Source organism: Ylistrum balloti, unplaced genomic scaffold (assembly GCF_031769215.1).
Source record: "Ylistrum balloti isolate Yb309-2 unplaced genomic scaffold, AGI_CSIRO_Ybal_v1 Utg369808, whole genome shotgun sequence".
In the NCBI taxonomy this organism is placed as follows: Eukaryota; Metazoa; Mollusca; class Bivalvia; order Pectinida; family Pectinidae; genus Ylistrum; species Ylistrum balloti.
The window spans coordinates 311,993-384,081 of record NW_026781982.1 but is presented as its reverse complement, the minus strand read 5'-3'; the positions used below and the strand labels follow the sequence as shown (position 1 = coordinate 384,081).

Below are 72,089 nucleotides of genomic sequence, written 5' to 3'. Positions count from 1 at the left end.
CACAACAACAGTGATAAACTGGTACAGATTGCAAATTTTTGAAAATTTTCCCACAAAATTAAAAAGCTTTTAAATATATGGTTAAGTGTAGATCGGGCGATAGAGTACTTAGTGAGGGAGAAAGTTGGTTTCTATTGTAAAAAGTAAAACTCCTCATATTTCATTATCACACTGAATTACAGGTAGTTAAACACACGAGCAATTCTAGTTAGATTATACATACCCTGATTTGCTTTATGATTCATATGTTGAAATGTCTAAACAGATATGCTTGTTTTGTTTTCTTCAATAAAATAACTTTTTAAGAAAAGTGTTAAATCCTAGTTAGTTTATAAATGTGTTCATTACACCTTGGATAAACTTTAAACAGCAACAAATTACAGAACGTAGATTATTTTATCGAACAGTAATACGCATATAAAAAGTTATACCTATCTCAAAAACGTAATCTGGTAACAAGGTAATTAAACAGGTTTCATCTCTGTTCTTTATCTGGTTGATTATACGTAACATGTTGCTGTCGTTCACAGGACGTTTCTCAACCAGCAAGGATGTCAGGCCGAATGCTTCTTTACAAACTCATGAAGCGGGTTCCGTTTGAGAATATGCTATCTTGATAGATGAAAGGTTTTCCTAACAAAACAAGTCTCATTATATCTTTAGGTGAAGATACTAAATTCTGATCAGGTGGATTGTACAAAGAGAACGCTATGATATTTAATATTTCTGTTTTTCATATCGCTCTGTGTATGTAGACCTATGCTGTTCCTGTTTTACAGTGTCGAAGTCTGTGTGTACTTGTCTATCCTTCTTCGGTCAATTAAACCTTTTGTCTTTCTGACTTTGCGTTCCTCTGCATAATTGTTTTTCTGTTTGTGTGTCTTCCTGTTTGCGTGTCATCTTGTTTGTGTGTCTTCTTGTTTGTGTGTCTAACTGTCTGTCTGTGTTCCTGTTTGTGTGTCTTCCTGTTTGTAAGTCTTCTTGTCTGTATGTCTTCTTGTCTGTATGTCTTCCTGTGTGTGCGTCTTCCGTTTGTGTATTATCTGGATTGCGTATCTCTCAGTTTACCAAGTTCAATTTCTGTTTCTTCCTGTTGAGGTGTATATGATGCTCTGTTTGTGTGTATTCCTGTTTGTGTGTGTTCCTGTTTGTGTGTCTTCCTGTCTGTATGACTTACTGTTTGTTTGTTCCTGTTTCTGTTTAATCCGTTTGTGTGTGTTGCTGTTTCTGTATAATCCGTTTGTGTGTGTTCCTGTTTCTGTATAATCCGTTTGTGTGTGTTTCTGTTTCTGTTTAATTAGTTTGTGTGTGTTCCTGTTTCTGTATAATCAGTTTTTGTGAGTTCCTGTTTCTGTATAATCCGTTCGTGTGCCTTCCTGTTTCTGTATAATCCGTTTGTGTGTGTTGCTGTTTCTGTATAATCCGTTTGTGTGTGTTGCTGTTTCTGTATAATCCGTTTGTGTGTGTTCCTGTTTCTGTATAATCCGTTTGTGTGTGTTTCTGTTTCTGTTTAATCAGTTTGTGTGTGTTCCTGTTTCTGTATAATCAGTTTTTGTGTGTTCCTGTTTCTGTATAATCCGTTTGTGTGAGTTCCTGTTTCTGTATAATCCGTTTGTGTGTGTTCCTGTTTCTGTATAATCCGTTTGTGTGTGTTCCTGTTTCTGTATAATCCGTTTGTGTGTGTTCCTGTTTCTGTATAATCCGTTTGTGTGAGTTCCTGTTTCTGTATAATCCGTTTGTGTGAGTTCCTGTTTCTGTATAATCCGTTTGTATGTGTTCCTGTTTCTGTATAATCCGTTTTTGAGTGTTCCTGTTTCTGTATAATCAGTTTTTGTGTGTTCCTGTTTCTGTATAATCCGTTTGTGTGAGTTCCTGTTTCTGTTTAATCCGTTTGTGTGTGTTCCTGTTTCTGTATAATCCGTTTGTGTTTGTCCTGTTTCTGTATTTTCAGTTTGTGTGTGTTCCTGTTTCTGTATAATCAGTTTTTGTGTGTTCCTGTTTATGTATAATCCGTTTGTGTGTGTTCCTGTTTCTGTATAATCCGTTTGTGTGAGTTCCTGTTTCTGTATAATCCGTTTGTGTTTGTTCCTGTTTCTGTATAATCCGTTTGTGTGTGTTCCTGTTTCTGTATTTTCAGTTTGTGTGTGTTCCTGTTTCTGTATAATCCGTTTGTGTGTGTTGCTGTTTCTGTATAATCCGTTTGTGTGTGTTCCTGTTTCTGTATAATCCGTTTGTGTGTGTTCCTGTTTCTGTATAATCCGTTTTTGAGTGTTCCTGTTTCTGTATAATCCGTTTTTGAGTGTTCCTGTTTCTGTATAATTCGTTTGAGTGTGTTCCTGTTTCTGTATAATCCGTTTTTGAGTGTTCCTGTTTCTGTATAATCCGTTTGTGTGTGTTCCTGTTTCTGTATAATCCGTTTGTGTGTGTTCCTGTTTCTATATAATCCGTTTGTGTGTGTTCCTGTTTCTGTATAATCCGTTTTTGAGTGTTCCTGTTTCTGTATAATCCGTTTGTGTGTGTTCCTGTTTCTGTATAATCCGTTTGTGTGTGTTCCTGTTTCTATATAATCCGTTTGTGTGTGTTCCTGTTTCTGTATAATCCGTTTGTGTGTGTTGCTGTTTCTGTATAATCCGTTTGTGTGTGTTCCTGTTTCTGTATAATCCGTTTGTGTGTGTTCCTGTTTCTGTATAATCCGTTTGTGTGTGTTCCTGTTTCTATATAATCCGTTTGTGTGTGTTCCTGTTTCTGTATAATCCGTTTGTGTGTGTTTCTGTTTCTGTATAATCCGTTTGTGTGTGTTCCTGTTTCTGTATAATCCGTTTGTGTGTGTTCCTGTTTCTGTATAATCCGTTTGTGTGTGTTCCTGTTTCTATATAATCCGTTTGTGTGTGTTCCTGTTTCTGTATAATCCGTTTGTGTGTGTTGCTGTTTCTGTATAATCCGTTTGTGTGTGTTCCTGTTTCTGTATAATCCGTTTGTGTGTGTTCCTGTTTCTATATAATCCGTTTGTGTGTGTTCCTGTTTCTGTATAATCCGTTTTTGAGTGTTCCTGTTTCTGTATAATCCGTTTGTGTGAGTTCCTGTTTCTGTATAATCCGTTTGTGTGAGTTCCTGTTTCTGTATAATCCGTTTGTGTGAGTTCCTGTTTCTGTATAATCCGTTTGTGTGTGTTCCTGTTTCTGTATAGTCCGTTTTTGAGTGTTCCTGTTTCTGTATAATCCGTTTGTGTGAGTTCCTGTTTCTGTATAATCCGTTTGTGTGTGTTCCTGTTTCTGTATAATCCGTTTGTGTGTGTTCCTGTTTCTGTGTTTTCCGTTCGTTTGTGTTCCTGTTTGTATGTCTTTCTGTTTGTACGTCTTTCTCTTTGAATATTGTTTACAAAACACAAACATGTCTGATATGTAGAAAAATATGATTCGCTATTATTTCATATATATATTGTAAAGGAACTTGATGTATGTGTGCTTGTCGTGTCTCTGGTGTGCCTATTTCGTTCGAACTGCACGTGGATACATTAACCTATATGTAAACGGACTGATGTACTTTTGAAGTCAACAAATCAATTCTGAAATTATTTGATCGATGAATTCGCTAAATAAAGCAATTCAGAGCTTTATTTTAAGTTTACATTTTTGATAGATTAAAAGCAACGTGAGTTGTTATACTTCAGGACTCTCCAAGTCTACAGTACAAGTGGCTCGATGTTGTTGCACTAAATAATGATACTTTTTGTCGCGATATCTACACTCATTTAATCATCTGTCGGTCAGTAATTATTTCTGTCACAGTGATGTCTGTCTGTCCGTCCGTTTGTCTGTCTATCTGTCATATGTGTAGGATGTATACCACGAGCACAAGGACTTCTTCAAGCCAGTGTTACGCCTCAATACGGAAACCGTCTGCAGTTACCTCGGGACACACCTCCATACGGAAACCATCTGCAGTTACCTCGGGATACACCTCCATAAAGAAACCATCTGCAGTTACCTCGGGATACACCGCCATACGGAAACCGTCTGCAGTTACCTCGGGATACACCTCCATATCGAAACCATCTGCAATTACCTCGTGATACACCTCCATACGGAAACCGTCTGCAGTTACCTCGGGATACACCTCCATACGGAAACCATCTGCAGTTACCTCGGGATACACCTCCATACGGAAACCGTCTTCAGTTACCTCGGGATACATCGCCATACGGAAACCATCTGCAGTTACCTCGGGACACACTTCCATACGAAAACCATCTGCAGCTACCTCGGGATACACCGCCATACGGAAACCGTCTGTTGTTACCTCGGGATACACCTCCATACGGAAACCATCTGCAGTTACCTCGGGATGCACCGGCATACGGAAACCGTCTGTTGTTACCTGGGGATACACCTCCATACGGAAACCATCTGCAGTTACCTCGGAATAAACCTCCGTACGGTAACCGTCTGTTGTTACCTCGGGTAACCCTCCATACGGAAACTATCTGCAGTTACCTAAAGATACTCCTCAATACGGAAACCATCTGCAATTACCTCGGGATACATCGCCATACGGAAACCATCTGCAGTTACCTTAAGATACTCCTTCATACGGAAACCATCTGCAGTTACCTCGGGATACACTCAAATCTTCCCTTTAATTTCCCTTAAAGTCACAATGTCTAAAAACGGTGTAAAGGAGCAAACAAGAAAAATTGGTATAAACAATAGATAAATAGCCACAAGATCTGAATAATACAAAACTGATTATATAGTCTACTGCTGTATGTCAGTATTTAATTCATTTGAACAGTGGCATAGTTAAAGATATAATGTACACATTATGAAGTAACCACTCCAACCCCCATCTTTGTTCGATTCATGCATTCTAAATTTGTATTGAAATGCACTATTTGAATTGCATATCTTTTGTACAATTTTAGTGATTTAGTAAAGCTTTGTCATTCGAAATCAGGCCTTCATCATCTTCTGGTGTAAAAATTACATATTTTCATGGGACTAAAAACTCGTGTTATTTTTTAAATGCACGTTATATTTTGCGGGTGTTTGAAAACATTGTTACTGGGAATCACGAAATCATCTTACCAACTTTTCCAATGAAATATTTAGTAGTGTATGAATTCGCTGAAATATGAATTTAATTGAAAGTGGTAACAACGAAATCATCGAGAATATATCCCCCTCGAAAATGATTGATATGACAGTACTCCCTCAAAGGCAGCCTTGTGGATGATACTATTGTTTTTACCTCCATTGATTTTGTGTTTAAGTTACGCTTGGATTAATCAAACACCCATGTTGTATGAATAAAATGATTACACTCACTTTAAAAGCATTACAAAATTATTTTGATTTGAATTGGTTTGGAAAAAAATTAATTTTAAAAAAGAGACGTATTTTGATTCATACCAAGAAATAGGTTCGATGAACCAAAGTTGAGATGCACTCTAAGAAATTAATTTCTCTTGTAAAGTAATTAATGTTATTTTAGATAAGAAAAAAGGAATGTGAAGCAGATCAACGAGTAACAATGTCTTATTTTCAAAATGTCAAAAGTGTGATCAACCTTATCTCCTGTATGATATCATTGATGTTTATTCCTCAGCGGCGTCATTAAACAGAAAAAAATTAGGCTAAATCAGACAGTACATGGCTTAGAAAATTACACTTTAGCAACAGTTCTAGATATGCAAGATGTCTTGTGACATTCTAATCCCATCAGGTTTATAATACATTCTCACTACAAGCCCAGGAGATCAGGACTCACTCGGTTCAAATTCTTAAATTCGTAATGTCATGACAAGTCTGTGATTTTGCCCCACTGCTTTTCATCATCATTATGTGTTTAAACTACTTTGAACTCATTACCACCTATTTCTTGTTGTTACCTATACGAGATGCTCATAGACATAAGCAACTGAAAGTGATTACTTCATAATGGTAACGCTGTGCTAATCAACTTATCTCCGATTTTTACAGTCTTTGTTACCATCACATGCACTAAATGTATGTTTGTATGAGACAAGTCGCTCGAGCTCTACAGAGCGCGTGAAGGTGATGGTTAGAACTACACTATCGGACTTGTCTTTCTCCCTGTAGGTTTCCTTTCATCCAAGACAAGGACAATGCTATCCTTATGTGTGTAATTCCTCTTTTTGACCGGAACAGAAGTGTCCCGTAAAATGACAAAATGGCTTCCCCCCAGTACGTCAACCGCCAGTTCCGTGCAACCGTAATCACTTGTCGAAATGTCGATGTGCATTCTTTCTCTCCTTACTTTGCTGCCATTAATCAGTCGGGGCCCCCAAAGGACTACCTCTTGACTTCTAGTAACCACCGCCAGCCCTGTGCCACACTAGCGGCAGGTGGAACCGTTCCGACATATTGGCCGGCTATCCGAGTTTAATCATTTCACTGAACACGTAATCAAATTAACATTGATCAGTGCGGGCTCGTAACGACGAAGATGATTTCCCTAGCGAATTGATAAACAACACTCTACAATCCGTTATCAGAACGATGTGCGCTCCCCACCATTTTAATTATCAATATTTTCTTGAATGAGCGTTCATCGGAAGCTAAAGGAAATATGATAAAGTTCTTCTATTGTAAGGTCGCTGCATTTGTGGCGGTATGATACATAGGCCAATGCCTACATTATCAAATTGACAATATATCTTCCTTGGGACAAAGAAAAAACATTTCATGGATTTTTGAATCGCTCGTAAAGGGACTATGCAATTTATTTATTACAAAATGTGTTATTTTGTTTATTGTTTCCCGTTAGAATATGCTATCATCGTGATCAGTAATTACAGTAAACACCATAAATGCACGTGCAAATTTTAGAACTCTTCTTAGGCAGATATAATGCAAACATAATTAAATTTTCACAGGATATAAGAATTCGTCTAATGAAAATAAAATCTCCAGAGTGAAACACGCAAATTTACAATGAATTTCTTTCTCGTCTGTATATTGGTAGACTTGTGACTGCCATAACACACTGAAAGGGACGGAACTAAACACGATTTAGTGATACGTGAAGTTATCTGCGACCGGCTGGCATACGAGAGGCGACAGTTGAAGATGCAGGTACAGCGTTATAGTCATTGTGATACCACGGATCTGCTGGTGTATATGTATTATAATGACACCACAAGCGATGCTAAGGACCACTCGTCAAGTGTCTACTGATGCACGTGGTTTTCAGGGAAAGCATATGAATAGGAAAGAGCAATATAAACTGAATTAAATGATTGAAACATATTTCTTTATATTAATAGAAAATGCGGCTACATTATTTAAACCAATAAAATAGTCCCCCTATGTATGAAGGGTCAAAGGTCACGGTGCTGCGGGTTGGTAGGACTCGTGATATTACATATCCACAGTAAGACCTAATTATCTAAACGGTAAATAGCAAATCATATGATTAAAATCAAGAAGTTTAATGGGGAATGCTTGCATTGTATGAATGAAAATTCATTTTGAATATCAACATTTACAACATCAACATATATTAGCAATTCGTATCAGAAAATCTACGGTATTCAGGATTTTTTGCCTTCTGTGTCGAATACATGTTTAGATTTAGAAATTGTATAGTTTAACAAATGAGGTAAATATCATTTGAGCATGATTACCATCACATCAATTACATGTATATATTATGTAAATACTATCAGTAATGATAATGGAATATGCAAATGGTAGATATAAACACGAAAATGAAAGACTACAAATACAAATAAACGGATAAATAAACAAAATAATATGCATTTGATGGTTATCATCTATGTAAAATTTCACGTCAGTAACTAACACATGTAGTTGACATTTATCTACAATTTTTAAGGTATATGAAAATTACTAAATTTAATGAATTGTGGAGCTTGTTTGCATTTATATATCTGTTACCATCGCTGACGCGTTTAGAAGAACGAAACAGCTTAATGGTGCTGTTTAATTCATGTTTTTTTAGCTCAACTGTATTACTTTTTAAATTGGTGTTAAATATTGTTATTCGTTTGCGTAAATTGTGTGCAATCTTAGAACCATCTCAAGAAATTAATCAAACAATTTAAACGTGTTTTATTCTAAACACACATTATATAGTATGATAAAATTATTATGTTGAATTTTGACGAATGCAATGTGATGTCATGGACACTGTTTGAGTGTTATTGTAACCGACAACAGATATTCTCACGTCCATTCTTTAACCTATTTTATATAAAAATGATCTTACTATGACAGTAATTTATTTCCTAATTCACAGACATCTATGATCAAAATGAAAAAATAAAATCTATCTATTAGAGTTTGTTGGAGAATGAGACCAAAAGAAAAAGCATTGAGAAATACATGTAAACTGTTCTGCTATTAAGAACGAGACTGTGATATACAACTGCCCCATTAGATAGAGCGAGCGATCCCGGACTATTGTTTTACGGTTTTACAAGAGCTACTTCCCTTGGACTATTGTTCCGGCGGAACAGAACGCGCCGTTATCTGATCTGATACGTATTGTAGCATACAGCGTATACTATTTTGTGGTTCTTACATTTTATAGTTTTATTTTGTAAAGCAAGTTCAATATTCACAATGAATAGCTACAACATTTCTATATAGAATACCAGCTTTATTCAATGCTATAGGGGAAAAGCTGACTTTTTTTTCAATAATTTTAGAGTGCTATTAATACCCGTGCCCTATATAAAATAAGATAGATACTTTATAACTTTCTCTGATTTTGGAATGTAAGATTGAATTGTTGTTAAACTACATTTACTAGCTAATGGGTCTCAGTGTTTAGACGATCTGATTGAACCGATAGCCCACTAAACGTCTGGTTCCACTTTATACATATCTACATATACGAATGAAATATCGAACAATGAAAAAATCCATTGTCTTTTTTAATATCAAGAAAGTGCAATAGGTAGATTAGAAAGTAAAAAAGCAACAGAATTAACAATATATCTTGTTTTTTCAGTCTTGTGTTTTATGTAAAACGGTAAAAAAATAGACATATTTTAGATGGAGAAGTATTTCCGACATTTGGTAATCATGATCTGGTTCAGTCCGTATCTGTTCCTGAACTGAAGCATTTTAACCCTAATTGAATTTGAAACATTACATTAAATGGGTTGTATCTCAGCTGTGCATTTTAAAACGCACATTGCCTTCCGTATCAGTTATCACAACGAGAGGAAATAGAAATTGTAATGGATTGACGATCATGTCGCCAGCTTCTCGATAAATTATAGCAAGGAATAACGAACCATTAAAAGTATGATGTAGAAATAAATGTCAATATTATATAAGTTCTAGTAGACATCATAAATCATTGTATGCCGAGTATTCTATATAACAATAAGTAAAAACCCGATATTTCCGAGTGGATATTTACAACATTTTTATAGTAAATTAGACCTTGAGATATCTAAATGTTGTGATATGTATCTTTATGCACAGAAACACCTAAACTATAGTTAATGTATGATTGATGGGAATAGAGACATTATTTTTGAAACGGGACGGATATGCTTAGTGTGATACAGAAAATTCTTATCACTGGTAAAAGTACAAAGATATCGTTTCAAGATAAAAGAAAAATTAAAACAGTTTTTCGCAAAACAAAAATGTAAATTGAGTACAATAAATTATATATCACACTTCCCGTCAAATCTAGAGATTGTCCATTTAACCCTGCATGGACATGAGAAAGTAATGTGTCTTATGCTAAACTACAAGGATGATTGAAGGAGATACACACTGAGATACCGATTTTCCACATTCTTCTTGTTTATTGTAATTCACTTTCGTATTTTCATATCTGTAAAATATGTGTTGATATGAGAGATGGTTTGTTTGTGTGTAGGTGGAAAGACGGTATTGTGTGATGATATGTGTGTCGGCGTATGTGTAGGTGTGTATGTAGCGAAAATCGGGGCGTGGTTACTTTATGTCACGTAAATCATCCCCATGAATTATGTAACTGTATTTATAATAACGAAGACACGCAAAACTTTCACTTGGCACTGTTTGACATGGGATCCTTTTAGCTCTAACGCTTTTTTAAGACTTAAAGAAATATTGAAGTGTTTTGACTCTTGATTTTTTTAAAGAAAAACTCTGAGTTCACTGTAATTACGTGTTATTTCAATTGTTTTACATTTATTTACTTTGCTTTTATACAACTTTAAATATGTCTGCTACTCAATGGTGTTATATATATATCACTTTCTCATTTCTTATCTGGAAGTGAAAATAGATTGATAAAGAAGACAAGAATTGCAATATAATTAACACTGCAATTTATTTCAATTAAACAGTCAGCATGTAACAATTTTTAGTTCATAAACATCGGCAAGACATAAAATATCATAAAAATATAGTGTTTACTGATCAGTTTCTTAAATGACCATGTTATGTACAGCACTTCATGATAGATAATATATATGTTGCTTTATTTTTTGAATATAAGTATATATATATATATATAAATATATGTGTATATGTAATGTTATGATAATTATAATTTGAAAAAATATATATACTATATTATCTATTTGATAAAGCTGTAGCACTTTGAAAAAAGTATATACATGTGTAACAAAGGACCGTTTCGGAATCAGTTTGAACTTAGAGTGAACGGTACTTGTCTACCCCTTTGGCACAGGTGAATGGGTTCATTTACTTTCCTCACAGGTGTTCTCATATTAAACTTATTCCTAGATAAAAAAAAATAACTATAAAACGCTAATAGTATTCTTATCATGCCAAATATGGGTTTGCTGTTTAGAATAATTATGATCACTTACACATAACGTAAGCCATCTCCTACATATGAATGCTACTGATCTTTAGTCAGATTTGATATGAATTTATATAAGATAATGCTTTATACACATGACACAGCATTATTCGATCCTACAGATACACAACCATAAAATTTTGGCATATTCAATTGACAGAATTCTATCTTGATAAAATATATTGTATTTCTTCATCTTAACGTAATCATTTCCTTCCGAGATCCATATCATCGTTAAGGGGAGAGGCAACTAGTACACAAAATATGACATCATTTGTATTCAAAACAAATAAAATGAAATGTGGCAGATCGTACCTTGCACCGAAAACACTACATGATAAAATTATTATCAAGTACTAATTATATCTAGGCATATGAGGCTTCTACGTAAACCCTCAAACTATTGCTATAAAAGACATTTCTGTCATGATAATCCAATGCAAAGTGACTGGGTATAAAAACATGTTTAGAATTTATTCAAATTTTCTAAAAAATCATTTTGTTAAAATACATAATAATATTTATAATAACGTATTCCGGATTATGTCTAAAAGAACTTTAGAAAAAGAAACAGTTATTCCTAAAAGTTGTCAATATTTATAATATCGCTGAGATGATTTGAATACTCGTATCTCCCTTAATCTAAATAGTTAGCACCAATATATGTTTTTACATATCAGAGTTAAATTACGTAGCAACTGGGTTAAATGGCAAAAGATATACATACGGATTTAAAAGGAATGATCGATTTAAGTTTGAAGAAGAAATTGACAATGTTTACAGGATAAATGTATTGCATTATATGTCCCTTGCCTTGCCGCGCACAATCCAAAGATTTGTGCAATCAACGCTGCAAGATGATTGTGGTGAACGTGACATGTTTGAAGCAGATCAGTTAAGCATGCCACAGAAATGATTTTTAAAAAAAAATATAAACATACAGTTTATGACATTTATTACTTACAGCTAGCTCTTTCTTCTGTAATTCTATCATTTGGTAGGTGTGATCATGACTCACAATCTATGGTTTTGCCACAACAATCGTTGTTGCTTTAAACATTGGCGGTGTCATAAAAAATTCTCAATATTGCACATTGGTATTACACACATATTGACGGCAAGGTTACTTCACCCAAATTGAACAGGATATAAAAATCTGTTATCAAACAACAAATGTATTATTCATAAAACGTTATGTTCGAATTACATAAGGAGAAAATATAAATTTGTTTTAGATAGGATTACTCTATTGCGTTTGTAACTTAAGAAGTGATATTTGATTTTATGTAAACTGACAAAACGAGATATAGGAAATAATTTGTACGAGAGTAGTCATTTCATGGACATTTACATAAGATATTTTTAAAAATGAACAGTCTAATTATATATACATCGTGAAATCTTTGGTAGGGCAGTATGTACTGAGTCATTTACATGGAAATATTAGATTTTGTAATAATAGCAAGCGTAGCGATATATGCTAATACATAATGTTATACATACAGGATTTAAAGCAATCAAGAAACTATTGAGATCAAAAACATTCAGTTAAATAAAAAAAAGTATTATTTGAACACAACATAATGTTTATTGCAAGTATTTGTAAAAACGAGTCATCATTCTGAAACTAGTGTTAAAGGAATTAATCACCAACATACTGAAATGTCTATTTCTACAAGATGTTGATGTCCACTGTCGTTACATTTAACATTGGTTGCTAATGAGACCAGATTTAACGTTTGTATATGATGGTATTTCTTAACAGGACTTTGTAAATAGAGTTTTATATTCTAAAAAAAATCCTTCAATCAATACTGTATTGCGCAATTGCTCAAAGAATTCTCCTCGGCGAATTTAAATTGTCGTTTATCATAAAACTTCATCAGTACTGGACTTTGTGGGTGGAAATTTTTTAAGTGTACATAATGGACGCCTGGATCACTGGTCGTATGTCCACAATCCTCACAAACATACAGCTTCCTCCGACGTTCCTTATAAGCAAAAGCAAATTTAGAATTGTGGACTTTCCTGCAGTGAGATTCCAGAGAACATCGCTGAGTGAAAGCCTTCCCACATTGGTCACATTTGTACGGGCGGACACCTGGAATAAATGACGTCATAACTATATTACGTCATAACTAATTTCATGCTATATAGCTTCAAAACGAAGTTGGATACTTTAACATTAAATAATGATTTGGTATGATCAATCTAGATAAGAAATATACGATAATTGTGTAATTGATGTGGTTGTGATGGAAAGTAATATACAATTGCAGGCCTGTTCCTCGTGATAAGATCTATCCACTGTGATAGTGGGCCCATTTATAAATACGATGGTCATTGTATTAAAAAACGTAGTTGTGAAAGTGGTGCATCGATTTTGACGAGATTATAACTAAGGATATGTTAATATCAAAAGAACTTAAAATCACATAATATCTCAGATCAATTGCAAAGAATATACCTATGTTTGACATATTACATTGTATATAAAAATAATGTATAAAATATAGGCATAAGATACGAAATTAAACTAACCTGTATGCGTTCTCGTGTGTCGCTTGAGGTCGAAAGTGTCGTTGAAACCCTTGCCACAGAAGGTACACAGGTAGCGTTTTATCTCGCTGTGACATTTTAGATGTCTGTTTAGCAGTCTCTGAAGCTGGAAGGACTTGTTGCAGACTTTACAGACATATTTATTATCATTAGTCTGTTCTGCTGTAAACAAAATGGAAATTAAAACTTTATTCATCTATAAATTGTTTCCATATCCAAACTCATGCGATTAAAATATTTTGCCAAGAACCTTTTTAATCGTTGAAACGCAAGACAGAATTTCAAAATTATGTAAATGTGTTTACTTTCGATTTGTTTATAAATCATCAGAGATTTTATTTTGTAGTTGCGTGCTTTATATATTTCTAAGACTACAATAGTTGTATGTTGATGTGGTGCTTGAAGAAGACCATAATTACCTAATTCCTCCGCCACACCGTCGTCCATGCGTATATGTGCTAGTAAGGGATTCTTAATGCCATATCCGCCGTTGACAAGCTCGACTCCTTGTAATAGAGAACGCTGAAAATAGATAATACTACGGTAAAGTTTGTATAATGATTTCAAATGTCTGGCTGAAAGTGCAATCGAGGAATACTAAAAATATCAGAACTTTTGTTAAGTACCCCCTTTGATGCACAAATTATTCCCAGAATGGAGACTGATTATGTAATATATTCTAAAATCTATTCCAGAGAAACTTACCCTCATGAGAATGGAGACTCATTATATAATATATTCTAAAATCTATTCCAGAGAAACTTACCCTCATGAGAATGGAGACTCATTATGTAATATATTCTAAAATCTATTCCACAGAAACTTACCCTCATGAGAATGGAGACTCATTATGTAATATATTCTAAAATCTATTCCAGAGAAACTTACCCTCATGAGAATGGAGACTCATTATGTAATATATTCTAAAATCTATTCCAGAGAAACTTACCCTCATGAGAATGGAGACTCATTATGTAATATATTCTAAAATCTATTCCACAGAAACTTACCCTCATGAGAATGGAGACTCATTATGTAATATATTCTAAAATCTATTCCAGAGAAACTTACCCTCATGAGAATGGAGACTCATTATATAATATATTCTAAAATCTATTCCAGAGAAACTTACCCTCATGAGAATGGAGACTCATTATATAATATATTCTAAAATCTATTCCACAGAAACTTACCCTCATGAGAATGGAGACTCATTATATAATATATTCTAAAATCTATTCCACAGAAACTTACCCTCATCAATGATGTAGGCGGGTATTGTTCGTGGTTAACGTTGGATTTTGATTCCACTTTCATTTTTGCCTGATAGTTGTCTGTATTGTTGGAGAAAACTGCAGTTTTGAGACGCTCTTTGTCCATTAACTCTTGCTGTTGTCGTCTAACCTCCTTCATTGGTAGATCAAGTTCCCGCTCACGTGCAGGACTAATGACTGGTGTTACTGGAGATCCGGGAGATGCTAGCTCGTGCTGCCGGAAGGAGTAGCCCGGAAGTGGAGAAAGAGCGTCGGTCATTCCCATACCACAATGTAAAGAACTCGGAGATTGAAGCATGTAGTTATATACCTTCTGTTCATGACACATGGGAGAAAATGGGTAGGTCATTCTGGGATCTATTCGCTCTTTATGCATATACCCATGACTAAACGGCTGCAATTTTAATGTCTTAGGTTTGCGAACTACATGTGAACTTCTGGGCATTTCTTGTCGACTCTCCAAATCTGTTTAGAAATAAAACAAATGTCAAATTCAAAATTGTTTCCAATAACGTTTCAAAAAATCAAAAAGTAAATAAAAAAAGATGTTTCGAAGCTGATTCACTTTTTTCTATTTGTGCTGACGAAAAACATAGACTTGTTGTAGAGAAAGAGAGTCAGTCATTTCCAGCAACAGTGTTGTGATCTCGTACACAAGGACAGAAAAGTATTCGTACATGGGTATTGATAGAATGGCATGCTTCATTTTTTATACATCCGCTTTTTAATATATACTTAGATTAGTCACAGGAGAATCATTCATTTAAGATTAATGATTCTTGTAAGGTATCATACAGGTGTGTGACTGATAATATTTATAAGTACCTCTAACATACCAGAAAAAAATAGCATTTGAAATTCATTTAAGTGTATGAATGATGCCTCACATTACTTATAATACAGTAGCACACAGTAATGTACACCCTGTGGTTTTTACCTCAAGACTTATAAACCTAGATGTCGCATCATTAAAGAAGTTGTAAAACGATTAAAAAGATGGCTAGTGATATCCCGGGATTTCTGGTAATAACAATGCATAAATTATGAGAGAGTATTAAAGCTATCACAGCGGTCCGTTATATTGATATGAGGCGGGGATTCTCATCGCTTCATTCAGTAGTTGACACGGAACGCGGAATATCTTCCGCAATGATATATGACAAAAACATTTATTAGTTTATCTCAATATGATAAGATTCGATTAAATTGATCATATCACTTCTCAATTCAGAGTATTCTCAACAGATGATAAGTATCTGAAAAGGATGCTTGGTTTCTATAAAGCTCACAACGGGAATCAAGTAAGAAGGGCATTGAAGCAACTGTTTGGCATAAGGCTTCTAATAATTTATAGACTGGTTATCAATTAACCCGTTTAACAATAACATACAACGATAGGTAATGGTGCATTATACAAAGGGCACCCTCTGCAGATACCTTACTGGCCACAGAATTTGTCTAAAAAAGTCAAATAACTAGTGTACAAGTCTGTGGCTATACTATGCTTACTTAACCCATTCTTAAACACCAGTCATCAACTGTCATATAATACGTCGAAATGTATAAATAAAATAACGAATGTAGCCCTGGGGCATCATTCTATTGCAGTTTTAGGCTAAATCTTTAACATACAAATTACGAATACACTTTGCTGATGTCGATTTTCGCTGATATATCGAATGCTAATCCATTTCGAAATCCACCCTTTGTTTAACTGTATGAGGTCAATGGAATGAAGGTGACCGAGAAAAAATCCCTATACAGCAATATTTATATTAAACATTATATTGAAATATTATTGTCATAAAGTTAATTGATCACGCGCATTTTTATATCTATTGTAAAAGCTATCGCTTAGCTATATTGATATACAAAACCAGCATACAGGCGCTTTTCGTGGGTTTATATCCAAAGTTATCTGACTAATGAACACACTACTAAAAACAGGTTCTACTGAGCCCCACACCCGAACGATACCATCACCATAAATATCAAACATACAAGATATTATCACAAGATTTTATTATGTATACTGACACCCGTAATGTACAATGCTAACTGTTGTCAATCGGTTGAAAGAAGCTAAGGGTTCAAAATTGTCTAAAATATCGATAGCATTGAAGTCGTTTTTAAGTTGATTTATAAAAAAAAAATTCAATTAAAAAAAAATCAACACAACTAAACGATACGTTCGCGATGAAAAATAAAACAATTTGGTAAAGCTACATCTCCATGATTCCCCATCATGTCCGCACCATATACTAATGTATTCCATATCATTATAATGCTTTTAGGCTATCTTAATTGCCTTGTTGAGTGCAACTACGTCAAAGACAGTGATCTCGTTTTAATCACTCAACAAGCAAGAATAACGTTTAAAAGAAAATTAAACTTCCAACTAGTTTTACGCATGATTAGAATTGAACTTTGAGAAAAAATAATCCAATCCTGTGTTCCGGGTGGATGAGGGTTTGACCAACATTCAATTGACGAGATTGTGATATTGTAAAGGTCAATACGCTAATTTACACGTGTTAATCTGAAGTTTTTGTCACCCACAGAATAACGTATTGACAACAGGGGAGCTTGAAATTGCTTACATGAACAAGTTTATCAATTGGTCAACATGTGGAAAAATACCATCAATATTCATGAAACTGTTACTTATTAAACAGTGCGACGCAATGAACATTCTTTACTCTTGTCTATTCATGGTACACTGCTACTAAAATGGGTTTCGTCGTGTCCTGCCCTCTCCTCTTTGTTACGTACGACAGAGATTAGACAGGGTTCCGTGATTCTCCACGTGTTATTGCGATCAATCCCTGCCCTCAACACGACCATCCAATTATCTTTACAGTAAAATCGGAAACGGATTGTTGGGCAGTGAAGACGATGTTTTGAAAAGCACGCAAATGTAATTATTTCCAATAGAGACATCTTAAACCACACTCACAGGTGTATCAAAATTTAATCCGCGTTAAAATCTCTTATTTTTCTCGTGAACGTTTAGAATAAAGGTTAAAGTTCAACGATTTAAACAAAACAACACATAGGATTTTTTTTAAGAGTACGCGAATCTGAATGATATATAGTATAGATGTAGAAATTGATGTGATAATTATACAAACAGTTGTCTTTCATTCATTTACTAATGTTTACATTTTTGATGTTTGTTGATTCTGCTGTTGTTGTTGCTGTTGTTGTTGTTGTTGTTGTTGTTGCTGTTGTTGATGTTGTTGCTGTTGTTGTTGCTGCTGCTGTTGTTGTTGTTGCTGCTGCTGTTGTTTATGTTGTTGTTGTGGTTGTTGTTTTTGCTGTTGTTGTTGCATTTGTTGTTGTTGTTGTTGTTGTTGTTGTTGTTGTTGTTGTTGTTGTTGTTGTTGTTTCACGGTAAATATGATTTCCTTCCAAATACCTGAACAATACTGGAAGCTGTTGTACAGGTACAGATCTACATTTACTATGAAAAAGTTATCATTTGATATTTTATATGTGTATATTGGCATATGATTTTAGGAAAATGATATTGTGAACTTCAATCTTGTTTAATTTGTTAACGGAAATGATCCCAACAATGTATCTATATACACCTGGTACCTTCATTTTCTCACGACAATCGCGTTCTGTATGCGACAGTTACCCATTGTAGTTTCCCTTAACCCTACCGCATTCCTGTGGTCAAGTTCACATCACATGCATTGAAACACGCCGTTAGCATGGGAACCGGTTATCGCTGGCAGAGTGCCCGCTTAGATAATTCAAACGAAATTAAAAGTAGTGTCTATTATCAACCATTTATGTCCATATAGACTACCTACACTTCAGGTTACCTAATTTAGTTCAAAAGTTTGACACTAGAAACTCCCTATAACACTAAAGCATTCACATCGCATACAAATCATATATCACTTTGTAACGTGCATGCTAGGTAACTTTCATATCATATATAGAAAAAGACCACAGAAAACATTGAAAAATTCGTTCATACATTCTGCGGTTTATCAACTTTGATTTTTAGTCCAGACTGTTGTCATATCGATATTTCCTTTCGTCCCCTTTTCATTCTTTGCACTATCTTAAATCTAATTCTTGTATAAATTTGTATTAAATGGTGTTATTCGCTTGTGTATCTTTTGTACAATCTTAAAGGGCCCAGAAAACCATTTCATTCACAATAATTAGTACTGTAAGCACCGCAGCATACTACAATATAGAATGGATACCAGCGGATGTAGCTTAACTTTTATTTGTTTAAATAAAACATTCTACCAGCTTATTTTTCCTTAATTTGAAACCTAAGATCCAACGTACTCAAGACATTAAATTTCAAGTAAGATTTTTCAATGAATTCAAGATTCCAGAAACCGGGACTTTTCTGCCCAAATGCAGTTGACTTTAAAATGCTAATCGTTCGCTATCACTATAATTATACTGAGGAATAAACCGATATAATCCCCAAAAGGACATTTGTATGAATGGCATCACCCCCTCTGTCTTACGATAGGAACGTGCTTCGCTTCAGTAGCTCATGAAGTTGCTTTCTTTTTCAGAAAGATAGGTATTCATTAAGGACTGCAGGTGTGTCTCTAATGCTTTATTCCGTAAGAGTACACTCAAAATTACAGGCTTCTATTGCAGAGTTAGATGTACCGTAAAAAGACAGAGGTGATTTTGTGGGTCACCGCGCGATGACCCCAGAAATACGCAACCGATTACTCTGTTTGCCGACGAGACAGCCCTACATATATTTCATCTTCATTTTCATAAAGAAGAAAAAAACGAAAACTTTGTTTCCAGTTGCTATGTAAGTCGCCTTTTGTGTACTCTTACATTTTTTGTGAGAAGAGCATGTCTTAGACACTATTTAAAGTATAATATTCTACTCACAAAGACAAAAATGCTGGTATTAGCATAAAACACACACAAGATGTATATAATTTAAACAAAAGTTCTTTTTTTATATTGTTGAACCTTTTATTCGAACCGCGTAATTTATCACTTCCTTTGCTTTTGTTGTACCCGAGCATCGCGAACAAACAGATCCATGCCGGTTGTTATCTTTCGTCCTGTCGAATATTTCCTTACATGGATGTCCTGTTTATTTTCCCCTATGGTATTGTTACTGTTACACATGACGAGTTATATATCAATAACACTGAACTTTGAAATAACGGAAACGTTGAAATTCTTTACCAGACGCTATTCACTACAAAACAGCCTAGAGCCGAGAAAGATTTGTGTACGATACTATTGAAAACACTTTATCGTATTTACCGCAACCAGTTTCAATCATTGCTGTTTTTCGCCTTGTGGCTAGTTATTATAAGGTCGAGCCGGTAGGTTGACGACCAATCGCCGATGTCCCCATACTAATCACCATTTGGAAGATTGTTGATATTTATTGAAACTTTCTTTTCATATTTTGACCTCATTAGATACGTAAAGACCGGACAGTAACTTAAAGGATATACACACCATTTGATACCGCTAACAGGTTTTTACCTTATTAGGAACTCTCTGTTAAAGCAGAAAAGTAATTGCCTGAAGAACGTTAGATACACATACCGTTAAGGCTGTTATTTTTGAGAGGGTACTTATTTTGCTATTTTCGAGGAATTAAATAAAAACATATACAATGGAAACCTAGAAAACAAGACCTATAAAGAAAACGATAGCTCAGTTGATGCCATTCCTCACAAGAACGACCATCTTTAATTGAAGCTTTTGGTTTAAGCGCGAATATTTGAAGCAGCAAAGACTAATTTAAACGGTGAAATCATTATGAAATATTGATACCTTACAGGAACGCGTTAAAAAAATTAATGTCACTAAAATACGACATGAATTCGTTATCATTATTACTAGTGTTGATGTAGTGGTCAGTACTTGTTGGCTAAACTTTGATCCGTGAAAACGGATATCATTAACATATCTTCAAATCCATGTACTTTACTGAACTGTCTAAATAAAAAGGGTGTTTTCACAGGTTCGGATACATGGTACACCGTGACGTAGGAGATACATGGTATACCGTGACGTAGGAGATACATGGTATACCGTGACGTAGGAGATACATGGTACACCGTGACGTAGGAGATACATGGTACACCGTGACGTAGGAGATACATGGTATACCGTGACGTAGGAGATACATGGTACACCGTGACGTAGGAGATACATGGTATACCGTGACGTAGGAGATACATGGTACACCGTGACGTAGGAGATACATGGTACACCGTGACGTAGGAGATACATGGTATACCGTGACGTAGGAGATACATGGTATACCGTGACGTAGGAGATACATGGTACACCGTGACGTAGGAGATACATGGTATACCGTGACGTAGGAGATACATGGTATACCGTGACGTAGGAGATACATGGTACACCGTGACGTAGGAGATACATGGTATACCGTGACGTAGGAGATACATGGTATACTGTGACGTAGGAGATACATGATACACCGTGACGTAGGAGATACATGGTACGCCGTGACGTAGGGGTATACGGTATACCGTGACGTAGAATATTCATGGTACACCCTGACGTAGAGGGTACATGGTATACCGTGACGAAGGAGATACATGGTACACCGTGACGTAGGAGATGCATGGTATACCGTGACGTAGGAGATGCATGGTACACCGTGACGTAGGAGATACATGGTACACCGTGACGTAGGCGATACATGGTATACCGTGACGTAGGAGATACATGGTACACCGTGACGTAGGAGATACACGGTATACCGTGACGTAGGAGATACACGGTATACTGTTACGTAGGGGGTACATGGTATACCGTGACGTAGGAGATACACGGTATACCGTGACGTAGGGGGTACATGGTATACCGTGACGTAGGGGGTACATGGTACACCGTGACGTAGGGATACAATTATCAACTTTCAAATCAAAATATCAGGTGAATGAGGATATCAATTAAAAGTTACTGCCAGAAGAAAATTGCAACATATGCAAAATTTACATATATCCAGATAGTGACTCTAGGTTTTAAAAATAGATATGATAACGATGACGTGTTTTATATGGTAATAGACTACTTTAAACGACCGTGAGTGAAAAGAAATATGACCAAGTTCAAGGTAAGATCAACTGAAATTAAGAACAAAGCTATTTCCCCGTAAAAGCGTTAAAACGTTTTGAGCCACATTCAAAACAATAGGATGGAAAACCGGATATAGTTTTCAATAATAATGAAGATCCGTTTACAATACGTCAACAGCGTATTATGATCTTTATCTCATTTTATGACGATTTATGAACTTCTTTATTTCTATAAGTATCATCATGAACTATTCTCACGATATAAAAACCACAATTCATGGCGCTATAATTTCCACAGGTATACAGGTGTAACGGATCTTGTCTGTAAAACTAGACATATTCTGGAGCATGCTCTCGCGATTGTTCAGTTGAGCTACACAGCTGGACAATATTTCTTTACTCTAGAACAGTATTGATACCCTGTTGGACAGTATTGTTCCCTGTCTTAAAACTCCGGAAGGAGATGTCTATTACACTTCAATCACACGGTCCGTTGAACACATATTCATAAGCTTGAAAAAAACCCATTTGTTTTACGGACTCAAATACTTCCCTGCCAATTATTTACATACACGGTAATCAATTTGTATTCAGATTCCTTTTGCATAATATTTTCTTAAATGTGAAATGAAGTATTTAAAATATATTTACATATTCTTCAAGTTATTTTCGGTTGACAATGCTCCACGGAGCGTTTATATATACCTAATGTCTAGTATCAAATTAGCACTTTCTTAAGGCGGTGGTAGAGCTATTGTCCATGTGGTCAATTAGGAGATCTCTCATATGGGACCCAAGAGGAGTGACAACGCGCTTTTTTCCTCACTCTCAACGTCACACTACCTTTCTCGAATTCCATTCTGTATCGTTACAAATTGTTGTTTTTTTGTCCCTAACTGATCAGGTGTAACTATGGTCAAGTGTTAAAAAAGACATTAGATATATTCTGTTGTTGTCATCTGGTATCACTTAACCCTAAAACATATTGTTAAATTTAAAGGTCTTTGTAACTAATGTAAAATCAGTATACCCTGTTTATAACTAGTTTCTTTCCTTTGAAACCGTTTTTTCACAATTCATAAAAACGAAACAAAACCAGGGAAGGGCGGGTGTGATTATCATCAGCTGTTCTCTCATCGCATTCTTCCGCCTGCCCCACTACCATACTTTTACACAATCGAAAATACATTATCTGATTGTTGACTTATAGCACCAATAAAATAAACAAAACAATGTCAACAATCATCTGTGCAGATAGAAACCATGTTATGGAATGATTTCTTGATTAAGTGATAACGAAAAATGTTTCAAGGTAATGACCCATGGCGGCGTGATCATTGTTTTTAAGTTGGATGTATTTTATGATAAAACATAACGAGATAGAAATCTACACTGTTTGGAAAAAATGTACTCTTTTACGTGAGATATTTTGAGTTAACCTTCAGCCTCAAGATATTTGAAGTTGTCGTTTTGAAAAAAAAAATAAATGGCTAAGAATATTGTATAAGTGTTAATATATATAATCAGAGAAGTACCAGGTTGTTCACGTATGTCTGTATTCTCTATACGATAGAATATTAAAATCAATTACTCATTTCGGATATTATTTTTTACTGCTACACAATGCTCTGTTTTGGCATATTGACAAAAATGATTATTTTTCATGTTCGATTAAAATCCTAAAATGTTATTTTATTTAAAGCAAAGCCTAGTTCTATGTTACTCGTTAATTATATGATGATTTATCCAGTGATATAAATAGCACCAAGTAATACTATAACGTCCTGAAACAGTATGCATCAATCTATATGTAATTTATCTACTAATTACTAAATACTACACTAACAAAAAATAGATTAGATAATAATATAATTTTTATTTTGTTTGTTAGTTTGTTTTTATTCTAATGATTTAGATAAAGTTCTATGAAAGTTGAAATAATTAAGAGCATTACTTACTCTGTATTGGTTCTCGTTTAAGTTCCGCCCCCTCGACGACTGGAGGCGTGGATGCGATGAAGTCCATCTCATCGTGTCTAGTTTCAGCTGCAGCGGCTGCAGGTTCACCGATATCACACAACTGGTGTTCTTCCTCATTGACTTTCAGACCTAAATTCTCTACATGTTCCTCCTGTTGACCCTGGTCTTGCCTTTCCTTTTGTTCCAGTTGTTGCTGTTGCTGCTTTTTAAGATACTTTCGAACAAGAAAGGACTTCGGCATGTTGTTTCCTAGAATGGCAAACTTTTCACTCAAGTGTCACTTTCTCAGAGGAATCACATCACTAATTATCGGAAATATAATTTTTTTTTGATTGGTAGAATAAATGTTATTGTGATATTATTAATGTTACAAGCATATAGTGTATCGCCTTGTGGAAGGCGTATGAACCTCCTCGAAGTTGTGTGATGACAGATATGGCCAGTCACCCGGTATACCAGCTTCTACACAGGACAGCGATGAGGCAAGTACTCGTCCTTATGACTGATTTACAACACTGTACCAATAGAATGGGTGAGGGCTGCTTTAAAACTGTTTCTAGTTGTGGGAAGAGCTTGGTAACGGTACGGTTGTCACCTTGTATGGAGTGGGGTGTTTGGTGATCACTGGCGCGTGACGTTGGATCGCGGTTTCATTGAGAAAAACTTGTTATCAATGCGTGCGCATCTACCTGACAAAATTATTTACTGACGATTGATGCGGACGACAAGTTTAAGAACAGTCAACTTAATACTTTGTATCGTAACCTTACAACCGGTCATTTAGATCATACAACTTTATAATTCCGTCCATGTTGTTGAACGTGAAATCTCAGTGGTGTATGTATGCCAATGGGCCTTCCGTCGGTGTTTAGAACATCTGCAGTCCAAAGGGTTTGTAAAGAAGCTACCCTTTACCGTAAGAAATGTACACGGATAGCGTTACCCATCAAGATGTTCTGTTAAAGGGGTGAACTTTAATGTAAGACACCAACCACATCTCTGGATAGGTTTAAAGCGGTGGATGAGAATGCAAGAGGACTTCTTAACAGAAACATGGGCGTCTGGCATTCTTGAATAAAAACAAAACAAAACAAAACGGATGGATGTAAAGTTTGTTGCAGAGATTGAGTTGTTACATATTCAAATACAGGTTGAATTACATCTGCTATAGCTTTAAACGTATTTAAGTGGTGTACGTTTATATTAGAATGTAAGCATGAAAAATAAATCTCAAATGTTAAATTGTCATTTTTATCAGGCAAATTTAAATCCATAAACCTTTATGAAGATTTGACATTCCGACACATCGCAAGATTCTTGTAAAAAGGTTTGTTATGTTAACACTATTCAAAACAAAATTTAGCATCAAATAGAGTAAAGCGAAATAATTAATTGAACTGCATCTTACAGCTGTTTCGTTGTTTTAGGACTCGAGGTCAATGATGCCAAGAGTATTAAGTTTGATACGTAGGAGACGACAGAAGACCAATGACTGAAATTTATTTCTCCCATACTTTACAGGGCCTTTTCGGATTTTGGCAAGGAAAAGATCAATCTTTCTTTTGGAACAGACAGCTACGACGTTACCCACTATAGGGTAGCGTTATCATTTTATGTAGCGTTACCATGTCGCATATTGATAACGTCATCATTTTCTATAGCGTTACCATGTCGCATATTGATAACGTCATCGATTCATGTAACTTTCCCATATCGCTTATTGATAACGTCATGAATTTATGTAGCGCTTCCATGTCGCATATAGATAACGTCATCATTTTCTATAGCGTTACCATGTCGCATATTGATAACGTCATCATTTTATGTGGCGTTTCCATGTCGCCTATTGATAACGTCATCATTTTATGTAGCGTTTCCATGTCGCATAATGATAACGTCATCAATTCCGAAGTACATTTCTTGGAACATTGATGATAGAGCAATGAAATCGTTGAACAACAAGGTACAATTTGTTACTATTTTATCATATGTCTGGGAGAAACAAAACATGGGTCTGTACCGTGACAGGGATATATCAACCCTTGTGTAAGAATTTAAACAGCAAGAGATCTGTGCTTACCAGCCAAATCTTCCTAAACAGACACATGTAAAATTCTTCTAGGCGAAATGTAGATGGGAAGCTGGAAATATAGAAATTAATTATTCCAATTTAGCATAACAGAAACCTGTTCAACAAGATAATTCCTACATCATAAATCTCTACATTACTTTTATGAATTACAATTACCTGCACATTGTAAGTCTTGTCTGACTGGCAGACACACACATGTAACTCTCGATAATCCGGAACTCGATTATCTGAATTTTAGATAATTTGTGAACGGCACTGTCTCCAAATAAATAGATTGTATATAGCTTGATTTGATACAATATAAGGACAATGTATGTCTCTTTTTTGTGTATACAATTGTTTATGATGTATGAAAACAAACTATATTTTATCTACAAAATGTTTGCTATTATTTCTTTGAATATACAACTGTACTATATTTAAAAAGTGCGTCGTAGAATTATGTGTTATTGTTTCCCGGCAAAAATATATTTTGTTTATTGTTGTGTGGGACGGGTTTCTATGTAAATATATGTAGCAGTGTTGGTATTTACACGCAGTATGATACACATCCGATGATGTAACCGCTTTGTTGATCAATCAAAAGATTTTTCTAAAAACTGCAATTCAACGATTACCTATGTAATAGTGACACTTCCTTTGAAATCTATACTGGCGTTGAATTCGTCATTCGGTCACACATATAGATATCTTTTGGGAAATCCTCCTAGTATGGTAAGTGGTTAATACTCTGTATGTATACATTATGCAAATGATCAATAATCAATAACGTCGATGGAAGGTTGAACAGGTAAGGTATAAATGGTTGAGCGTCTGTTATTTAATCTTTCTGATACCTTACACCTTTAATTATCTTACTTTAAGTCCATTTTGATACCTACATCACAGTTTTAAAATGTACAACTATATATCTCTATTGCTAAAATATTATAAGATATTAATATGTTTATTAATTACAAATTTAAAAAGAAAATCAATGTTCTGTATTTATCTAATGTATATACAGCCTGTCGTCTTTTATTTAAATTTCTGGAATGATAAGAATTGATCGGGCTACGTACCGTAAAACGTGTTATTTTCACGTTACCGTAAAACGTGTAATTTTCACGTTACCTTAAAAACGTGTTATTTCCACGTTACCGTAAAACGTAAAGCTTCTGGTATAGAATAACACAGCCAACTGCAAAATTATGTCATCATTGTTTATTTTGGCAAGAGATGACAATACAAAACATTTATTGCAAAGTTCTATATATAGGCAATTGCAATTTATAAAAAAAACAAAACAAAATTTCCTCGTGACCAGCTGAAAGTTCCACTTTCCATATTTGTACTTTAAAGTGACTATCAGTTTCGTATTATACGGACAATTACCAGAGGTATCAGATTTTTTTCAAATTTTCCATAAATAGCAGAGTTCCGTGACGATTCCGTCTCATGACGGGTCATATTCGAGGGATGTGCCTTGTTAGCATACTTTTCAACTTAACAGCAGTCGAAGGATGGTATCCTTAGAACAACTTGTTACTCTCCTATTTTGTATGTACAATGCAGAATACACCCTCAGAATGTAACTACGCCTTAAAATCATAGAGTGAATTTGAAATATCTGTTATAATGTAACTACGCATTTTCTTTCACAAACTTTCTTTCACAAATCCTTCTTGGAGATTCTGAAAGTAAAACGATATCAGATGTCTTATCAACTGATTTACTAATATCTATGTTCAAATACTGCCAACTTTCAAGCATTCGTGAGCGATTTATTTTTGCGATAGGCATATATCAGAAAATGTTAAAGCCCCAATATACGTAAAAATCACTGTAAAAAACAAACTTTATCTTATTTTCCCCGTAATATATGTAACAAAACAAATACTTTCCTTTAATTAAAGAAAATAAAACTGACTGTTTTCAATTTAAATAAGAATTGAAAAAATCGGAAAATAAACAATGTGGGACCCACAATAATTCATATATTACCGCTCGTAGTGATGACATTGCGCATGCGCATATTCCGCGTGTGTAAACATGACAGACACAGTACAGACGTTCACCAGTAGCTTCCTTTTTTTCCAATCATACATCAGGCCACTTCTGAATTCTTACGTTATAATTGTGCGTCGTATCGTTTCTAAACTAATTATTCCTTCTAATAATTTCCCAAAAACTGAATGTTTATCACAGAAATACCTCAAGTCTACGACAAGACTTCGCAAACAATGTTTGTAAACAAAAACTTACCGTAGACATATCTGCATGTGCTTCCTCTATCAGTAGAAATCTCAACTCTCGCGAGATCAGGTCATGAACTTTCCGACGTGGTTCGGCAACAATCGTAATTTCGATGGCGGAGTGTTTAAAATGGAGGTGTGTTTACAAATAACGAGTTTCAACTGCTCATATATCAATACTTTATGCACAAAGTCATGGTAACTATTGTTTGAATAACTTAATTTTAACTACATCTTAGAGAATATCTCAATAATTATGAGTGATTCTACACAAAAATTTTGGTGAATGTTACGTATATTGGGGCTTTAAATTCATAGCACAATAATCAAAGCCTGCATGAATCAAGAAAATATTTCTTCGTGAATGTATAGAAGTATAAAATCACGAAAAATATTAATTCCGAAAAAAAAATCAGTGTATAGTAACATCTCTCCGGGAAATTTCTCAAAAACGACATACGTTTAAACAAATACCTCTTAATAACAGCATTTAAGTTATTTAATATAACTTAATATGATAATAAAATTCAATTGCTGTAAAATTAAACAACACCTTTATTCCCTCTAAATAGATTAATCTCATTCTAAATTACTTATCAATTAAAAAGAAATGTCTATAATAAACTTTTAAAAATTCATCGGTATCAAGCAGAGAATATTAATTGTTAGATAAATTGGAAATATTTATCACTGAAATAGATACTCATGAAGACGAGAATTATAACTTGAAAATTTATATCGCAATTAAAATAATTGACTTCATTAGCGTCGATAATCTTCAATATAATTACTTTTATTTAAAATTCGTTAGCAAGATGTATCTTAAATAAGATAATATATTATCAAGGACCACTTAATGATTATAATGATAACATAATTATAATACGAAAACAATTTCAATTGTGGTTGACATCGTGCCTACTCGTGTCAAGTTCAGAGAAATTTACAGAAGTAATGTAGCAAAATTAGATAGAGAAACTAGAAGTTTATTTTTCAAGCTAACTGCTTTGGTTATAACAACAAACAAGTATACAATGACAGTTCTACTTATTACCATACAGGAACTGACCTCTTAATCACATCAGCACTCGTAAACAATTACAAACTTGATATACTATATCATATAGGGAAAGTGAGGAAAGCTGAATATATCTATTGTCACCAGTCACGTCAGCCTGGAATGTGACCCAACATTGAAGACGAGGATATACACAAAATATTCAAGGATGTACAAAATAGTGGGGACATGTAAGACACGAATAGAGTTGGATCGGGACACCATGGGGAGACAGTTTTGAGAAATAGGATATGGACAGTAAGAAAGAGTTGGTAAATAAGTCTATGTCATGAACACTTCATACAGTTGTTCCGTCCTTCTAGGACTCGTCAGTGATGTGACATCATGCAGTTGTTCCGTCCTTCTAGGACTCATCAGTGATGTGACATCATGCAGTTGTTCCGTCCTTCTAGGACTCGTCAGTGATATGACATCATGCAGTTGTTCCGTCCTTCTAGGACTCATCAGTGATGTGACATCATGCAGTTGTTCCGTCCTTCTAGGACTCATCAGTGATGTGACATCATGCAGTTGTTCCGTCCTTCTAGGACTCATCAGTGATGTGACATCATGCAGTTGTTCCGTCCTTCTAGGACTCGTCAGTGGTGCTACACCATACAGCTGTTTCCTCTGTCTAGAGCTTGTCAGCACTTCGTTCATCATATTCCTTGCGAGTGTATTTATCAAAATATCCTCAATTTCATAAGGGATGACGTCATTCATAACATATGAAATCAAAATCACAATCGGTTATTGGTCTCGTGATTTGTCTCAGCCCTTTTCATTCACAAATAACAACACACTACATGCTTATCAAACATCAACTAACATAATCTACTGATATTTAAGACACTATAATGGTTCATCTCTTAATCTGCTGTGATTCCTCAGAAATATCTGACCAGTGCGATAAGTCTCCCAGTGTCCTGTATAGGTCACTTATAATCTCGACCCGATATGAAGCTTATATGGTTCCAGTGGAGAACCGTTTTGCATGCCCATTCTGCGATAGTGCTTTTAAGGATCATTGTTTCGTCTACAGGAAATAAAATAGATAAAAATTACTTGACGTTTTGAATTCAATTATCGTTCAATTAAACTCGCTTTTAATGACTCAGTTTGTCAATGATAAATTGGAATGCTTCCCATCACTTATCACTCCCGATAACATTCTTGGGCATTGATGAAAGTTGAAGACAAAGAAGTGTATTGAATGCATTTGATTCTTCTCCACAATGTCTTCTGTTGTTCACATCCTATGAATAAGAACGCCAGATTTTGTCGTAGTTATTAGAAATCAGAACAGATACATCATATACATCCGGTCTTCTATTACAGACAAAGAAAGATAAACAGCACCGGAACTTTCTTATCATTTAAGTCGTATGCATCTGGTACACACGTCAAGGTCAAACATTACTAACGCCAAGGTCAAACATTATTGACAACAAGATGATACATTACCTAGAATCGTGTCTGCAGATACATACATCTGTCAAGGTCAAACATTACTGACACCAAGGTCACTGAGGGTGGTGACTTAGGGTGGTAACTGAAGGTGGTAAATGAGGGTGGTAACTGAAGGTGGTAACTGAGGTTGGTAACTGGAGGTAGCAATGGAGTTTACAGATCCAAGTTGGCCTTTTCAACTTACTTTTCAATAAGGAACTTTACGGGAAATGTTTTCGATTGTGACATGATATATTCAATCCTTCATGTATAGTCGACATCGTTTTCTTTCCTTGATCCTGCATGGAAGACTTATGGAAGAGGGAGGAGTCTGGACAGGGGTTAAACAGGATAGGGAAGACAAGGTTTGAGAATGAAACAAGGTTGTTAAAAATAATACAAAGGTGATCTACTCCGTTATGTCAACCTTTCAAATCCCTCCAAAATCCTTTGATTGGCCGATCAATCACATAAGATATGAAAAATACGGTAAACAGGGATAGACGTTGAAATATTACGCCGATATAGGGAGGATCGGAAAACCAAAACAATTTGTGAAGATGTCAAATTTGAACGGAACATCTTAGAACATTGTACCCTATTAATGAATAAAGTAGTCATACTGCATGGTAGACCTACAGTATTCTGAACATGAAATCTACTTTCTAAATAAATTATTTAGGACATATCATGATGAGGCTCTAAAGTATGGAATGTTTTCAAGGTGACTTTTCAGGTAAACCTAAACATAATTATAATTACAATAGTTTCGTTGTTCTTTCTGAACTTTCTAAAATTGACGAATTCCAGTTGTTATTACTATCGTGAGGAAGTTGAGACTTAATATTTGAACGGTCTGTAGCAGTGATTGTGTTATAACGTCTAGTGAGTGTATGGCGCTAATTATTTATATATATATATGTAATTGTATATTAAAACTCGACATAAATGTTAATTTGTGTATCCCTGTATTATTTCTTCCTGGAGGGTATTTTCAGTACAAAGTCAGAAAGTTTATGACATCCTCCAAACCTAAACCTCAAAGCGAATAGTAAATTTAAAATAACAATTGCTCGTCGTTACGGCGCCTGTTGTAATGATGGAATATACTTTTACTATCTATTTAATCTTACACCACTCACCAAATCATCCTCACACGTTGTCGATTTCCTTAAATGCGCTGTAAATTGCAGTCCAAACCATGTTCTGTATCATTACAGGATGTAATGTGTCTATTAAGGCTAGGCGTTATCTACCAACTCTGTACATACCTGTTAGATTAACCCTGTACCTACAGTGGCCGGGTAAGGAATGTATTTGTTTATTACACTCATTATATACGTGTAAGCTGTAGGACAACCTCATACTTACAGGTTAACGTATACATGGCGCCAATAAGAGGTGATTTGATTTTAACTGGATTTGAAAAAAAATATATCAAACCTGTTCAGTAAACAAACCGTAAACATGGTTAATATTGCATTAAGTTTATTATAGAATGATTACAGTTCGTCAGCAAAGCATTACATAGTGAAACTGTTACCGTAACGAACATCTTTTTATCAAAAGGGACATAAAGTTTAATACCTTCAGCGATCACGTATACACGTGACTCTGTGTCAAATGCACAAATGAAACCTGCAATAAATGGATAACGACATCTTAGATTTTAAGAAAAATTCTGGAAAAGAAATTAATTGACACTGCAACAAATGAAACAAGACTTACAAAGAGGGCGTGGTCATGTATATATTATAACCAAGAAAACGAAAAACTATGCATTAAATGATAAATTTGACGATAACGATACTTAATAAGAGGACAGGTAGGGGGAGATCAATAGAGGAACATGTAAAAAGAGAAGGAGCAAAATTTGATGTTGATATTAAGATGGATAGAACCAAGGAGTAGTAGCACCTCAACAACAATGGAGGGAACGTTGATAGGTTAGGAGAAGTCTGGGGAGAAAGAAGAGGGGGTTGATGAGGACGTGAAGAGGAGATGGGGGTGGATAGAATGTAGGAAAAAGGCATTAAGAGGAGATAAGTTTAGAACGAGGAAGAAGAGAGCAACCAAATAGGAAGAGGGGAACTGAGACGAAGGACAGGAGGAAATGGAAAGGGAAAAAGAAGAGGGTATTAATGAAAAGGAGGAGGAGGAGACAGATGAGAAGGAGAGGAGGAAAGAAGGACAGGAGGGAGAGGAAAAGAGGAAGAGGAGGAGGATGAGAAGGTGAGGAGGAAAGAAGGACAGGAGGGAGAGGAAAAGAGAAAGAGGAGGAGGATAAGAAGAGGAGAAGGATGAGAAGGAGAGGAGGAAAGAGGGACAGGAGGGAAAGAGGAAGAGGAGGAGGATAAGAAGAGGAGAAGGATGAGAAGGAAAGGAGGAAAGAAGGACAGGAGGGAGAGGAAAAGAGGAAGAGGAGGAGGAGGATGAGAAGGAGAGGAGGAAAGAAGGACAGGAGGGAGAGGAAAAGAGGAAGAGGAGGAGGATAAGAAGAGGAGAAGGATGAGAAGGTGAGGAGGAAAGAAGGACAGGGAGAGAGGAAAGCAGGAAGAGGAGAAGGAGGAGGAGGAGGAGGAGGAGGAGGAGGAGGAGGAGGGAGGAGAACATACTTTGAGGGTTGGGAAAAGGAGGCAGAGCAGCACCATCATCACAGGTGGATGAGAAGGAGCAGGAGATAGAATAGAAAAAATGATATCTATATTCCTTTACAGTATATATGTAGGACAGACACGTATTCCTTTACAGTATATATGTAGGACAGACACATATTCCTTGACAGTATATATGTAGGACAGACACATATTCCTTTACAGTATATATGTAGGACAGACTCATATTCCTTTACAGTATATATGTAGGACAGACACATATTCCTTTACAGTATATATGTTGGAGAGACACATATTCCTTTACAGTATATATGTAGGACAGACACATATTTCTTTACAGTATATATGTAGGACAGACACATATTCCTTTACAGTATATATGTAGGACAGACTCATATTTCTTTACAGTATATATGTAGGACAGACTCATATTTCTTTACAGTATATATGTAGGACAGACTCATATTCCTTTACAGTATATATGTAGGACAGACTCATATTCCTTTACAGTATATATGTAGGACAGACTTAAAACTGTATAAGACAAGATGCTGCAGTAACATGTATATCCAGTGTGCCGTGTATACTGTTATCGGACACGTACGACATTTGCAACACTTCCTCCGCGATATTTATAGAACACCTTCTACGTAGTTCTACGCTGTCATTTCATTATAAACATCAAACGAAACTAATTGAATTCGTGCATTGGATTTTTTTTAGGAAATTAAGACATATTTATGTAAAAACATAAAGATTGCGTGTTTCAAAAATGTGTCCAGTATTTTAACAACGTTATCTGATAACCGCTTTCTATTTCGTCACGTCACGGTGTAAAAACACAATTTAGAAATGGTGATTTTCTCTTTTTTCAAATCGGTTTTCAGTGTAAATGAAAAAAGTATATTGATACTTTAACACTATAAAAGCTTAATTACAACAAGATTCAATCGTAAGCTACAAATGTATATTTCAGTTCCTTAAAACTACGTGTCATTTCTGTCAACTAATTGTGCGTGTGTATGTTACCAAGGCAGTTAAATAAGTTACTGTTGTGATGGGTCTATTGATATCCCTCCCCTACAAAGGTCACATACTAGTTTGTATCCTTCTCTTTAAAAAACGTGTGTCCTTGTCGACGGAAGCATTCCTACGTTTAAAGTTACCATTCTTTTAAGTCAGACGTAGGACCAAATATCATTAACACGACTCGTATTAATATTCAAAGAAGGAATGTAACATGTCGCATCACCATGTTGATGTTATCACCAAAACTTCAATTATTGTATGTTATCAAAACATTATCTCTTTTCTTTTTTCTTTATATTCTTGATAAATAAACACAGCACGTTATTGAGATATGACAATAATAGTACATATCGTTATGGATAGAGTTTAAGTTTCTCACAAAGGGAGACAATTCACAAAGGACGGGATATAAGGATGACGGCGATAAAAAAAGGAAAAACGGAATAAATTTTCATCTCGAAACAATAAGTTTTAACCCTTTAGCCAACATAAAGAAAACAGTTATATTACAGCGCAGGCGCTTCACTACCTTTCCATTGTGTGACAGATACTCTTTCTCTTTCCGGATAAATGGTTTCCAAAGAGGCCATTCAAACTCCTATAGAGATTCAGTATAAGGAGGCGTGTATCGGATAACGAAGAAAACCCGTGTCTATTATCACCGATCACGAGCCGCCATTGTGCCTTAACGCCCGATAGCTTATTTTGATGATTTCGGATTTATCTGGGGTGGCCATCGATCGTCCCCTGGGTCTTGCTCGGCTGGTTCCGTAAAGCATCGTCGCGTTGATGCTCGTATCTCTTGCAGCTTCTTGTGCCAGTTATGCCAAAGATCACGAACTTGCCCTCCGATCGCAAGATTTTGAAACAAGAGTAAAAATACATTCTTTTTTATATTATTTTTAAGAACGATACCAGAGTAACAGAAAAGCTCGTACAATCGTCAGAAATATTTAAATAATATTTAGAATGCTCATTTACTGTTTATTTTTTTTATAGAAATTAACAAAATGGTTTCCTATCATTCAGTATGGTCTTTGAAACTACATAGCAGGCAAATAGTTCAGGTCGCATCGGGCCTTTTGAAATACATGGAAATGGCGCCACCATGAACAACATGTTCAAAAGAAGGCATTAGTATCGATACGGATTAATATATATTATAATGTTTCTTTGGTAGGTCTTTCCTTCGGAATACTAATTTCTTCCAAAGGATTCAGGTATTATGTTTATAAATCTCGGCCTATTTGGGTTGACTTTGGGGTGGAGAATGGTGTGATAATACATTAATTAATCTAAAGATCAAACAGTTATACATTTTTCCTTCACCCTAGTCACGCCCCCTCCACCCCTCCCCACAACACGTGTTCTCATAATTACATGACGGGATGGAAGTTTAGAACACAACTACTTTGTATATATCAGTATGTATTGTTTCTCAAACTTACTCAAAATTTAATCTGATTAAGTTTTGCACAAGTATGCACTATAATGAAATGTGATCAGACCAAACTTTATAATTGTACCGACCAGAAATTACTGACTAGAACTTGTTTAAAGATACAGGGGGCTTTCCATTTCTCTTTCCTGGTCTGTGGTCACAGTTTAAGTAACACATTCGGTATTCATGCGATCAAGGGTTTGATTCCTGAATTGGATGACAAACTTTCCGCCTTCCGTCCAAGTGAACGAGGTTCGATTTTTTTCGATCCTGTGGTGGAAATATGAAATGTATCTACCCAATCACATGTCTTCTGGGGGGGGGGGGGGGGGGGGGGGGGGGATTTCCTGCAACAGTAACAGCCCACGCGTGCTCCATCCGGATCATCTAAAGCGATTAAATGCACGCCGACATTGTGCGTTAGTAAAATATTCCATAATTATCTTCAAAAATAAAAAATGATAGACAAGTTGTGGGATATTGCTTATTCTTATTTTTTTGTTATTTGTATTTTAGGACCATTCTACAAAGAAGGTGTATATTGGGTTACCACAAGATATCTCTATAACAAATCGTTACCAACTGAAAATCCCGGACAAGTTCGCTGATACAGGTCAAAGGTTAAGTGATCAGATAACAGTGGGAGTGGTTGACGATCTTCTTATTATTCAGAATCATAGAACCAATACAGTAATGCACTATCATTTACAAAAAATATATGATATCTACAGCCAAGTATGACTTTTTATCACGAGATACCGCAATACTTTTAATGTCCATTAGTTTTAATGTGATTTAAGATGTCCTCACTCTGTCATTGTCACGACAAGTAGCATGAGTTCTAAATACACGTGAAATAGATACAAGAAATACATCTTTTCTGTGTCAAATTTCATCACACTACAATGTACCAGTATTGGATGTAATAGATATAATTGGAATTCACAATATTCTTGATTTATCGATTTCACCTGATTTATTTAAATTAGTCAGGTGACTGACCTTGAAAGCAACGACACGTGTTACTTAGATGATGGAGGGCGACGGCAATATTTACTGATATCATACAATATTTACTGGTATACAATATTTACTGGTATACAATATGTTCTGGTATAATACAATATTTACTGGTATCATACAATATTTACTGGTATACAATATGTTCTGGTATAATACAATATTTACTGGTATACAATATGTTCTGGTATCATACAATATTTACTGGTATACAATATTTTCTGGTATCATACAATATTTACTGGTATACAATATGTTCTGGTATCATACAATATTTACTGGTATCATACAATATTTACTGGTATCATACAATATGTTCTGGTATCATACAATATTTACTAGCATTATACAATATTTACTGGTATCATGAAACAAGTTCACGGAAGAACATTTCCCGATACTCCGACCAGCTGAATTAACACTGACGTGGGAACATACAGAATACTTATTTTTATCCTGAAAGATGAAAAAATGTCCGCCACACGATCATTCATAGAATAATTCATAGTTCTGACTAAACATTTTTTTCATGTTGGTAATGTCAATAGGATAGGATAGAAGTGACGTTTCGTTGACAGCGTGAAGCGTATTACTCGAACTGACGTATGGATTGTAACAGATAACCATCTAAATACACCGCAGCCGGCCAGATGCCGTACAATCATCGTACACTTCGGAAACAGTCGGCTTCGGATTCCGTACTATTTCGTACACTACGGAAAGAGGCGGCGTCGGATTCCGCATTATTTCGTATACTACGGAAACAGTAGGCGTTGGATTCCGTACTATTTCGTACACTACGGAAAGAGCCGGCGTCGGATTCCGCATTATTTCGTATACTACGGAAATAGTAGGCGTTGGATTCCGAACTATTTCGTACATTACGGAAACAGTCGGTGTCGGATTCCGTACAATTTCATTCACTACGGAAACAGTACGCGTCGGATTCCGTACTATTTCGTACACTACGGAAACAGTTAACGTCGGATTCCGCACTATTCCGTACACTTCGGAAACAGTAGACGTCGGATTACGTACTATTCCGTACACTACGGAAACAGCCTGATTTGTCATAAGAACAATTCTAGTTCAGACATATTGTTATCCGTGTACTAAACCTTCCGGGCGTATTTTACTTGCAACTTGACTATGACTTAGCGTATTTTCATGTAAAGTGCACATCTTGATGATGGAAGGGACAGGACAGTCCTTCCTTTTGTGTATTTCAATAAAACGCGACCGATCCGTAAATCGAAAACAGTTTACTTCAGAATAAAATGTGGCGATAAATTAGCTCAGGTCTACTGTTACAGTTGCTGTTAGTGTTACGAGAAAAATTATTTAATTTAAATGTTAGAAAAAACAGAGATGAAAGAAAAAATGGAATTTGTGCCAAGATATAAAAACGCCCTTACCCGCCCACTCGCCGCTTGGTTGCTCGTCATCATATGTTTATGTGCATTTCGTTGGGCAGGGGAAAAACCCTTCTTGCATCTGTAAACTTTAATGGTTTTTATTTTAAAGAATAAATTAACTTATAGTCTATTTCATCAAAGGCCTCTACGTTAGGCCTCTGATCTGATCGGTATATTTATACATGTACGTTTTTGACGTTAGAAAGAAAATGTTTCTACGATATAATAGACTAGGAATGCGTTTTTGCAGCGATCATTATCATTTGTTGTAAGATTGTCTTTTTTTTACAATGGTAGAAATAATTTATCAAAGTCTGTGATGGAAACACGGATTTCACTATAGAATGTATTTAAGTCTGTAATAGAACCACGTAGTTCACTATAGAATGTATTAAAGCCTGTGATGTAATCACGGATTTCACCATAAAATGTATCTAAGTCTGTGATGTAATCACGTATTTCACTATAGAATGTATTAATGTCTGTACTGTAATCACGGATTTCACTATAGAATGTATCTATGTCTGTGATGTAATCACGGATTTCACTATAGATTGTATTTATGTCTGTGATGTAATCACGGATTTCACTATAGAATGTATTTAAGTCTGTAATAGAACCACGTATTTCACTATAGAATGTATTAAAGCCTGTGATGTAATCACGAGTTTCACTATAGAATGTATTAATGTCTGTACTGTAATCACGGATTTCACTATAGAATGTATCTATGTCTGTGATATAATCACGTATTTCACTATAGAATGTATCTAAGTTGGTGATGTAATCACGGATTTCACTATAGAATGTATTTAAGTCTGTGATGTAATCACGGATTTCACTATTGAATGTATCTAAGTCTGTGATGTAATCACGGATTTCACTATAGATTGTATTTATGTCTGTGATGTAATCACGGATTTCACTATAGAATGTATTTAAGTCTGTGATGTAATCACGGATTTCACTATTGAATGTATCTAAGTCTGTGATGTAATCACGGATTTCACTATAGATTGTATTTATGTCTGTGATGTAATCACGGATTTCACTATAGAATGTATCTAAGTCTGTGATGTAATCACGGATTTCACTATAAAATGTATCTATGTCTGTAATGTAATCACGGATTTCACTATAGAATGTATCTAAGTTGGTGATGTAATCACGGATTTCACTATAAAATGTATCTATGTCTGTGATGTAATCACGGATTTCACTATAGAATGTATCTAGGTCTGTGATGTAATCACGGATTTCACTATGGAATGTATATGTCTGTGATGTAATCGCGTATTTCACTATAGAATGTATATGTCTGTGATGTAATCGCGTATTTCACTATAGAATGTATATGTCTGTGATGTAATCGCGTATTTCACTATAGAATGTATCTAAGTATGTGATGTAATCACGGATTTCACTTTAGAATGTATCTATGTCTGTGATGTAATCACGTATTTCACTATAAAATGTATCTATGTCTGTGATGTAATCACGTATTTCACTATAGAATATATCTAAGTCTGTGATGTAATCGCGTATTTCACTATAGAATGTATCTAAGTCTGTGATGTAATCACGGATTTCACTATAGAATGTATCTAAGTATGTGATGTAATCACGGATTTCACTATAAAATGTATTAAAGTCTGTGAGGGAACCACGGATTTCACTATAGAATGTATCTAAGTCTGTGATGTAATCACGGATTTCACTATAGAATGTATCTAAGTCTGTGATGTAATCACGTATTTCACTATAGAATGTATTAATGTCTGTAATGTAATCACGGATTTCACTATAGAATGTATCAATGTCTGTGATGTAATCATGGATTTCACTATAAAATGTATCTATGTCTGTGATGTTATCACGGATTTCACTATAGAATGTATCTAAATCTGTGATGTAATCATGGATTTCACTATAAAATGTATCTATGTCTGTAATGTAATCACGGATTTCACTATAGAATGTATCTAATTTGGTGATGTAATCACGGATTTCACTATAGAATGTATTTAAGTCTGTGATGTAATCACGGATTTCACTATAAAATGTATCTATGTCTGTGATGTAATCACGTATTTCACTATAGAATGTATCTAAGTCTGTGATGTAATCATGGATTTCACTATAAAATGTATCTATGTCTGTGATGTAATCACGGATTTCACTATAGATTGTATTTATGTCTGTGATGTAATCATGGATTTCACTATAAAATGTATCTATGTCTGTAATGTAATCACGGATTTCACTATAGAATGTATCTAAGTCTGTGATGTAATCACGGATTTCACTATGGAATGTATATGTCTGTGATGTAATCGCGTATTTCACTATAGAATGTATATGTCTGTGATGTAATCGCGTATTTCACTATAGAATGTATATGTCTCTGATGTAATCGCGTATTTCACTATAGAATGTATATGTCTGTGATGTAATCGCGTATTTCACGATAGAATGTATATGTCTGTGATGTAATCGCGTATTTCACTATAGAATGTATATGTCTGTGATGTAATCGCATATTTCACTATAGAATGTATCTAAGTATGTGATGTAATCACGGATTTCACTATAGAATGTATCTAAGTCTGTAATGTAATCACGGATTTCACTATAAAATGTATTAAAGTCTGTGATGTAATCACGGATTTCACTATAAAATGTATCTAAGTATGTGATGTAATCACGTATTTCACTATAGAATGTATCTAAGTCTGTAATGTAATCATGGATTTCACTATAAAATGTATCTATGTCTGTGATGTAATCACGGATTTCACTATAGATTGTATTTATGTCTGTGATGTAATCACGGATTTCACTATGGAATGTATATGTCTGTGATGTAATCACGGATTTCACTATAGAATGTATCTAAGTCTGTGATGTAATCACGGATTTCACTATGGAATGTATATGTCTGTGATGTAATCGCGGATTTCACTATAGAATGTATATTTCTGTGATGTAATCGCGTATTTCACTATAGAATGTATATGTCTGTGATGTAATCGCGTATTTCACTATAGAATGTATATGTCTGTGATGTAATCGCGTATTTCACTATAGAATGTATATATGATGTAATCGCGTATTTCACTATAGAATATATATGTATGTGATGTAATCGCGTATTTCACTATAGAATGTATATGTGATGTAATCGCGTATTTCACTATAGAATGTATATGTCTGTGATGTAATCGCGGATTTCACTATAGAATGTATATGTCTGTGATGTACTCACGGATTTCACTATGGAATGTATCTAAGTTGGTAGTGTAATCACGGATTTCACTATAAAATGAGACAACGTCCCACAACTAATAAAGTTAGCTGGGGTATATTGGTACATTAAATTAACGGTTAACACAGTCATGTTCCTATTGTTTACTGGCCAAAAATATGTAAGAATCATCATTGAAAATATCAAATTGAACATTAGCTGATTGAAGTGGCGGAAAATTTGCTTCCTGCTTGCATTAGTGACCTGTGCAAAAACAACTGTTGAATCTAGGTCTAATGGATGTATCATGACAATCGACTGATATGTAAAGAACGTGATTCATTCTAATAGAATTATTATATATTTATTACATTCCGGGAAGTTATATGATTGTAGCTTATGTTGTTTTTTAACTTATCGCACGGTAATATGTTGAATAAGCATGATATATGCAGCATGTCATGCATGCCTCCGTGGCCCAATGGATAAGGCACCGGCCTCCTAAGCCGGGGATTGCGGGTTCGAGTCCCGCCGGAGGTTCTCAATTAACAATTTTTTTTTCACTCTCTTTTTCATTCTGAAATAACCAAATACCAATTATTAGCGACAGGACAAGCATTACTTTTTTTTTTAAATTAATTAATTTATTGTAAAAAGTAAATTTGTATTGAAATTTGATAAGTGTGTTTTTTAAAGAAAAAATATTTGTTTTTAAACATGAACCAAGTTACCGAAAACACTGCAACTTTTAGAAATACAAGATTTTAATGAATTTATCGGATGATACAAACCGATAATAATGCATTTTTTGGTTACCTGTTTACCTAATTGTTATGCCCAGGTTATCTCGTGCTAGAATAGTCTTAGTAAAGCTTACTTCACACACTAAATGTGCCAGAGTATTTGCATAAGACGGTATCATTTCAGCATTTTAACGTCAAATGTTTTACAACAGCTACTTCTTAGGAAAAAAAAAAAAAAAAAACAGATTATATTTACATAAATATTTCTTAATACAATTCCGTTCACATGAAATGGTTGCTTAACATTTCGACAGAATATTCACTATCTTAAACAATATTCTATTGACGGATTTGCTTTCTTCTATAATGTGATTTCACATTTTACTCTTCATTTAGCATCTGAAACGATCAATCTGAAAAGAAATGTTGTTAAATAATGGTCTATGTAAATGGTTATCTGCAATTGCCGTTGGATGTTCACAAGTAAACGAGAGCTTTTTAAGGAAACACCCTGTCCTTAACTTTTTCCTTTGACGTTTAAAGTACATTCTTTTTTTTATTATTATTAAAAATCATATGTGGTGTTTATAGTATGACCAGTTGTCTCATTTTTCAAACGGCCCTGGTAAATCTGGTCCGTCATGGGTCCCGTGCCGGATATTATATTGAACGGGATATTTTGTTAGCCGTATAAGTTAGATTACGGACAAAACTGTATGAGGAGCTATAAATATTTGATGTCATATCACGTGTCAAAAGTATCCATTCATCTTCATGCACCTTTATGTAATTTTAAATAGCGACATACCTGGTGACTCAATACAATTTCACCTGTAAGCTTTAACATGCCACTGGCACAACATTTTAATTACTTCGGTCTGTATGGATTAACACCGATGAAAAATACTCTGCAGCAATATTGATTAATGCTGGTGAAATTTTGTGCAATGTGTCGCATGATAAATGAATATAAGGGAGATTCTTTCACCTATGTTCCTATGTCAATTTTACAGAAATAAAGATGACAAAACTTGTTGGCAAGCGCTTGAAATACAATGTATATTTTTGTCAATGGCTACCGCTGTGTGATAACTGTATTATATGCACGTATCAATAGAGATGTAACATGAGAGGCTCAAGTTCTTTATAAAAGGATTAAAAGGCAACAAAATAAACACTTCATAAATGACAATAATATATAACTTTCCTCCAATGCCATAACTTTTGGCATATTCTGCACTGTCATTCTCATCTGTCTTCTCAAGAAGCTTCAAATTTCCTCTGCTTCATCTGATGCAAGTTAAACATTTAAACGACCTTTGCGTGATGTGCATTCTAATTAACAAAAAGATAAAGCCGAGTTATTATTCTACATGATGAACTGCCGTTACGTCATATTGTGCTAGTATGAAAAACGAACAGCTGAAAGTTTAGATTTTGTTCGTTATTCTATAAATAATCACAGCCTTTATAGTAATTTCTTTGAAGACTAAAATTACACTTATCAAGTAAAATTCCCGTCTGAATTTAAACCCATTTATCACAGTCTTGGAATGTCCTGGAAGACGAGCACTCCACTAAAACGGATAGGTAACCATACATTTGTTTTTGTGTAATAATTTCGACAGAATGCTTTGACTCTTTTTCTCAGCTTGACCAAGTGCCCTATAGCATTTGTAGAAAACCGTTGGAATAAGAAAAAAGCATGAACTGTGGTTTATGATATTAAATACTGGAGAAGTATGGAACTGATGAAGTAGAATGTAATAGCGTAACTGGTAATATTTGTATGATCCTTTCTACATCACGGCCTATTTTTTCTTATTTTTTCTCATAAGAGAGTTCCAACAATAGAGATGAATGAACAACTGGAGCACGTGATCCTGGACCTCCGAAATCTCGACTGACGCAAGAATAAACATACGTCCTTCAACTGTCGGTCTTGCGATATTTCGCAGCGATCCTTCGTCTTTAGTTACAAGTCAAAAACTTGGCAAAAAATGAAAACCCCAAGGATCGTGAAGCGGAATTTATAATCATTACAGCAACTCGAGATATTCGCTTTTTTCATATCAGTTTGGCCCGTGCAATGTATATTTGCGTGTAAGACTTACTTATATTCATATCTATATCTAGATATCTACTTACACAACAATAGGGACAGCTTTGTACTTTGCTGATAAGTGCGATGCTTTCGATTTCGCTAATGTGAGTTTTCCATGTCTAGATAGAAATAGCCTGCTTCCCAACATGTGGAAAAATAGGCTCGCTCATCTCATTGATATTCATGAAATAATGATGCCAAAATATTTGTGACGTCATCAAAACTTGAGAGGCGACAAGCATGAAAACAGGGGGCTAGAAAGGGGGATACAAATAGATTCTTATTTTTCACTCTGTATACGATATTAGCTGTGGAGGCAAAGCAAAAATCAATTCCTTTTTATTTTTAAGATAATATCTATGCAGTTTAATGGACGAGCATGTAAATTTATGCTATTTATTCAACAGTTACACTCGTTCAGAAGTATTTGAAATGAATTCGACAGTCACATTTACATTTGAACAATGATAGATTTTCTATAACTTTACAAACGCTCAGTGTGGTAGTCCCTCTGGTAGCCTCTTATAAAATAGTATTTTGATTGTTATTGGGGAAAACGTTTGAACGGTGACACCGGATTCAGATTACCTGATGATTTTTTTTCGTCTGACTGTTCCTGCAAGTTATAAGCCTAGTCACCACGTTGCTGACCCCGTCAGCTATTGAGCACGCATGCGTTATTGACCATTTCAAAGGTTTCGGGAACCTTTAAATCTGCTTCTTCTTCGGTATTTTTTCTGGAATCTGAAAATATCGAGTCGGTTCTGTATAAGACATACCGTGAAACTTGCTGTTCTCGAAGAATACAACCCAGTTATGGCATCTAAAGTCATCGAAAACTGGGTAATCATTTTGTAACATGACGACGAAGATCCTATAGCGATTACCGCTTCAGTTTTGAGACTCTCGTGGGAACCTCGAAAAAATAACATAATGATATCAATATCAATGCATATGGACGGTGTCAGGTGTACAAATAGGCCGGTGAAATTGTGCCCGGCCCCGTTAATTACAAGAATGCACCCGTTCTCTGTTTATAGTATATTAATAAAATGCGTGTATGCATATTAAGGCGGCGAGCTTAATCTGGAATATGAATCTACGATATGTCGCAATTGATTCGATATGCAAAGTCTTGTTCCCAATATCACGATTTCCGTGGAAAGATGCTGAGATATAAATTTACAACGAAGAGGTTCGAGGGTCATGTGAAAGTAATAATCTCAATGAGAAGTATTCCACTTGCTAGTGAAATCTGAAGTCAGATGTATTCGACATCCAATAGTATGCTTGTTTGTTTCGTTTCGGTTGACATTGTGCATGTTTATGGACGTGACAGGGCTTATTTGGACAGACCATGATTGCAGAGCGGTCGCCGTTGATGACCTTAACCTCTCAGAACACATTATTCTCGAAGTTTTCCGTGTATATTCTTGACATAGATAATACCATATACAGGCGCAACAATGTGTGCGTAATTATTTCCGCCGTTTCTCAGTTTTATAGTGTTTTTTCTATACGTTAGTGCCCGTATCACTGCATAGAGTTCCCAAAAAATCTGTTAACTGTGAGCATTACCAGTGTACATAAGCATGCCTGATTGTATTTTGTTGACCTTGTTCTCTTTATTATTACATTTAATCATTTAAGTTAACACACATAATACATGATACATGGAAACATAAAAACATACAGTGCTACGAAGACAATCTACACAAACTACAGAAAAACGTATAACTATAACATATTCAATACAACAGAATGTACAGTATATGTATACATATAATTTACGTAAGTACTTAACTATTTCACTCTTATTGTTTTATGGGAATATATATATATATATATATATATATATATGGATCAGATTAGCTACTTCAGAAATCACTTTATATTCAAACAATCAACTTTGATGAATTATATTGGTATGAAGAATTGTACATACTTAATTGTAAAAAAGTTCAACAGCAGGTTGTTGTTTTTTTAGGTCAAGCAAATTTGGGAAATGTTTTCTGGATAGAATCTTTGATAAAATATTTGCGATCTTTACAACAATGGTCATGATGTTAATTTATGTTTCAAAGACTGGTTTGTGCTGATTTCCAACTGTTAAAACTTGTGGGCAGACATTTTGCTTTGCCATTGAAAGACAATATATTGCACTGATATTGATTTCTAGAATACAGTGAAAGCGCTAGTGCAAAATGTAACGTCTTTCTTCTTTTGTCAAAAATCTTTTTTTTTTAATATATATATGTATATATTAAATGTTCTTTTTTTGCTTTGTTTTTGTAATTATTATTAAATTATCTATATTATCTATGAATATTTTAATTACCAAATAGATAATACATAACATGTAATAGTATATCAAATTAAGCAGTTTATTTCCGTGTCAAATCCGGAGTTCATTATTCTGCCGTCAGTTTGGTTTTTATTATTTACGTTTATAAACGTGTCGCGTGGTCGGATGTAGAGTGTGCACTTGTATTTTAGTCGTGTTGCTATGTCAGCTGCAGTGGGATGTTGGTTAACAACCAGTAAGTATTATTTTACAAAAATGGACTGTGTGTCCGGCACAGTAATGATATGCCTTTATCTTTCTGATAGTCTCCGAGCAGACGTTCTCCTCATTGTATTTAAGTATACATTATCTTGTTATTGAAAAGACAACCTGGAGTAATATTTATGATAAGACTACATCAGTTTAAAAGTAGTCCTCTGCTATCTCGTAAACAACTGCAATAACTAGCGGCGAGCGAGATCAACGTTGGGATTGCATGCACCTGACCATTTAACATTGCAGTGCATCATTCAAACTTCATTAACATGGATAAGAAGATAACAGTTTCTCATGTGACAGTAGCAAATATATAGAAAATACGTCAACACATATCGATAATTTGATTGTTCATCAGCGCTTCTTGGGCCTTTTTTAAGCAGAGCCATAAGGTCTTAATTACCAAACCTCAACAGTATATTAATTACAAAACCTCAACAAGATATTAATTACAAAGCCTCAACAAGGTCTTAATTATAAATCCCAACAAGGTCTTAATTATAAAACCCCAACAAGGTCTTAATTACAAAACCTCAACAATATATTAATTACAAAACCTCAACAATATATTAATTACAAAACCTCAGCAAGATATTAATTACAAAACCTCAACAAGATATTAATTACAAAGCCTCAACAAGATATTAATTACAAAACCTCAACAAGATATTAATTACAAAACCTCAACAAGATATTAATTACAAAGCCTCAACAAGATATTAATTACAAAACCTCAACAAGATATTAATTACAAAGCCTCAACAAGATATTAATTACAAAATCTCAACAAGGTCTTAATTACAAAACCTCAACAATACATTAATTACAAAATATCAGCAAAGTTCATTGGAACGAGTAACACGATACGTACACGGAGAAAGTGAGAAGTATTTTTTCCGTTACAGATGCTGTTGCTCGTCCATTAATAATTAGGATCGTGAGTTTCTTTTTCTGTTTGGTTTTGTATATCGATGTTTTGCCAGTATTTAGTTAAAGGAACGTTTCAATACATTACTTACATGACTGCTGATTGAAACGTACCTTGTCTTACTTATCCATGACTGGAATTATTTTAATTAAATCGAATTCATTAGATAAAAAATTTACAGGGAAATACCATACTAGAACTGCTGTTTTGATTTCTATTAAAAAATATATTGGTGATTTAATATAATCATTTTTTAATTAAAAGTAACTCCTCTTGATGAACTTCCGTCTTTCAAAACATTCTTTATTGTATTTGTTTACCAATTATTGTAATTTTACTTCTGAAAGAAAAAAATACTCGCGAATTTAATTTTTTGTTTTCAGCTTTCCCTTTCGAAGTTGCAGCATACCAACATGCAGAAAATGCAGTCGGGATCCTGTTTGAAATGTCTTTATAGTTGTTAAAGTGGTAAGGGTTTCAATCAAATATCATTTAACCAGTATTACCTGTAGGCTTTCCCTTTCTTGGCGTATTGATGTAAAAAACACAACAAAATTCGAAAAAATTCACTTAGTAAGCATTAAGTGACACCAACCTCCAGTTTTCCGTAGGCTTGAAATATTATTTTACTTCTATTTATAATTTCTAATAATCCATCATTTTTTTCCTATTCAACTTTCGAACAGTGAAGAAAATATCGACTTTACAATTTATCATACCGGATGATAGTGACAGAAGTCCTTAAAGTCACGTATATGCTGTGAATGAGTTTAAACACCAGGAATAATAACTGTTAGGCCCCTCATTAACGGGCTATGGGTACCTATTATCTTCCATGTCAAAATGTTTCCGGCGACAAATATCGCAATGTTTGGTAAGAAATAGCCATATGTCAAAACCATTGATTTACTACTGAAACCAGGTGTCTTTAAGAATTTCGGATTCTTTGTTAAGAGTTTAAATGTACATGAATATTAATTAGGCCCTTCCCTTTCCGGGTTTCTGTGACAATATACTATACGGACCGGACCCCTGGTGATACTTACCAATCCCAAGGCAATTTCTACCCTCATTCAACAAATGTATGTTAAATATTTCTGGCTCGTGTCAGATGTTTTATTTCACACATTTTCCAATGAAAGAATTATCGATAGTCATTTAAAAACAGTTTGTGATAATTACACTCCCTTGTTAAACCTAATTTATGCCTCATTTTTTTGAAAATTGACCGTGACAAGAATCTGTTATTTTTGGAGCTACTGTCCCGCCCTCACCGCTTTTGTAGCAGATACAGAATATATAGATCGGAAAGTTCCGTCAGTAACCCCAGATGGTTAAAAATTTATAAGAACTGAAATAAAACAGGAAGTAAATATCATTATGATCTTGATATTTTCAACACAATATTCCTTATGAAGCTGACGATATTCCTTAATACTAAAATGTAAGAAAACGTGACGAAGAAATGTAAATAAAATCACTTATGAAGCTGTCAATGCTGTACTCACCAACAGTTTTCAAATACAATAGAAGTAAATAGTGTTGTTGAACTTCACACCGGTTTCGCTTCGGGCAACTCCCCTGTTCACTTCAACAGATTGGGTCTGTGTATCGGGTGTCAGATTTGTAAAGATACTATCGTTTATATTTAAAATAATGTAACTGAATCCGTTAGTATATTATGGATGTAACTGTGTCCCCGGTTCTAGATATGACACTTTTTGTTGGGGGAGAGGCTCTAGGGGTGACATTTTAGTTGGGGGAGAGGCTCTAAATGTGACACTTTCATTTGGGAGAGAGGCTCTAGATGTGACATTTTTGGGGGGAACGAGGCTCAAGATGTGAAACTTTTATTTGGGAGAGAGGCTCTAGATGTGACATTTTTATTTGGGAGAGAGGCTCTAGATGTGACATTTTTAGCTGGGGAAGAGACTCTAGATGTGACATTTTTATTTGGGAGAGAGGCTCTAGATGTGACATTTTTATTTGGGAGAGAGGCTCTTGATGAGAGATTTTTAGTTGGGGAATAGGCTCTCGATGTTTTATTTTTAGTCGAGGAAGAGGCTTTAAATGTGTCACGTTTAGGGGGAAGAAGCTGTACATTAAGAACGAGGTCAATGCTAACACCCGACGCTGTGAATAAGGCTGTGTACTGACAATTGACGCAGGGATCAAGGCTGTATACTGACACTTGACGATGGGATCAAGGCTGTATACTGACACCTGACGCTGTGATTAAGGCTGTATACTGACACTTGACGCTGTGATTAAGGCTGTATACTGACACTTGACGATGTGATTAAGGCTGTGTACTGACACTTGACGCTGCGATTAAGGCTGTATACTGACACTTGACGCAGGGATCAAAGCTGTATACTGACACTTGACGCTGTGATTAAGGCTGTATACTAACACTTGACGCTGGGATTAAGGCTGTATACTAACACTTGACGATGTGATTAAGGCTGTATACTGACACCTGACGCTGAGATTAAGGCTGTATACTGACACCTGACGCAGGGATCAAGGCCGCATACATGACAATTTACGGAGGTTTAGGTGTGGTTGAGGCTGTGCATGCGAAGCTGAATTATTTGTCATTTGTTGTGTCTGGGAACGATTCTCTGCACATGATATATTGCATTAGAATGATTATCTAGGTCTGGAAGTCTCTACGGGAAGGATGCTGTATGTCAAGTGACTGCTTGCAGGAAATTGGACTCTCCATTTGTCAATTTGTTGGAAAGAATGCTATAAAATTGACGCTAGGTAACAAGGCTCTGATATTTCCAGCTGAGGACAAAGCTGTTATAAGACTTTTTCGTTGAAGGGCATTTTTCAATATTGACGAATCTCTTTTTTGAGTTTTTACCTGCTCGTTATGTGACATTTTTCGTTGAAGGGTATTTTTCAGTATTGACGAATCTCTTTATATAATTTAACCTGAGTGTTAACTTTGCAAGAATTAGAATCTGAACTCTCAGGTCTACGAAGCACTCTTGCAGGGACAACGCTGCAAACAATTGATCATACATTGTCAACCCATGGGTAATATCAAATGACAGTTTTATAATGCAGTTTCTTTTTGAGGAGAATGAGACTTTTTGTATATATAAACACATACATTGATGTACCTCTATCAATGCTATACTTTCACAGCTATCTTGAGTGTAGTGATAACTCCCAAGACTAATATATCAAATTGTAACAGGTGATTTCTTATTGGATCTTCGCAAAGAAGTGTTCAAAATAATGGTAAAATAAAACAATAATAAATTTGTTAAAAAGAGAAAAAATAGATAAAAGTTATAACATGACTGTTTACATGTAATGGGCTCGTACACTGACAAAGAGAAAACAATAACATCAAGAGAACACCAACTTGTCAACATAATCCTAATCTCCAATTCTCAAATTAGATAAAACTAGGGCAAAGTATGAACAAAAGACAGTTTACACAGTCGCATGATTAAGGTGTTCCGGAATAGTCGGCAACTTCTGCTAAATCGACGTTATCCGCCATGTAAATTTGGATAATTCTAAGTAAGTAATGTCATGTTTCCAAATGAGAACAAAGTAAACACGTCCAACATAATATCACACTACGATAGCTACATGTATAACTTGACCTGTTAACAGAGGTAAGTGACCTTTTAAAATCGCCCTTACAAGTAACAGATTCCTCGAATCTTTAAGCTATAACTGAATGTTACCTGGAGACAGCCTCCTCTGTAATCATGTATATGGTACAGGGACACGACAGTAGGGTCGGGAGCCGCTGCAACCGACAAAAACTCATTATCACAAGTTTTCGGGAATAATTGAAGAACATGTTACAATTGAGAAGAAATGGTCAAATGATTATTTGCTTGTTACCTGTACCATAATGACAGGTATGGTGACCTTAGGTCACCGGTCCTGTGTGTAACACTACGGGGGATCACGTGTAAGACGATGGCTTTCGGTTACTAGATCCACGATAAGTTTATGGGGTACGTATATTTCAGTATTTTACTCTATACATGACTTTTTACAATGACAAGCCTCTGACAAATAACCCAATAAATATAAACTTGTAAGAAATGTATCGTTAAGGGTAATTCAGAATAGAATCATTCTTTTAAAGTTGGCTTGTAAACGCACTCACAAAATTTCAGTTTACATTCTAGCTAATGTTTGTTCTATCGTACAGTAGTATTTAACTGTGGGTTGTCATTTTCTTCTTACCGTTGATAGGCTACTTGCTCAAAAACAGCAAAGAAAATACTGCCATGTTAACAGAATCTTAGTTTAAACATGAATCCAATGAAACTTCAAATGCATAAAAGAAAGATTTACACAGGGACCCCTGAAAAGAACAAGGAAAATCAAACCGGAAGTTCCCAAGCAGGATATCTTCCAATCAGTCACATTAGAAAAAACACAATTCTGAACTTTAATGAAGCAAGCCGTAGAAACCGCCACTTTATAGCTTCCAGGAAGTCTCAACCAGGAGACATGCCCAAAAGTCTTCCTCACATGATCGACCGCTCAGCCAAATGCCAAACGTAAGGATGTGTTTAGGTGTTAAGTGTTCAGGAATGTCTACAAAGAAGAGAAACTAGTTATCCTGAATTTAGTAACCTCTTGTACATCACACAATTGGGACATGCCAAATAAATGACATCCAAAGTCACAAACCCTTCGAAGAAAAACTCCCTATCGATCATGTTTTCAGCATGGTGCATCAAATGGTAAACCTTCTTTTTAAATAAATTGATAGACTAAATAACAATACATTAGAGAAAGAAATATGTAGCCACTCCAACAGTCACCAAGAATATAACATGTCATTAATTATTCAAAGCAGCTTGGATTCAGCATCATTATCGTATAGAAAAACAAAAGCCATATAGATTGATTGTCAAAGGTCATGTTACTGGAAATAAGTGGTCAGATATCTACATCATTTATTAATGAATTCTAATTGAAATTGATATTAAAACAAGACACCGACACTCTCCTCCTAGTGAAAGCAGTCGAGGTACGTATGATAATATTGCTGTCCAGGGGAATATGCTTCCTAAGCTGCTGTTTGATACGCTAATTACTATATAAGCGAAATTTTATTATAACTTAATAATTCCGTATTTTTTATTTTCTTTCAGTTTTAGTATTGTTAGCATAACAGGGCAGACAAGGACAATGAACTCCACAACAGAAAGGCAGGATTGATTACAGGTGCAGCAAGCAAAAGGGGTTAAGCAATGTATCAGGAATTGTGGCGAATGTTATTCACCTAAACTTGATATATAATTGATGCTAATTCCTTTTCTTGTTCGTTCAATATAAACTTTAAAAGATCGACTGGAAATATCATTTATTTTGAAATTTTGATTATTTTTAAAATACATATATATAAAATATACATTTTGCAGTGTTAGATACTTTCTAATATTTACTCTTGTTTTCCGCCGGCAAAGGTATTAATGAGACGATATTGCAACTAGATTCGCTGAAGTATGACGTCACAGTGATCTTGGCAGCTCTATTATGTTTCTTAATTATGACTGTCAAAAGCGTTTATCATAATGTAATTATAAGTAATAAAATATTTTTGTTAACGTAATTATAGGAGATATAATTGTATGATGCTGTTATGGTAAATCTTTCATGAGAACATTGCGGTAATAGAGATTTGCCAATGGTCACTTACAATTACATCACCTATAATTACACTTCTTTGTCTATTTACATTTCCTGAAAACTGTCCAATTACAGACAGTAGTATACGGCAAATGTGATATAACGCTATAACGGCAACTGATCCTCCGTTGTGACGTCACAATTCTCTTGTCGGCTATTCCATATATCAGCTGTTCCAATAACTTGATTAATTGCATTGCCTAGAATTAACGTTTTCGCTACATATAAAAAGATACATTAATTTAACACAAAATGTTGTTGGTAATAGATATAGATAATAAAGTATTTCTGAATGTAATTAAAATCAATGGTATAGCATGAACCTCCTCTGGTAAATCCTTCCTGAAACCCTAGCGAGAATTGCCAGTAGATCACTTACAATTACATCAAATTATGATGCCTTATATGTTAATCAAATTTGTACAAAAATAAACTTTATCTTTTGACACATAAAAATATCTAAATGTTATTGATAATATATATCACTATTCCTGACGCGTTTAAGACGTTTGTGCAATTTGAAGAAAAAGTACGTGTTGTTTGTACCAATGAAAAAATTAACAGGTGCACAATTGTATTTAAGAACTACAAATATAGATAGGATACCTAATTAGTTTTCACACAGGCGATCAAAATAATGTTCTTAATATATTCAAATGTATTCAATGTGGCTTATTTTGTATTGCTAGAGCGTACTTCACGTGGTTTCTCATCAGCACGAGCGGTCAGTATTTTGGCCACGGGTCAGCCGATGTATTCATATCAACATCATAAATTCAAAAAATGCATATGTATATCGCAATATATCATATTTAAATATATTCAGAGATTCTTATCATGAAGTATAACAGTTACTCTTCCCTAATAATGCCATTATGTATATGATCAGGTCCATTTAGAAGAAGAATGTTATGGCAATTTTAGTGAAAGATTTTTGCCCGTAGATGTTATCACATTTATCGGAATTTAAACACTGAAATGTTGCGCCGTTATATTAAGGGTATATTTATTGAAGCAAGCCTTTTAACTTGTATTTAACAATGAAAATAAAAAGAGCATATCAAAACAGGGACTATTAAACTACACTAGCTAAGGTCTATGTATTCCACCCTTCTATGTACTTTGCATAAGATTTTATCTCTAAATGGTGGAGAAACATTTTCATTGTTCAACAACACATTAACTGTATGAAGTATTATAACATATGAAATTTTCCTTCCTTTCCTTCCACACCTGTGTGATAACAAAGTCTTAAATCATTGTAAAATCCCCAACCATACCTTCTGACGTATTTATATATATATAGAAAATTTCTTTGGATGCCTTAAAGTCAAATGTTAAGTACCTGTAACGCGATAGTTCAACAAGTCATATTTCAACTCGGAAAGTGAATAAATGTGTTCACCCTTATAAAAGTACTATTTTATAAACACTAATATAAGACGCAAATCATGATCCGTTATAACTTTTTATATCTAGAGTGCCAAAAAAAGGGATGAAATATGAATTTTATGGAAAAGTATTCGTTTGAAATCACTAAACTTGTCAAATGGATAATTACAACAAATTGGTGTATGAGTGGCTAATACAGTTACCTTACTGTTCGTCTTTACGAAGATATGTTATAAGGTGGCATAACTTCAAAGGAAAAGATCAAAGACCCCAATAAATTGTTTCGCAACATAAACTTAACTTATTGATGAAAAAGCAAACACTTCTTCAACGAAATATACATTACTGATCAACATAACAAAACCTTGGACGAAATTGTTATAGTTACAAACCTATGTTGTTACATGTGTTCTTTGTGCAAGGAAAATGGTGAAATATATTAAAATGATAAGCATTTAACAGTACACATATATAACATTATACCTGAAATACGCATAAATCATTTTGATATGTATCTGTTAGGCAATCTACCACTAGTGTAGAGATGGATTTTAAATGATGATTGCACATTATTTGTACTTTAAAATGTTATTGTACAAAGGTATAGTCAATATATAACATTGACAAACAGAAAAAACAAATTAATGTCGTTTAAATTACTTCGCCCGTTTTATCAAAACCACGTGGTTTGGTTCACATTATGATGTCACATAATACAATGACGTACCCTTAGGGAAGTCATAACTCCAATTACAGAACAACGTCATTATGTTGGCCCGATATGTCATATCCCAGAACAACTCATCTATCTGATATGTTATTTCAAATCTATATCAGTAAAAAACATTTATTTTCCATTTTCCTAACGTTTGTCAAAGCGTATCATGCCACATGTACTCTTAACAAAATCACACGCATTCTCACGAACGCGTTGAATCAAAATTAAGAGTTTTGTCATCATCAACACACGGTGTTTTATGTTAATAGTAGATATTCAATATTTTAAAATTATACAGAGGTAGTATTGCTGTCACCTGTATGTGAAACCCGCATACCAGACATTTGAACTGCTTGCCCAAACCGCAATGTTTTCTATAAACAAACAAGACTCCTTCCTCTATAATTGACCTATTGGGGACTACTTTTGGGTGATGTTGTATTTTTGGAGGTCGGGATGAAACACAATAGTGTTTACAGACTCACGTAATGGCTGGCGGTCATACTCAACAGTCCGTAATTACACGGTATGACTTTCAAACGAGATGCAGCAACGTAACGGCGAAAGGCTTGATTTACTTTCAATTCAAGCCTTCAGCTGCCCACGACCAGGAGGATAAAGCCATGTGTTAAGTTTTGTGTTGCTTTCCCTCCCTAGTGCTATATTAGAATTACTGTCACGTTTGATTAATTGCAACAAATCCATTTATTAAAAGAGAAATGGGTATAATACAGAAGTAAAAAGTCCATCATGTGTGTTTTCGTATCAGTTTCTTATTCTTTTCAATAAATGGTAACTGGTTGATAATCTCACCTGCTAGTGGTCACAGCTCTGGCGTTTATCACGTCAGAATGAGATAGCTCAAAACGACCATCTGAATAAAGAATATTTGCCCTTCGATAGAATTGAACATAAATTATAAAGTCCTCTTGTACTATTGTACTATTATTTTTAGATCTCTAGTTTGTATTTTTAAACAATAATGGTGGATTTGATATGCCATGGTCTAAACTATCATGACCGCTTTCACTATAAATAAATTTATCATTTATTTAAAATTAGAATGCGATTATGAGATACTTTTATGGGAATGTCCTTAAAATGTTTTTCATGTTTTCCTCATTTTTTTTCAACTAGCATTATTTGATGTCACAGCTCGCTGATTAATAATGGTCATCAGAATACATGATAAATAAGGACATTTACCAGGAATGAAGGGAGCACAAAGACCTAACTGACACGGACACTACGAGGAATGGTATTTTCAGCAGAACATTCATGTCTTTGAAATGAATTCAAAATTTGCTGAATGTAATTTATAGACCTTGATTTCATAACAATGTACCTGCAGGATGATTGAACTTCTGATGTAAAAGGCGATAAATTGTGGGATTTGATATTTATATATAAGTATTTCCTTCTTATACCTTAAATGACAATATTTCGGTGATGATCTTGTGATGAGAGTCCGCAATATCGAGGAAGCTTTTTGGCTCCGTCCTCGGATTCAAACGTCAGACAGTCTTTGTAACTTGATACTTTAATGTCTTTGCTTTACGTTGAGAGCTTTGAAAGTGCGTTAAGGACTCGTTAGCTCATTGATAGTGATAGGTACAGATTTATGTCACTGTGTGCAGACAGTGACAATTCTGTATAATGTCACTATAAAAGTGCCACTGATTGGCTCCAGCATCCCCAGGCATCGTCCCATAATGACCTTGTCTATGGTAAGGACATCAACCCTTCGAACAGTTCAATGACTTGTTTCACTTAACAGAATACCATAAAGCTGGTTATTTTCACAGGTACAGAGCTTCGCGATTGATTTCAAAACGATTGAATACTATTTAAACGATTAACATCTTAAACACTTTCATCACGTTCATGTAATTGTAGAAATATCACACTGTGAACATAACAGGCCATACAGTACCAAGGTTTAGTCCCATTCTGACCACTGCAACAAATGGGACATAAATTATTCACTCCCTGTTAACTTATATTATCATCTTTCACGGCGGACAAAGAAGTGGTTGTTAGAAGTCGTTACAGCAATTATCACATCACATCCGTAGCACAACATGCAGCTGTCATTAAGAAGGATGCATATACCCAAACACTTTTTACCTTTTTAAATACGAATGACTACATGTTGCATATTAGCTGTCTGATGTAACATCTAAATGCGAACGCGTCCCATTCCGCTGTTAATGGATTTGAAATGAACTCGTTTTATATTCAAAGTATTCATACAGCGCGACATGACATCACAGATGATATTTTCTTTTGCTCGTCAAAAATCGATTATTAAACGTTACTTTTATTGAAGAAAAAGGACGAATTTTACTTTTAGGAAAATTCAGACCTGTACAAATATTTTTTACTCAAACTTTCTTTTCTGATGCTTCAAATGCTAATCTCATGATACAAAAATGGCCACGCTGAAATTAAAGTTTTGTATAACAACATATTTTGGCACGAATTAGACATTTGTAGATTTTCAAGTGACAGAAATGTTTATTTAGCCGAATTTAAATCCGCTCGGAACATTTGTGTTCTCAAACAATCAGACTGAAAGTTTACAGAAATATGATATACTTGTGTCCTTGGAGATACTGTGTATCACTCATCACAAGGGTAAAATGTTGATGTAACCTAACCTCTATTTCTTATTAATAAAATAACGAAGTATTTTGATATTTCACATAATATCAGGCTACATTTTCTCTGTGTGTGTCATATATCTTTTTCAGATTTTAAAGAAAAAAAAAGTAGAAGTAGAATACATACTCCCTTAACTGCAGAAATTCCAAATCAAATGACAGACTTATTCTTAGTTATAGTATTCCTAATAACATCTTCAATAATATTCAGATGATTATGGCAGTTGGGAGCAAACGAAATTGCAATCAAAAACTGTTTAAATGTCATTTTGCAGTTATATTGCACGATTGCTTTGAATACGATAACTGATGCGTATTGATATTGAATATGTAGCCCCATTTTTGTGGTCACAGTAATATTAAAGTTTGATTCAGGGGAAATCAGCCGGATTTGTTGTATGGTTGAAGGTGAAAGGGTAACTAACCTATACTAGTGTATCAACAGATTCAGATCTGTGAGGCTCCATTTATAAAAGTGTGTAGGCCAACCTCACCATACAAATACCTGTAATTTTTACACAAGTAATCAGAGATAAACATTCCTCAAAACACCGTTAACAGTTCAAGATTTTTATCAGGCAACTTTCTATCTTTTAAAACGGAATTTTGAAAAAAGAGTGTATCCTCAAAATATTAACACTTTCATGTTGAGTATTCATTTGCTAACCTAATAGGTAGTTATATGGATATAAATGTCAGACATGTCTGTCATTCGGTGACAGTTTGCTATTGATTGAATTTCAATTACTTTTCATTCATAGCCATATCCTACCAGTGTACTTTTAGACGAAAACTAAATTCTTGTGACTATCTCGCTAGTGTATGTTGGTCTTCTTTCTCGCGACCCAAAACGAGTATCTTTGACTAATTATTTTTATCTTATTCTTGATTGTGTAATAAGTGTGCTGTTATTTATGTTGTTAAATATGTTCTTTTTTATTTGTTTCATGTTTCATGTAAATGTGTTTTGTTTGAAAATGTGAAAAAAACAATTAAAAATCGAGTATCCTTGACTAATTATTTTGATCTTGTTCCTGTTGTACGACCAGGCTTTGTTAACGCATCTCACAGATAATATTTAACCAACCCTCAGAAATAATGGTAAATGTTACTTTTCCGCCAAAGATAACTAATTATGTAATGTTATGATATAAAAAGAAAATGCATAAAAACTAGAGAATCATCTAAAAGACCATCATTGTTCTTATCAAGAAATTGATGTAGACAGTTAATGGGCTAAGGCACAGTGAATGACCTAAGAAACAATGACGCCTGTTTTGTCATGACATATTCTTAAATATTAGAGGACATGAGGTGAATATATCGATAGTGATGTTTGATATACCTGCCTCTTTCATAGTAGATTTATAACAATTTCTGTCACCGCTCTTTAATATTGAATAATATTTTCCTATCATACCTGATCTTAATCCAGGTACGCATTTTCTATCAACTACGACCTTTCCCTTAAAAGAAAAAAACGGTAAAACCAAAATCAAAAGACATGAACATAAAAAAAAAATACGGGACAAATACATTAGCAATGCTTACCTTGATTGACTAATTTTTGCAAGGCTGGTATCATTAGTGACGTTGAAGACGCTGACTATTCTGGAACAATGGTCTTATTCTGCTACTTTCTTTTGTTCATGTTTTTCTCTAGTTTCATTGCATTTGAGTTTGAATTTAGATTCTGTTGTCTTGTCGGTATTTCTTTGTTCTTTTTACAATCATAACTTGTAGGAAGATAACTTGTCATATTTTTCAGACATCGCGATTTTATTTCCCCTTTCTAAATTTGAAATCAAGACCGATGTGAACTGTCTTACTCCATTCCTGGTCGAGGTATGCCTACAATGTTACTTACCAGATAAAAAACATTTAACAGTTTTATGTAACAGCTTCTCTTGTGACTATCTTATTTCTTAACACTGACAATTTCTTTAAAAGTGACTTTCCCGGTAAAAGTTATCTTGTTTGCTTCCAGAACAGATCTATCTTTTAAAACCGCCTTCGGTGCCTTGCGTCTCTTTAAGTATGATTTTACTGTGACTCGTGATGGTTCATGGTAACTACGTAGTCTTAAATCCAGACCGCTTTGTCACCGTCGTTATTCCTGAATAGGTATTAATAAAATGTAGACATTTGTCTCTTGGTACTTCCCGGCCCATTCTGTTTAATACTCATAATGTTTAAGCGTTTTTTATTCATAGAATATCTCTAGCTATGTAATGGAAATTTTTTCTCCGTTGAAAACATATAAAATTATCCCGTGAAATTAGCCTGTGATATTTTGTCATATAAGATGATGGGGCGTCTTTAAGTGATAAAAATAGGAATATTTCCCTTATGTAAAACGCCACGGGAAATAACAGTTTTAAAATTAAAATCCGGTTAGACGTAAAGAGAGCGTCCGTAATTTTAAATTCTTTACTTTCGGAAATTTGAGATGGAGAAGTGAATCTTAGCTTTCACCTTGTTCCCTGGAAGATAATAAAAAGTTTATGGGAGTAGTCACCCGGTTTAAATATCCCTCTCCGGTAGAGGCGAACTGTTGAGGGCAGACTAATATTACGTTTAGTTCGCTAAGGTTCACATGAAATCTCATCGATAAAAATGAAACCGAAAACATCTTGTAATCTGAGATGAAGAAGAAGAAAAAAGCGGTATACCCTAACTGGAGTTTGTGTACAAAATGGAATATTTTCACCTGTTAGAATGATGTGGTTTGCATAAACAAACGAGATTAGCGTCAGAGACAGATTTTGTCAACAATTAAAGAGAAAGGACAAAAGATGAGAAGGAAAGATAAATAGATAATTACAATCGGTGTCATTACATGTAATTCCATATCGAATATAATATGTACAGTGATGAATAGGAAAGGTGATTTATCACAGAACAAATGAGATAGTGTTGTAACATTAATGACAAAACAAACAAACGGTGTAATTTTCATAGGGTTGGTGTGTGTAAATAGGTGTCACTCTCATATATTTGTAAGTTCAGAAGTATTAACAAGGGTGTGACACCTGTATAGCGTTCCGTATCTAATACGTATTAAATATTCAGGTTGATCTTTATAATTAGTAAACAGCTTGTATGATCATGAGAGGTGTAAAATGTGCATTAATGTATAACTTATTAACCTGTTATGTCTATAGCGCGTGTTTTACCATATTGTACTGTCAGGTCTACAGTATGTCCCGTACCTGAGTGACTGTCAGGTCTACAGTATGTCCCGTACCTTAGTGACTGTCAGGTCTACAGTATGTCCCGTACCTTAGTGACTGTCAGGTCTACAGTATGTCCCGTACCTTAGTGACCGTCAGGTCTACAGTATGTCCCGTACCTTAGTGATCGTCAGGTCTACAGTATGTCCCGTACCTTAGTGACCGTCAGGTCTACAGTATGTCCCGTACCTTAGTGACCGTCAGGTCTACAGTATGTCCCGTACCTTAGTGACCGTCAGGTCTACAGTATGTCCCGTACCTTAGTGACCGTCAGGTCTACAGTATGTCCCGTACCTTAGTGACTGTCACTATCAGGTCTACAGTATGTCCCGTACCTTAGTGACTGTCACTGTCAGGTCTACAGTATGTCCCGTACCTTAGTGACCGTCACTGTCAGGTCTACAGTATGTCCCGTACCTTAGTGACTGTCACTGTCAGGTCTACAGTATGTCCCGTACCTTAGTGACTGTCACTGTCAGGTCTACAGTATGTCCCGTGTCCCGTACCCGTACCTTAGTGACCGTCACTGTCATGTCTACAGTATGTCCCGTACCTTAGTGACCGTCAGGTATACAGTATGTCCCGTACCTTAGTGACCGTCATGTCTACAGTATGTCCCGTACCTTAGTGACCGTCAGGTATACAGTATGTCCCGTACCTTAGTGACCGTCAGGTCTACAGTATGTCCCGTACCTTAGTGACTGTCAGGTCTACAGTATGTCCCGTACCTTAGTGACTGTCAGGTATACAGTATGTCCCGTTCCTTAGTGACTGTCAGGTCTACAGTATGTCCCGTTCCTTAGTGACTGTCACTGTCAGGTCTACAGTATGTCCCGTACCTTAGTGACTGTCACTGTCAGGTCTACAGTATGTCCTGTACCTTAGTGACCGTCAGGTCTACAGTATGTCCCGTACCTTAGTGAGCGTCAGGTCTACAGTATGTCCCGTACCTTAGTGACTGTCAGGTCTACAGTATGTCCCGTACCTTAGTGACTGTCACTGTCAGGTCTACAGTATGTCCCGTACCTTAGTGACCGTCAGGTATACAGTATGTCCCGTACCTTAGTGACCGTCAGGTCTACAGTATGTCCCGTACCTTAGTGACCGTCAGGTCTACAGTATGTCCCGTACCTTAGTGACTGTCAGGTATACAGTATGTCCCGTACCTTAGTGACCGTCAGGTCTACAGTATGTCCCGTACCTTAGTGACTGTCAGGTATACAGTATGTCCCGTTCCTTAGTGACCGTCAGGTCTACAGTATGTCCCGTGCCTTAGTGACAGTCAGGTCTACAGTATGTCCCGTACCTTAGTGACCGTCAGGTCTACAGTATGTCCCGTACCTTAGTGACCGTCATGTCTACAGTATGTCCCGTACCTTAGTGACCGTCACTGTCATGTCTACAGTATGTCCCGTACCTTAGTGACCGTCAGGTATACAGTATGTCCCGTACCTTAGTGACCGTCAGGTCTACAGTATGTCCCGTACCTTAGTGACCGTCAGGTCTACAGTATGTCCCGTACCTTAGTGACTGTCAGGTCTACAGTATGTCCCGTACCTTAGTGAGCGTCAGGTCTTCAGTATGTCCCGTACCTTAGTGACTGTCAGGTCTACAGTATGTCCCGTAACTTAGTGACTGTCAATGTCAGGTCTACAGTATGTCCCGTACCTTAGTGACCGTCAGGTATACAGTATGTCCCGTGCCTTAGTGACCGTCACAGTATGTCTGTACCTTAATGTCATCCCGTACCTTAGTGACCGTCACTAGTATCTACAGTATGTCCCGTACCTTAGTGACTGTCAGGTCTACAGTATGTCCCGTACCCTAGTGACCGTCATGTCTACAGTATGTCCCGTACCCTAGTGACCGTCAGGTCTACAGTATGTCCCGTACCTTAGTGACCGTCAGGTCTACAGTATGTCCCGTACCTTAGTGAGCGTCAGGTCTTCAGTATGTCCCGTACCTTAGTGACTGTCAGGTCTACAGTATGTCCCGTAACTTAGTGACTGTCACTGTCAGGTCTACAGTATGTCCCGTACCTTAGTGACCGTCAGGTATACAGTATGTCCCGTGCCTTAGTGACTGTCAGGTCTACAGTATGTCCCGTACCTTAATGACCGTCAGGTCTACATTATGTCCCGTACCTTAGTGACCGTCAGGTCTACAGTATGTCCCGTACCTTAGTGACCGTCAGGTCTACAGTATGTCCCGTACCTTAGTGACTGTCAGGTCTACAGTATGTCCCGTACCTTAGTGACTGTCAGGTCTACAGTATGTCCCGTACCTTAGTGACCGTCACTGTCATGTCTACAGTATGTCCCGTACCTTAGTGACCGTCAGGTCTACAGTATGTCCCGTACCTTAGTGACTGTCAGGTCTACAGTATGTCTCGTACCTTAGTGACTCATGTCTACAGTATGTTCCGTACCTTAGTGACCGTCAGGTCTACAGTATGTCCCGTACCTTAGTGACCGTCAGGTCTACAGTATGTCCCGTACCTTAGTGACCGTCAGGTCTACAGTATGTCCCGTACCTTAGTGACCGTCAGGTCTACAGTATGTCCCGTACCTTAGTGACCGTCACTGTCATGTCTACAGTATGTCCCGTACCTTAGTGACCGTCAGGTCTACAGTATGTCCCGTACCTTAGTGACTGTCAGGTCTACAGTATGTCCCGTACCTTAGTGACTGTCAGGTCTACAGTATGTCTCTTACCTTAGTGACTGTCAGGTCTACAGTATGTCCCGTACCTTAGTGACCGTCAGGTCTACAGTATGTCCCGTACCTTAGTGACTGTCAGGTCTACAGTATGTCCCGTACCTTAGTGACCGTCATGTCTACAGTATGTCCCGTACCTTAGTGACCGTCAGGTCTACAGTGTGTCCCGTACCTTAGAGACCGTCAGGTCTACAGTATGTCCCGTACCTTAGTGACCGTCAGGTCTACAGTATGTCCCGCACCTTAGTGACTGTCAGGTCTACAGTATATCCCGTACCTTAGTGACTGTCACTGTCATGTCTACAGTATGTCCCGTACCTTAGTGACCGTCAGGTATACAGTATGTCCCGTACCTTAGTGTCTGTCAGGTCTACAGTATGTCCCGTACCTTAGTGAATGTCAGGTCTACAATATGTCCCGTACCCTAGTGACCGTCAGGTCTACAGTATGTCCCGTACCTTAGTGACCGTTAGGTCTACAGTATGTCCCGTACCTTAGTGACTGTCAGGTCTACAGTATGTTTCGTACCTTAGTGACCGTCAGGTCTACAGTATGTCCCGTACCTTAGTGACCGTCAGGTCTACAGTATGTCCCGTACCCTAGTGACCGTCAGGTCTACAGTATGTCCCGTACCTTAGTGACTGTCAGGTCTACAGTATGTCCGTTACATTTGTGGCCGTCTGTATTTTACCATTTGTTAATTTCATGTCTTCATTTTGAATTTTGCGTTTTGGACTGTCAAAATACCCGGTATGTACACCATATTGTCTTGATATATATACAGAAAGTATTTGACAATATCGTTCAGCTGTGCTGATGGCTACTTTCATTAACTAGTTATACCATTATTAACACTGCATGACAGAAATATGTTGATTTGGTATTTTTTGGTAATATCTTTAAGCGAAACTTTTTATCCTTTGAAATTTGGCAACATTAAGCTAAGTGTAATGAAATGTTCTAAGAATGAAACATTTATTAGACATGATAGTTATATCATAGATTGGACTAAGTCCTGTGTATACTTTGCGCTCTGTAAATACGACGATTTTAGCAATCTATAAACTTCGAAGTTCATGTACCCGTGGTGTACCATACATAGGTTAACGGAGCAGGTCTTATTCTCATCAAAGGGAAGCCCAGTAGAAACAATGACGATTTGAATGACTGGTGTTTATTTTTCTGGATTAATAGCTCGTAGTTTGTTTTCTCTGTCTGTGGTTGTGTTATTAGATAGTTGTGATGACATATTTCTTTTAGTGATAAAAGTTGATGTCGAGAATTCTAGTTCATTCTATGTAAGTCCATGATTTTGCTTTTTATAAGATTTATTGTCCATTGTTGTTGCTATGATACCCGGTAAAGATGAATGTTCTGTTCCGTGTCATATCACTGGGGCACCAAAAGGAGAAAAGTCCACTAGGGTTCGTTATCTTCTCTTTTTATATTAATTCAAGTACTTTTTTGATATTATGTAAATAAATATCATCTAAGTTTAGATATACTACCTGCTTTAGACAAGTTTTGCAACCGTTTTATCATCAGCTTATTGATAATTTCTATCATTAACATGTAATGAATACAAGAATTTTACCTTTGTTGATCCGCTCGTATTTCCAAAATTTCATCTCCTTTTTAATTGCCCCTTGAAGGGCCTCAGTATAATAAACTCTCAAGTTATGAATTATATGAAATAGAAACCATTGACCGCGTCAGAATCATGAACTTCCGACTGTTGTTTTAACTGACCACCTTACTTCTGATATACGCAGGTGTTTTATAGCCAAAACCAGGACATTAAAAAGATATATCATTGACAGTTTGAAACATTGTCAAAACTTTATTAAATGACAAATGAGTTTTTTTCCTATAAATATATATTAACATACTCAGATGGGACCATACCGAGTACATTTAACAATGGCTATCTGTTTGTTTACCGTAACATGTTCATAATAATACGCTGATGTTACTCTGTACTCTTGTATTTTGAAAATGATGAAACTTGACAGAATTCTAGAAAATTCATCAATCCACGCTTGTTGTTATTTACTACACACTTCTGTATCATTCTAATGACGTTAACTGTTATGAAAAACTAATGTACTTTAAGAAACGATATTGTTTTTCTATGGTTGTTAATTTCTTAGTTGTAAACTGATATTTTCTAATCAAATGTTCGCCGCTGTGTATATTATGACGTCTTCAGGTTTTAATAGATCATCGCATTTATGAGTTATAAAATGAAAAAAATAACGAAATATTGAATTATTGTAGAATTGGAGTATAAGTAATTATAACTGCGGATTAATTCATTTGTGTGTTATCCCACTATCATTTTATGTTACATGAGAAAGCTCTGGCTGTACATTTTAATTTGGTCTCCTGGTTTGCTGTCACCCTCTCATGTTCAAAATCATATGAATGATAGCATGATTCTTTCATTCAATTATCCGGAAATGAACATTCACAAAATGTATTGACTAATGATCTAGATTTGAAGACTTTAGGTGAAACAGATATACACGTATGGTGTTATTTAATTTACTATCTAGGTATTTTGTATCTTATACTAGATTTGTAATGGAGGCTGCTATTTCTTTGAAAATTACATTACTGGTAGAAATTTTAGTTAAAGGTGTAGAGTCTTACTGTTAGGACTACACAACTACATCATATAATACATATCTGGTAAATAATTGCTTTATTGAAACAGAATGTTAAATGAAAATATAAACAGTTTGAGGCGGTTTTCTGAAGGACTGGTCAAAGATTCTCACTGGTCAAAAAATATAACCCGCCATCCAATATCGACACAGACATGCTGGATGTTACACATGGCGATATCGTTGATGATCAAATTGAGATACTCTTGTTTCTGCCGACAATTTGTCTCCTTTACCTTACCCTACTAAAACACCCTCGCAGTCTGGGGCATTTAAACCATTGTTAAATATTATAAAACAATTTAAATAGAAACACACTGTAAAATATCATGGTCATGTCAACGTTTGTTGCAAAAGGATTGCGTGACTGTCAGTGAAATCTCTTCCGAGACAATATCGAAAGGTGCCGAAGGTGATTAGTAGGACACAAAACAGTTATCGGCCCTGAACGACTCTTTCGTTATTTTGTTTAAACCTAAACCACTATAGAAGTATTGTATCGGATTTTATATCAACATTCCAAAGACATTTGAAAAGTATAAACGATCTTTATATCAAAACAGATACTGCAATTAATTGCAAAATTTCTCGAATTTGACACCACATTTTACATCAGCGTATTGAAGACTTTGAAACTATAGCATCGCCAGGTAACCCAATTACCGTTACACGTAAACACGTGCGATACAAATTGTTATATATATCCTGGTCGCTATGGTAACGGGATAGTTTACTTGTCTTGTTGCCTGTGCCGTTATGCGTTGTTGTCACGCAAGGTATTTACCAAGTGAAATGATACTATACAACATCTCCTAACTTACATCGGATATATTTTCTTATCAGATCACGCGCTATTTGTCAATTTCACAACTTCTGACCCTGTGGAATTCTGTGCATGGCACGAACTCAACATTAGACAGATAAAATTGACACAACTGTATGGAGTACACAAAAAATCAACATCAATAATGTTTAACAAGAACTTGTACAAATGTTTGCCAGTTTTGTTTTTATCTACAGCTTCAATGTCTTGATATTTCAGATACAAGCTGGACCAAGTCATTGCCTTGGATATCATACGAGATTTGTTTCTTTATTCAATAACTGTTTCTGACTTTATATTCATCTATCCCCTATCAGAACGACAGTACATGTATAATATTTTCCTGATAACGAATAATATGCACTTTAAACTCTACCGTATGTCATTTTGATCTGTTCCAAAATCCTTTATAATACATGCATCTGTAACTCTATGGACACATTTTGACAGTATACCGTACATGAGAAAACTAGATTTTGAGTTGGGAAAAAATAATTTGATGTGTTCAGTACTTGATTAAATCAAAAATGTAATTTGCAGGTTTTTTCGGGCTATAATTGATAGTATTTTGTATATCGTTTGTGCCACGTTCAGTCGACAAAAGTGTCCGGATACAAGCCTTTCAGGGTGCAGACACGATCCGCCTACCATTCCATGGTCTCTGTCAGTGCATACACATATCACGTAGATTATAGGAATTTAATTAAACTGTAACGTAAGCAAAGGATTGACAGTAATTTAAAAATTGAATAGTACCGTTAGCTGTGTGCCTGTTATTAAAACTCGACATATCGCCTACACGTGATCTGAAATCAAATTAAAGAATCAACATGCACCACTATAAACGTAAAGATTTATAAAGGTGTTAGTTGGTAGCTGTCCCCTTTAGTGAGAAACTATCTTAATTAAGGAACAAAAATAGAATCGGTTTGATGTCTACTTTGAGGTTATCTGGTGCACCGTCATATCATTTCAGTATTCTTTGTACACTCCGGAAATGTTTTTCCTACCAAAAAAACAACATGGACAGCTTTCCACCAAGCTGAATAATTTAGAATTCATTACCGTTCACTTTTTTAACGACTTTTGGACATAATATATAGACATATCGAGATAATTGGTGATTATCATTATATGCCTTCATAGTTTATGTATGCATTATCGTCTATGCTTTCATTTAATTCGTTCATTGTAGCTTTATATATGTGGAATGGAGAACACGATTTGTTTCAATGACAGGAGAGATAAAAATCTAAAACAATAAAAATGTTTACTGTGTAACATAATTAAGTATGATCTAGATTGTTATTAAGTGAATACACTTATAATATTTCATATTAACTAATGTTTTAATCTAATACTGGTAATGACGTCATCAAATGACTCAGTTATGACGTCACAGTATAATTAATTGAGGCACAGTCACTTTTAGAAGGTCACGGAAAGCAATTTCCGTATCATTTCCTCAACGTTTTGATCATTTTTATTTAGTATAAAATTATTTTGGTTTGTGGTCTTATTAAAACGAGAAAAGAATAGATAAATAAATAAATTATGTGAAGTATTAATTATAGTAATGGATTCTTGTCCATTATCGTGTACCAGAGATGAATCTAACGACTAATGCTATCTCATTAACACGTCTCAAAAATGCCCTTGATGTTACAGAGTGTAAGAACACAAAACAGACAACTGATAACAGTGAAGACAGTACACAACAATGAGAAGATATCTATCTTATGTAACATCACATATATTACGATACAGTAGTGTAGAATCAATTTACTGGTTAAAGCTACCGTCGGTATGACTACCTCTCCACCTCTTGGTCACGGTTCGAGGTCTTCGTGGCTATTTATAAAAAGTAACGCAACAATAGATTAATCAATTTGTTCTTGTGACATAAAAATGACTTACAAAAGACTTACAAACAGTATCACTGTTTTCTATAAATGTCAAATTATCACCAAGTTGTCAAAATTAAGTTTATTCAAATTAACATGACAGTACCTCCAAAATAAATGTTGCTTTGTACACTGTTACAAGTAGCATCTTTTATCAAAAGTTTTCGAAAATCAAGCCATGTGTGATTATAATTAAAACAAAAAAAAGTCCGAGACCATTGTCTCTATCCGTCACCAGTATCATTCTGTAAGACATATGTGCTTGCTTCCGATTTGTAAGCTCTAACATTGTCAGTTTGAACACAGGCTGTTGTACTTCTTTCTGCTGTTATACAAAGAACCTATATGTAATTATCACAGTAAGGATGTTCCTCTCATTGAGAAATGTTTTATTTCCTCGTCAAAACTACCACGTAGTTTTCCCAGAAACATGAATTCGCATGACTATGCCAGGTTTATACGTGACGGTCATAAATAAAAAAAAAACGTGTACTCTTGTGCAACACATGGTCTTTGCATTTTATCAATTCCCATCGGCTTGATTAAGAAAAAAAGAGGAAGAGCTTACAAACATCAGTATTACAACTGCAGCAAAGTAAGAATACCAGATCATTACGTTAATTTAGTCACATGTGACCCTGGGAAATGAACAACGAGTTTAATCTTTCGTAAACTCAAACCGTACTACAAGACCCACTTCAGTAAAACAAACCTTTCAGATGTAAATGATTGAATCATTGTTATTGTTGATATTTACGTAACATCTATCGTTGATTCTTGTCAGTTTTCTGAACATTTAAAGTTTCATTAGCAAAATTCTTCTTGAACTCGTTGTAACAATACACCAGCTTTGATCACCGACATTGTTGCATATTATCTGTGATGTTATGTAACTATTGTAGTCGTTTACAATAGTTTGTGATATATGCATCAAACTGGGTGGTCGGGTGGTGTATTGTGGCACATGTATTTTGATTTCCCAAATGGATATGAAAAGGTTTGAGGTCACGTGCGTCACCAGACGTACTCATGTTTCATATTCAATGAACGTTACACAACAACTTTGCCCTGCAATGATAAATGTTAAATAATAACTGACATAGTTTGAAAACATGAACAAGAAGTTTGAAATGTTACATTATATAAAAAGGTGTACACATTATCATCAATTAATCCAAGAGCTTCATTTAATCACCTAATGATCAGGTATTCTTTAACGATTTTGTATTTGCTTTTTGGTTTTTGTGATTGTTTTATTTTATTTTTTTGTTTTTTTTTATGTGTTTTTCCTTTAATGTTTGTTGTTTTAATGCACAAAATAATAGCATAAATAACGTTATTACTTTATTTTCAGAGAATGTTTAGTCTGATTTAACTTTGCAGATACTCAAAACTTTCTAGAGAAATATGTATTCACCAATCCCTTGAAACGTCACACCTTAAACTAATATTATAACAATGAAAAGACGTCCCTCATCTGTACCAGGCACTTCATGTACAATATATCCGTTAATAGTTAGCACACCTAGAACTTTAAACTTTTGTCATTTCAGATATTTAATCCTCGGTTTTGATATAGGGGTAAAATCCAAATTGCTGAGGATGAATAATAACCCATACCAGGACGATACTTAAAGAACTTTTCGGTTTCCGGATGTACCATGCACCTGTTCAGTGCCATCAATATACGACTTTGTAAAAACTACAGTAAATTTCATCGGTTTTGTGGTTTTGTGGCTTTTAGTAACAAACATGCCTGATAGCATTCTTATTTTCTTATTTCACATATACAATAATTACATCATAAAATACGTGCTGTCATTTGATACTGCCTTTCATCCTTGTTGAGGAACTATAACCGCGGAACATGAGATCTGAATTTGATTCGGAGTTGGTAGAGCAGACTCATTCTGTATTCTTGATTAGTATTATCTTTGATCGGTGATTTATTCCTAGTTACTATAGTATTATTATTATTTTTTTTTTGATTTCCTGTTATCGAGTGTGCAAATTATTAAGATACATTTGAACAGAACAGTTTTGCAAACCTTAACAAATTTCAAAAAGAGATTCATTTCAATTTTAAAATGATATTTAGAAATATACGATTGATTATCGATTTTTGACAAAGTGTATCTAACTGAATGACGTAACTGTCGTTTTTTAAATCTATAAAAATAATGATGTGCATTTGCTTTCACTTTTATAATGTGAACCTGTTTGGTTATGCAAATGTGTATAAAACGATACCCCTACGAGATATGGATAAACCACATTAAATGTATGACTTATGAACAACTTGTAATTTGATATCATAATAGGGATCTGTTTTCATGAATATCGATATAAAGGGACATGCATGAGTGGTTCCTAATTAATCATTTTAGGGATAAATAAAACTGTCATACTTCTTATAACTGCAAAACATCATCTTCTATATCAAAAACGAGGATTTTGTTCTAGATTATTGTCTTAAGTCAACTTCTACGATATTACTCCAAGTTATTCACATTTCTCTCACACAAACAAGTATGGGCATGATAATAGCAACGTTTGGATTCACGTAGCAACGATAGAAACTCATTTGAGCGAAAAATAGAGGATTCAACTAAGCTATCAAGTACAAAACCGGTCCAAAACATCAA

The 72,089-nt window shown here is 35.2% G+C and overlaps 1 protein-coding gene and 1 non-coding gene across 2 annotated transcripts; one reads left to right on the top strand and one right to left on the bottom strand.

Annotated features, from left to right (window-relative positions):
• Nucleotides 1-12,629: 12,629 nt before the first annotated feature.
• LOC132544760 (zinc finger protein SNAI2-like) lies at nt 12,630-23,953 on the bottom strand. The gene is made up of 5 exons (XM_060208410.1): nt 23,692-23,953; nt 14,635-15,119; nt 13,800-13,902; nt 13,363-13,542; nt 12,630-12,922 (listed from the first exon to the last, which is right to left on the bottom strand). The coding sequence occupies exons 1-5, from the start codon at nt 23,951-23,953 to the stop codon at nt 12,630-12,632; spliced, it is 1,323 nt and encodes a 440-aa protein (XP_060064393.1).
• Nucleotides 23,954-41,775: 17,822 nt separating this feature from the next.
• Trnar-ccu (transfer RNA arginine (anticodon CCU)) lies at nt 41,776-41,848 on the top strand. The gene has a single exon. It is a non-coding gene; the product is annotated as a tRNA-Arg (tRNA).
• Nucleotides 41,849-72,089: the final 30,241 nt, after the last annotated feature.

Bases quoted from the DNA above. Each gene is read 5' to 3' on its own strand.
- LOC132544760 (XM_060208410.1), bottom strand. From the start codon at position 23,953: ATGCCGAAGTCCTTTCTTGTTCGAAAGTATCTTAAAAAGCAGCAACAG. The intron at 13,903-14,634 runs GTAAGTTTCTGT...ATCTATTTTCAG, and splicing joins CGCCTACATCATTGATGAGG to CGTTCTCTATTACAAGGAGT. The intron at 13,543-13,799 runs GTAATTATGGTC...TTTTGTTTACAG, and splicing joins CGGTGTGGCGGAGGAATTAG to CAGAACAGACTAATGATAAT.